Source organism: Monocercomonoides exilis, assembly GCF_001643675.1.
Source record: "Monocercomonoides exilis strain PA203 chromosome Unknown scaffold11-1913109, whole genome shotgun sequence".
Lineage (NCBI taxonomy): Eukaryota > Preaxostyla > Oxymonadida > Polymastigidae > Monocercomonoides > Monocercomonoides exilis.
In genome coordinates this window covers 752,804-816,346 of record NW_027150556.1, presented here as the reverse complement: position 1 = coordinate 816,346, position 63,543 = coordinate 752,804, and the positions used below count along the sequence as shown (strand labels likewise).

Below are 63,543 nucleotides of genomic sequence, written 5' to 3'. Positions count from 1 at the left end.
CCAAGTTCCTTCTCACAAATTTGTGCAAGTTCCAGTGAGAGGATCACGAATGTTGTATTTGTGACATACCGTCAAATGTTTATATCCCTTCGTCTCAACACACTGATATGCTTTCCATTCATCAGAGTTGATCATCGTTCCTTCAATCACATTTGTCTGGATGATCAGAATTAATGTGCTTCACTTTCTTCTTGGATCTCATAGCAATAAATATTTTCCTTTCTTTCCTTCAACGTTCCTTTCAATCATACCAAATATCCAAATTTGGCTTTTTTCTTTCCCTTGTCATATTTCCTTTTCCTCAATATGGCTTCATCAATCTCCACAATTATCTCTTAACCTCCTAGCTTCTGTAAATTTGTCTTGGAATACGAAGAAAAACTTGCATGAGCAATTGATTAAAAATAGCCAACAAATATCACTCTTGCATTTGTTAATAAACTTGCTTGATAAATTTGTGTGTCGATATGAAATTTTCAAATAATTTGAATTATGATCAAAAATTTCCAAATATTTTTTGAAAAACGCTGTTTCAGATAGCAATGAAATGCATTTCGAACATTTGCTGCACTTCAGTCTTCGCCTGTGATCAATTTTCTCAACATTCATGATTGTTCTGCAATTCGCACATTATTTTGGACGAAACATATGCAAAACATCCATTTACCATTTCCACATTTCGTCGTTATCCCTTGTTATATTCATCATCGCAAATGTTTCATCTTTTGTATCATTAATCTTTCTCATATCGTTTCAAAACATGTTATCTTTATTTGAACAAAAAAAGAGAAATTATTACATGAATTTATTTTTATATTGAATTTCAAACTATTTGTGCACAAGTTTGATTACGCCCACAAATTTTTTTATTTTTATAAAAATATACACCAAAAATTATTCAACTTCGAAAAAGTTTAATTCAAGATTGAAATTTATTATTCGAAATCGGAAAACTTTAATTCGAAATCGAAAAAGTTTAATTCAACATCGAAAATTTTTTATCTTGAAAAATTTTGAAAAAAATTTAAAAATTCAAACTCATGTCAGTTGCTTTTCTTTCAGTTATTGATCTGAGAAATTTGTCAATTTCAATTTGAAAAATATTTTTTGATGTTTTTTTATTGTTTGATTGTGTGAAATAGTGGAAATAGGATAAAACTGAATTGTAATAAAACTCTTCACATGTATTCAGGACATTATAAGCAATTTTTGCAAAAAATAAAAGTGATAGGATAGTTCATGATCTTGTTTTGTGCACAAAAATACAAAATTTTATTTCATTTCCAGAAAATAAAATGTTTTGTTTTTCATTTATTGCATTGGAAACTGATAAAATAAAACAATTTCAATCTTGAAAATGAGAAAAGAATCGATTGATATCAGTCCATGCCATAGAAAACAGTTGTTAAAAACGAAAGAAAAACATTATTAATTAATCAACATTTGTTTCTATTAACACTTGTTTCAATAAAACTTTTTTGGTCTTGACTTTAATTGAAATTATGAACAAATTATCAACTTTTTCGATTTCGAATTAAAGTTTTTCGATGTTGAATAATTTTTGGTGAATATTCTAAAAACACATTTTTGAATTTCAAATATTCAACCCTGGATGCATTATATGCATATTTATAAACAGTTATGCTCCAAAATATATTGATTTAATGAACTTTTCAATGACTATGATAAGTTTTTATATGCCTTTACCTGTTTCAAAAAGTTCTTCTGTCTTTCTTTTGAGCGGATTGTTTCATTTTAAAACGAATCAAATATCATTTCCATCTAAATATAGTATTGAATAAAATTTTTGACATCAATTACATTCCACAAAAATCACAATTAACAGATTAATAATTGAAATTCGACCAGAAGGCACTCAAACATGTTTTTCGTACGTTCAATTTAATTCCCACACAATTTGAATAGAACATTTTTTGATCCATGACAAATATTTTTTTTAAAAAAAAAAAGCTATTTGTGTTCAGAATTCAATCCAAACAAGTTGATTTTGGATAAAACACTAACAATAAAACCGCGATTAAAAAAGCGAATAAATAAAAACCAATTAAAACCTATTTGTTTTAATCAAAATTGAAAAGGATATTTGTTTTTCACTAAAATTGAAATTTTCATATTTCACAGTTTCCGCAAACAATCAGCAGAAAAAAATATACGTGCACAATATGGGTGATTGTTTTTGAAAACATATTTTTCTTTCAAAAATTTTGGTTCGAAAATTTTTCTTGAAAAACAACAAAAGAACACAGAAAATGGAAAAGGCATGCAAAAGATATTTTCGTTTTTATATGAGCAAAAGCATTTGTTTTCAAAACAGTTGTTAATAATTTAACAATTGAAAACAAAAATTTTTCACAAAGGATAAACAATCTTTGAAAAATAAACAATCCGAAAAAAGTTATGACTTCAAAAATAATCACCCATATGTTATAATCATGGTTGTTTCAAATGACAATTTTGTTTCCGGTCGTATCTTGTACATTAACCAAAATAACTTTTTGAATTTTGCAAAAAAGCGTAATATCCTGACGGAAAAAAAAAAAAAAATGAAAAATGAAAAAAAAATAAATAAATTAATAATGTTGCAGTAAATAAACTGAATTGAACTGGTTTAAAAGGATTTTTGAAGTGCTGAAAGCTTTTCAGTGCTTTTCAGTTGTAGGCAAGCAAAAACATGAAAAGTGCAAATAATGTGAAAAGTTCCATTTAAAAATTGACCTCATTTCTTTTATCCAAATATGTGCGTATTCAAATTTAATAATTAAAATTAGTATTTTTCATGGCTGAAATGAATTTTGAAAAAACAAGAGAAGTTCGACAAAAAAAAGATTTCTGAGTGGACATATAGTTGCACAAAAGCATTGAATATTGCTATTTTTTCTTTTTTTTGATGATATATTTTCTGAACTGGAAGGTTGCACTGAAAAAAGACAGAAACAGAAAAAGGAGAACTGATTGTATTTGAAAAAGAGATGAATGAGGATGAATAATTTTTTCTCTTCTCAATCGGTCTGTTTAATTTCAACGAAGGAATGATTGCAGAAAATTGACTGTCGATGGAAACTGTGCGTTTGTTGATGAGTCATGCTGAATATCAATTAATCTTGACGTGAATGCTGAATAATCATTGATAATGATTCTTGATTAGATTTATTTTTTGAAAAAAAAGAAAAGACGATTGTTGATGATAATGAGACGATAGAATTGAGAAACAAAACTATTCTTTTTGACCTTTATGGATGCTGCTTGTTGTTTGGAAACATGATTTCCAATGAATAAATTTCAATATGTATGTCTTGTCTTCTGGAAGTTGTGTTGAAGAAAGAGGAAAAAGAGAAAATTCAGAAAGAAGTGGAAATGGCATTTGTTGACATTGGACAGTCATTGGTATTTGGTGGTACGCTTTTCTTTTTCGATATTGATAATATTGATGTTTTCATATTTGATGAGAAATTGGATGAAGAGCAGCATTTGAATGAAATCAAAGAAATTGTCCAATATCATCAGGAACATCACAACCTGTCTTGCCTTGCTTGTCAGCCAGCAAAAGGAGCCGAAGAGTTTGTTTTTATTGCTTCTGATCAATTGGGAATTTACCAATCAAGCGGAACAACTGATGGAAGCAGAAGTTGAGAGGAGAAATCGGAAACACACAACGATCTGAGCATGAACCTCGATGAGGAACCGAAAAGAGATAACAGGAGAAAAAACGAAAGAGAAGAAGCGAAGAAGGGGGACATTTTCAACAAATCTGGGTTTATCACCAAGCAGATTGCTGCGATTTATTCAATTTCATCATTTTTTGATGATCACCAGTCAAAGGAAAAAAAATGATTATTATCAATCATTCATTCTGAAAACACACAACAACACTTGATTTTGCTCCAACGCATTTGAATTGTGTATCGATGATTGCTTGTCCGATCATTCATTTGCTCGATTATTGTGTCAAATAATCATCTGGAACGGAAACCACAAAAGAATCTCTTAAATGTGTATTTCTTTCATTTCGAAAAAGAAAAAAAAAACATTGAATTGAGTTGATGAAGGAAAGAAAACAAGAAAGGAATTACAATGGGAAAATAACACAACAAACAAAAACAACAAAGCGGATGATCTGCACTTGCACAGCACCTTCGTGAGGCAACCCAAGTGCACAAACACCCAAACATCCAAATTCACAATCGCATCCATCAATTCTTGCATTTGACAAATTCCAACTGAAACTGTTTTTCTGTAAAGTTTCTTAGAAGCACTTCATTGATTTCTCTCATTCTCAACTTCTGTGGTTCTTCTCTTCACTTGGCTTTTGTCTGCTCCGTTCCCAACTCTGCCTCCGTCATTGTTGTCTCCTCCGCATCCATCATCGCTGTCGCATATGGCATCCGACTGAGTGATCAGCATGGCTGCCCCAGGCATCCTCTCAAACATCATACGACGAACATCAACAAGCCTCGGCCTGTCTTCTCCAGCACTCATCAAGCAGCTCCTCGCAATATCTTCAAACTTCACGCTTTCCATCTTCTTCACATCTGGTCTTTCTCCATGGACAATCTTCTGCCCAGCCGTCTCCGCATCATACTCCCCAAACGGGATCTGCAGTGTCAGGCACTCCCACAGCATCATCCCAATCGAAAACACAACTGACTCCTTTGTTGCTTCCATCTTCTTGTTCATCTGCTGCTCAGGCGCCTTCCATCTCAAACACTCTTTTTTGAATTCGTTCTCTTCCTCAAACGCAGAGGAGGGAAGAGAGTCACTTTCATCATCACTTGCAGATGTCACAACGGTTGATGAAGAGATAGAAGAAGAATCAGAATCATCTGATAAAAGGTCTGAATGCATCACGATGCAAATGACCATATGTTCTGAGAATAGCACAATATGCGGACTCAGATTTGCCAGTGATTGAAGTGGAATTTCCATTTCATCAAACGAATGAAGTGCTCCATTTGCCACCCAGAACAGGATCTGCGCTGCTGTCACCTCCCTCTCCTGCAAACTTCCTATTGCCATCTCCTTCTTCTCGTTCCTTCCATGAAGCAGCATGAACAGAGAATCCCTCAGATCCACAATCAGCTTCTCATGAGGCGAAGAGCATGCCATCGCATCCACCAGATTTGACATCGATGAAGTGGTTGGGCACAAGTCCTCTCTCCGAACAAAAGTTGAATCTGAATCAGTTGTTGAAGAGGATGAGATCGATGGAGATGGTGTTCTCTTCCTTATCTCTTCTTCTTCATCTTTCTCCAGTACCCATTCGGGGATCTTGTCTGAGTCCTTCCCCAGAATATATTCTGTTGATCCACTCTCAGACAGCAGATGTTCTGAGGATTCGGAATGTCCCAAGCTTTTCTCATACACCCTCTTCTTGATCCTCTCTTCGTTTTTCTTCTCTGTCTCCCTTTCTGCTCTCCTCCACTGTTCCTCAGGTGACATCTCCATCGTCACCATCTCAATCAGTTTTGGATCTTTTCTGATGTTATCATTCACAATCTCTTGCAACTCCTCGTTTCTTTCCTTCACCTTCTTCCATCGAACAATGAATATAATGGATGCAATTAACAACATTACCACAATCGCAACGCAAACAATCAACAACCAATAAGATTTCCCTTCTTTTCCTCCTTCAGCAATTCTATCATCTCCTTTTCCAACACTTTCACTTCTATTCTTCAGAATGAAAGACTCAGTTGATGAAGGAGAATCAGCTTTTCCAAACAGAATGCACATGCTCACTTCAGCTTTGGTTTCCATCACTTTGAGCAATTCCAAATAAATTGTTGAATGGACTTCATTCTCTGATACACAGTCTTCTTCGTCAATTCCCTTTCTCATGATCTCCTCTTCATCTCCATTTTTCATGCTTATCTTCACTGACAAATCACACGGCAGAAGCAGCTTCCCATGAATGATCAACTCCAACTCGCCTGATGGCTGAGTTGTATTCTTTACATCTTCAAGAACAGGAATAAAGAAAGGGGACGCTCTTTCAGCTGCAATCCCTCCAAATTGACATCCTTCATCCAATATCCAAAATGATGTGTTTGGTAACACACCGTCTCCCCCTTTCAAACTCATCACGTTCAATGTTCCCGAATCTGCACAGATGATGTTTCTTCTCAATGATGGATATCCCTCAACCGATGGGTTGTTGTTCTCGAATTCTCCCTTCTCAATAACAAAACTTCCGCCTGACAAAGAGAGCCCTCCTTTCTTCGAGTTGCTGATTGTGGTGTATTTCATTGTCAGACTGCTTGAAATGGCATCCACAACTGATCCTTTCCACTTGCAAACCTCTTCTGTTCTTTCATTTGCTTTCCTTTCTTCTCTTGCTTCTTCCTCCAAATCCCCAGAGAACCTACACAGATCAAACCTCACATTGGCACAATTGCTCACCGAAACAATCGATCCTTTCTCCTTTGAGCTCAAACACTTTCCAAATGAACAGTTCGATAAAACCTCGTTCTTCACCAAATTCTGCATATGCACAGCACTTCCACTCCTTGAGAGAGTGATGTTCTGAACATCCAACTCCTTCATCTCCACTTCTGCTCTGTCTCCAATTTCAATCACATTTCCCTCCGATTCGAAATCATCTATTTTTGTTTCTGATATGGCTGCTTTCGATTCCCCAATGAATTCAATCAAAGGCACAGACAATTTCATTCTCGTGAACACACACTTGACCATCTCCAGCTCTCCTCCCTCAACTCCCATTATTGTGCTGTGAATGGTCAACACAAATGTGGATGACAAGCATTCGCACTCCCTCATCTCTGTTGTCCCGTTCTTCACTTTCATAATGCAGCTGTGACTCGATGAAAACTGTTCTCCAAACTCAAACACACACCTCTCCACAACACACTCATTCACAAACGCGATCATGTTCCCTTCATTTCCCATCTCTTGAACAGTTGCATTGAAATGGATTGTTGCTTTCACCTTCTTCATTGGCTTCACACTCACATCTCCCATCACACACTCTCCTCCAATGTCCCCTTCTCCATCAATAAAAATCGCATTCATGATCCCCTTTTGAATGTGAGACACCCCGTGGCTGATGCTTTTGCAAGGATTCGTCTGCTCTCCACACTGTCTGATATCCCTCCCATTTGCTTCCACAAACACCTGCTGGCCATAATAGAATGTGATCAGCGGAACCAGATCAATATCTCTATTCTCTTCATCGCTTCCACAAATCGAGTTGTTCAACTTCAGAGCATCCTGGCTGAAGTCCAGCGAGAACAGCGTTTCATTGATCTGCTTTTCAATCCACTTGCACCGGATGAACATATCCTTCCCCACAAATGCATCATTCATTGTGAATCTGGTGCTCTCGATCATTATCCCCAAAGGCGGTGCATCCTCTGTGCCTGCTTCTGTTTCACCCAGGCCAGATGCATCGATCATCAGCCCTCCTCCTCTCCCCTTCACTATGGAACAAATGCACATCCCAAACGAACAGCCACTCACTTTCAGCTCACTTCCTCCACTCCTCAAACTCACTTTCATCCCTCCTCCCTCTTCGCTCTTCTCGCTCAGACACTTTGTCATCACACACTTTTCCACACAGCACTTCATTCCACCATCAAACGAGCCACCATTCACAATTGTGGCTCTGCTATCATTGCATGTGATGCTTGTGAATGATGAGCTGTTGATGCTCAGCAACATCACTCCATCTCCATTCTCTTTGCCTCTCAGCATCGTTGCTCCTTTCAATAAGCTGGCTGATGAGAGAGCAGATTCACTGAGCGAAATCAGACTCCTTCCCGAAATGCTTGTGTTGGTGATCGACAGATTCATCACATCTGCCACTTTCACATCTGAAGACAATTCCATTAAACCATGTGAAAAATGGAATTCTTTCAGAGCACAATCTTCAATTGCCACACTCCCTCCATCCACTTTCACCAAGCAGAAATCCGTTTCTTTTGAAGGATCCTCACAAGCAAATGAGCAGCTTTTCACAGAAAGGGCACCATTCATTGACGATGATTTGAGGAAAGACAGATGGTGGACAAGCACATTTGGAAGAGAAAACGAAACATTCACAAATGAGAGAATCACTTCTGAAGCAACCATCGCATCTCCATTTTCTCCATCTTTTTCCTTCTCTTCTGCAATCCTCAAAACTGTTCCATATATCTCCCCTTCAATCTTCACAACTGGTGTGTTTGAAGATGATGATGATAAAAATGATATTGAACTTCGAAGCAATCCTGAGCCTGACACAATGATCTTTGATTCTTCTGTTTCAAGTGTTGCGTATCTCAATGAAACAAGATGATCAACTGATGAACATGGAGCAACTGAATACCCACAGCCACTGAAATCTTTTCCACTTTCAAAAGTGACAAATCCATTCCCACTCCAATTATCCCACAAATACACAACAAGTGGAATCACATATCCCTCTCCTGTTGTCTTCCTCTCCCATCCACACAACTCACCCAATGATCCCAACTCCTCATCACTCATCTCCCATTTGAATTTCTCTTTGTTCACAATCTCTCTCAGATCCCAACCTGAAAGAAACACATTCTTTCCTTTCCACGCATTGCATCCCTCAAATGTCATTCCTTCCAAAATGAATGTTCCCAGTTGATTGGGAAGTTCGACAAACATTCCTCCTCCCAATCCTCTCCCCACCTCATCACTCTCACCTGATGGCACTTCACATCCTTCAAACTTCACTTCCTTCATCTTCAAGCTCCCTCCACTTCCAACAGTTATCATCATCCCTCCTCCTCTTCCATTTGAGTCTGCCTCATTCTCCGTCTTGCATCCATCAAACGTGGTTGACCCATTGATCGCAACCCCTTCATCTTTGCCAATTGAAATCTTCATTCCTCCACCACAACCGTCTTTCTCCTCAACACCATACTCACTGAATGTGCAATTAGTGATTATTATAACATCAACAATAGAAGTGTCAGAATTCTCGATTTCCTTTTTGTCACAACTCCTTTCCAGACAGCTTCCTTCTCCATTTCTCCTCGAAATTCCAGTCAGAACACAATTTGACAATTCAGCTGAACATTCTCCAGCACATCTGATTATTGGATCTGACAAGGTGTTTAATGATCCTTTGTTCGAGAAGCCTGTCATGTGCAGAACTCCTCCCTCAATCTGAAAAACACAGAATTCGATTTCATTCAGTGAGTTTCCGATGGCAGGCTCAATTGAGCAATCACTGACACTCAAAGCATTTGAAGAGGAAATGATGAATGAAGAGGCTGGAGAAAGTGCTGATGGAAGCGAAAAGCACATATCTTTCAGCAATGCTTCAGATGAAACTCTGATCAAACATTCTGAGTCAAACTGAAGAGCAGGAGGCACAACAACCTCAATCGCAGTGCCTCCAGTTGTGCCTGACACATTCCAAAACTGGCTCTCCATCACAACCTCCTCACAGAGCACAAATCCATTTTTGATTCGGATTGTTCGTGGCACAGCCCCAAACCACAACTCAACCACTCTCTTGATCGATGAGCACGGATAATGCTCCAATCCACATCTGCTGAAGTCCATGCTTTTCTCTCCTCCCACAAATCCAACATCCCCTGCTTCCATCAAGAATGAAAGAAGTGGCACACACTCCTCCCGGCACCCATCCTCAAATCCCAACAAGTCATCGTCTGTCATGCCCTCATGCGCAAAGCCAAATGTGGTGTGACTCACAACATCTCTCAGACACTGTGCATTCACAAACATGTTGTTCCCTTTTTCGGCCTGGCAATCCTCAAAACGAGCACAATGGATGCAAAAAGCACAATCCTCATCAACAACATCCAGATAAAGAGCTCCGCCATATCCTCCAACTCCATTTCCCTTCCCCACACAGCTGCAACTCCTGAATGTCACACGTTCCACATTCTCATCAGCACCTTCACTTGAGACATTCCCGATCTCCATCTTCGAGCCTTCATCCAGTTGAATCCACATCCCTCCTCCACACCCATCCTCACACCCACAGTTCTTCATCATTCCCCTTGAAACATTCACATTCATCCCATTCACCAGATTCCCACAAATCACACTCCCATCTCCACTCACTCGAGAAATGCCAAATGCATCAACATTGTTCATCTGGAAAGACAGTGAGCTTTCGCCTCTGACGTCGAATGCTGGAACAGATGAAAACGATATTCCACTGATCTCAACAGAATCAAAACTGACAGACCCCTTTTGGACAATCATCAGCGATGCTGTTAAAACACAGTTTTCATAGCTTGACGATGAAGTGATTACGCACTCAACCAATTTCAACATCCCTTTTTCTGCCAACACTTCCATCAGATGAGACGATGGATTCTCTCCACAAACAAATGTGATTTTTCTGAAACTTCCCACTCCTGTGTCAATGGCCACCAATGATTCTCCATTTGGTGATCTGTTGCGAACAACCACTTGTGCTTTGTCTTTCCCCTCAAATGCAATTCTCATTTTTCCAACATCAATTTTGTTTTCTTCATAATCCCCAAATTCAATGATCACTTCATTGCTGCTTCCATCACCATCCAGCACACTCATTCCAAACTCGATTGTTTTGCATCTCCTTCCATATTCATCTGCTGCTCTCACAAACCCACAGGCCATGTGATCCAACCCTTCCTGTGAGTTCACAAACACTGGGTTGAAGAAAACTTTTGGAATCCAATTGTTGTATTCTGTTGTTCCAATCACCACTCGATTGTTATCTGCAGCTGTGCTTGAACGACAAAGCACAAACGAATTTTCTGTGATGTTTGTCCACCCTTCAACAGCATAGATATCGTGGCCCAAATTCTCGGATGTGTTGTTTGAAAAGAAGCAAAATATAATCTGAATGTCGCTCACTCCTGTTCCCTTGGTCCATCCAAATCCTGCTCCATGTCTTTCGCTGTATCCACCACAAATTGAACAATCAGTGAAAATACCAGCAACATCATTATAAAATCCAACACTTCCCCCTTCATCGTAATATGTTGTATTCTTTCTGCAACAACAAAAAAAGTTGCATCTTTCAACAATTCCCTGATACTCGTTTTTCTCGATAAATATCCCACCTCCAGTGTGTTTGGTTGAACTGTTGGAGCAATTTATGTTTTTCATTGAGAGTGTTGATACATAATAAAAGTCAATGCATCCTCCAGAAGCTTCAGCTGTGCAAGAATCAAATTCAGAAGATGAGATGACAAAATTTTTTCCGGTTTGTCTTGATGAAATTGCCCCACCACAATAAATGCTGTGGCATGAATGAAATTTACACAAGGTGACATTTAAGAGACCAGAAGAAGAGAAAACAATTGCTCCACCAAACGATCGTGATGAATTTTCGTTTGAAAGGTTGTTGAAATCACAATTCACAAATGTTGCATCACCTGAGTTCACAATTTGACTTTCCATGCTTTTGTTTCCAATCACTGGATCTGCATTTTCTCTCCGAACGCATTGAGAATACGATGAATTCAGAGCCAAAAAGTGATTATATTCTGAACGCATCCCTTCAACCAATCCTCCTCCAAGTGGTGACTCAACTTTTTCCACAAAACATCCCTCGAAACGATATTCATTTTCTGAACTGCCCATTGAACATCGATTGCTTTGGACTCTCGCACTTTGTGAGATGTTTGCAAAATGGCAGGTGCAAACTGCTATTTCCCTTATGTCTGTGCTTGCCAAAAGAGAAATTGATCTTCCCAAAGCAAATGAAGAAAAATCAGAATCAAACATTTTCAAATTCTTATTCTTTTGTCCAAAACCCTTTCCGTCGCAGCTAACAAGCGGTTCACAAATTTCTGCAAACTGATTGGCAAAATAAGAAATGTTGCTCAAAATCAGATGACCTTCATTCAACTTCAACAAATGACCACCTGACATTCCATGATCATGCACTGAACAGCAATGGACAAGAACGGTGGACAAGCTGTTGATGAGAATCATCGATCTTCTCTTTTCTTTGACAAGCACCAAATATTTCATCTCACAACTCGAATTTCCAAAATTGACCATCGTCATCACGGTGGATCTTGGATTGTGAAAAACACTTTTCGAATCACGAATGATCTTCAACTGACTCTTCTCATTCTTCAAATGGCAATTCATATCGTTTGGTTCACTTCTTTTCTCTTTTGAATCACTTTCACTCTCCCTCAATATCATCTTCATTGATTCGGCATCTTCACAAACGATATCATCTTCTTTAAGACTATTTCTTGTTTTTTGTCTGTTATAAGCACATCCAAATGGAGTTTCCTTTGAATGTTCGTTAGTTGATTCTTGTTTCCTGATATGAACAAAATGGACATCTTCATCAAATGTCAAGTCAGATTGTTCGTGTTTGTGAGCTGTCTCAAAGCTGTTCAACAGCGCAATCAACGCAAACACAAACATCAAATTCATTCTGAGTGTGAGTATGGGTTTCATATGATTTTTCAATCAAACGATTTTTGGCAATGCATGAGCATCCATCAATGCATGGCACAAGCCATTGTGCAATAAACATTTTTTGTCAGATGAACCTTAATTAAGAACTTTTGATCCATTTATATAATAACAGGAATAATTCTCCTGATTTCTGTTCTTTCTTTGCATTTGTTTGGAAATCAATGAGAAGAACACAAAAATGAATTTGTTGTCCAAAAACTGTTTGTTGTGCATTTGAAAGCGTTTCATTTCATGATTCATTTTGAGTGCATGCAGAATGTGGAACGATGAAGTGTTTTGTTGTTTGGATATTGTTTGAAACAAATTGAACGCTCATTTTGAAATTCACAACCCACAAATATGATGATCTCGAAACATTACAGAAAATCATTCTCCATTTTCTGTTTTCAATGGAAGTCGTTCTAATTTTATTGTGGAATTTCTTATCTTTTCGACTTGAGAGAAATCATCACAAAAGCCAGCCAAAGAGCGTAGTGCCTTCCAATTTATCTATATGTTTTTCCAATGATGATGAAAGCAGGGTTCATCGCTGTTTGCAATGAAGACTTCAACAGTTACCGAACATTTTCAAAAGAGGACTCACTTACGTTTTACAAATATGAATGAAAAACAAATACGACCAATGCCATTTGATGAAGTATATTTGAAGGAATGCGCAAAGATTTTCGATTTGAGACATTGAAGAACTCCGTTTCGACTCATCCTCATGTCTTCAAACAGAAGCGCAAAGGTACTTCGAGCTCATCATCTTTGACAAACATTCTTCGTTGTTTGTCGATTCTTCTTTTCTCTTCTTCTTTTTTGAAAAAGAATAACTCTGCTTTTTTGTAGTATTTTTTTCTGTTGAACCACCAATGCAACATTTCATCTGCTTTTTTGTTCCTTGAAAAGAAAAATCAGTTGAGATTTCATTCTTGTTATTTTTTCAATTCAATCGCTTTTTATGGAATCAATGATGTTCAAAAATGTAAAATTTTGAATTGAGTTGAGTAAATAAACAAGACAAAAGCAAGCTGGAAATTTTATTGAGAAAAGAGGCGGATTTGAATTATTTAAACTCAGTTTTTTTCGTTTTTGAAAAAAAAAATATGACAGTTAAATATGAATTCTCAGAATGTTTTGTGAACTTTTTCACAACGACACAATTTCCAAGGTTGAAGTGTTTTTTTGAATGCCATTTTCTTATTTTCTTGAAAATTTTTTCGATTCTCTCTTTTTCAATCCAAAAATTTTTTGATTTAAATATTAAATTTCATCTTTTCGCTTTTTTTCTCATTTGATGAAAATATCATTTTTTTGGGGTATAGATTGCGCAAAAAATACCGGACAAAAAATAAATTTATGGTCAGTTCTATTTTTTGGTTTTAAAAGAACTGAATTATTTATTTGATAAGAAGATAAAATAATTAGCATTGAGTTCGAATTTTGACTCTTTCTCATTTATCAAAAAATATATAATTTATGTGTATTTTTCCCATTATATCAAAAAAATTAATAAAAAAATGTCATCGGAGGAAGATTCTGGAGTGAATGGAAGCTCATTATTGCAAAAATCAAAACTGTTGGAAAAACTAACTGAAAATATCGATTACGACACGGCAATGATTATATTCAATGAATTGGAATCACTTAATCCAGAAAATGTGCCAATCATGTTGAAATATTTACAAGAGCTACTCATTCGTTATTATCCAAAATACTCAACATCGAGAGGACTGCAATTGTTTGTCAATTTCAAAAAATCAAGAATAGACGAATTAATTAAAATGGCAAATAAAGAACTGAAAGAAAGAGGAAGACCAAGTGCTATGTCAAAAGAAAAGGAGATGGAGCTAGTAAAGCTTTGCGTTGATAAATATAATCAAGGAAATCCTTTCACCATTTCTTCTTTACAAACTTACATCAATTTAACTTATGAATTAAATATTTCTTACTCCTTTGTTCGGCATTTTCTGTTGTCTCATAAAGACAAATTAAAAAAACGATTAGCAAAGCCAATAGAATCTAAAAGGAAAGAAGTGAAGCAATCAATAGGAAAAGAATATGTTAATAACTTAGAAAAAATTTTAGAAAATGTGGAACCTCAATTTGTTTTCTGCATGGATGAAACTGGTATTCAAGAATATGTAGATGCTAAAAAGAAAAAAGTCATATGCCCAAAGGAAGTGGATGACGGGAATGTTACATACAACGTTATTCGAGATGGAAACCTGGTGTCATTAATCGGGTGTATTCCTCTTGTTGGTCCTTCAGTTGTTCCCATGCTTATTACAAAAACTGCCACTGTTCAATCATTAATATTTGGAGATTTGATTGATGGAGTGGATGTGGTTATCAAAAACTCATCCAAGGGTTATTGTACTTCACAGATCTTTTTGGAATGGCTAAATATTTGTTTTATTCCACATATTAATAGGCTGAAAGATGAAGCAAGCAAAAAAACGGTTCTTATAGCAGATGGATTCAGAGCACATTCTGGTGCAGAAGCCCTTCATGTTATGGAGCAAAACAAGATATGCATTATTTTCATTCCACCTCATTCATCGCATTTGTTCTCTCCTTTGGATTTGGTAACATTCTCTAATCTGAAAAATAACTTAAAAAAATTACGATCATTATTCCCATCAAGGCAGCAGGCACATATTCTGACAGGAATAGTTAAAAGTTATCAATCATGTACAATTCCGATCATTAACAGAGCTGCTTTTAGAAGAGCTGGAATCATCTGCAAAAATGAAGATAACAAACAAATTGTTACAGTTGATTTGTTTAGGATGGCTCAACATATTGAAAGAATGTTAAAAGATGAAGATGTTTCTCAGGAACGCACTGAAAACGAAGATCCAAACAAAGAAATAGTTGAAAAGAAAGAAGAAAATGAAGGAAAAAAGGAAGATGAAAAAGAAGAAAGGAAAGAAGAAGAAAAGAAAAACGAAAAGGAAGATGAAATAAAATATTGGAAGGGATGGATAGATGATCATCCATCGTATGTTGTCGAAATGTTGATGAAAAAGAGAGACAAGATAAAAAAACGTGTGGAAGATTTAGCGAATATTAATAAAAGAAAACCTCCATCAAAAAAAGAAAAAGATAAAGATTCTTCGCCAGAAGATGATGAGAATGAATGTATTTTTAGTATGAAGAGAAAAAAGAAAGGTGATTCCACTGACAGAAAACCAAAACGATTGATAGCCAAACGGTGCAAGAAGTCCGATAGTGATTCTGAGAGTGCTAAAGAAATAAAACAATTTCGACGAACAAGATCTGTCAAGACACAGAAAAGAATTGACATGTATTTTTACGAAGATTCATTTGTAGAGTCAAGCACATTTCATGATAGCACAACCACAGAGAATAGCGAAGATTCTTCGATTGAGTATACAACTTCTTCTTTTGGTTAATAAATTTCCCAACTGGCTGTTATTTTCACAAAGATATAAGTATTGAATGCCAAATTAATGAAATTAATATCGCAATCATTTTTTACGATTTTTAACATGTACATTTCATCATTTCGTATTTAACAAAAAAAAAAACATCTGATAAAAATATTTTTTTAACTCTTTTTCTGATAAGACAATGTTTTAAATATGTTTTTTTTAATGCGATCATTCTGACAATCAAATGTTTTTTGAACATGATTCGTCAACGTTTGCTAATCATTACTCATTTTCAAAACAGCCCATCCACTATTCTTTAAAGTTTATGTAACTTTTCTTCCCTGAAATATGCTCTTTTTCAAAGATCAAATAACACATGTCGGAACTGAAACAATTTGAAAAAATCCAAGAAGTGTAGTTTCATATGTTGTAAACAGTCTTTTCTTACGTTAGGCAAATGGGAAAATTGAAACGGTGGAGATAGATGATGTGGCGAACAAAATGAAGTTCAAACAAATGCTAACTTCACAATAACTTCTTGTTAATCAACAATTGTTAGAGTAGTGATAAAGGAGTAGCATTATTTTGTCAGATTTTGTTGAAAATCGATATTACAAGATCCCATTTCTTGAATTGAACAGCTGCTAATGTAGGAATCACTCATTTATATTGAAATAAACTTTATTCTGTTTGGACGATCCAGAAAATAGACATTAGAGTTTGAAAAGTGCAGAGTTATTATTTAATCATTGAAATTTTGCAGTCTTTAAATTATCTTCGAATTGTCAATTGAAATTTTCAGTAATCGTGCGAACAGCATATTTGTAGAAAGATCCTTCTTGTGTTCATTCACTAAATTTGCGTCGATAGACTTTGTCAAATCAGTTTTCAATTCAGGACTGACTGTTCATCCATTGGAAAATGAAAAATTCATCAACTTCAAAAGGAAGAGTTGAATTATTCTTTCTTAATTTCTTTTTAACTTTGAAGGGTAATCCAAAACTAATTTCATTTTGCTTTTCAAAGAACGGAATTCCGCCACACACTCGGGAACAAATCGAAAAAAGTTCTTGGAGTTTTCAATTGAGGGAAATAATAGAAAAACAACATATTGGAAATGATTTGAAATCTTGTGTAAACAATTACGTTTTATTTTATATTCCAAGAATAATAATAAAATCAAACGAATATATTGTTGCAATTTTTCAAAAAGAAATTTCACACCCCCCCAAACTATTAATAAAGATTGGACAGTAAATAAGTCAATGGTTGGCTTTTATTGTTTGAAGCATTTAAAAAACTCAAAGCAGCAATTCTGTTTTTTGATGTAGTTGTGAAGGATCTTTCAAACAAAACATGATTGAAGTTGATAATTTTGTTGCAAATCTTATTCTTCTTTATTGAATATGTAACAATGTGATATAAATATATAAATGTGTGTACAAAATTCATGTAATGATTGATGAATGAAAACAAAACATGTTTGGATTAAAATTATTGATAATTGTGATCATCCAAAGTTATTTTAAAAAAACTTACTGAACAGCTTTTTGAGCTTTCAGATTATTTCTTTTCTTTTTTTGTTCCTTTTACCAAATTTGTATTAAAAATTTCAATGTTGGAATTATCAGATGCACAAATGCTATTTCAACAACCTGCATCTTTTTCATAGTTGAATGAACTAATGTTGCATGCAATTCAGTTAATCATGAGGGTTTATAACAGTAAAAAAATGAGAAAAAACTTTATTCTTTTATTTTCTATTAACTGCTTTTCAATTTTGTCTCAATTTTTTCTTTCAATAAATATATTTTGAACACGGAATGTTTTTTAAACAAAAAAGTGTCTTGTGTTTTTGCGTGAAATATCAGATAATATCTTAGTGAACAAAAATAGACGATAGAATTCATGTTAAGCAATGAAAACAGAAAACATTTTCAACCATGAATTGTTTACAAATTAGAATTGTCAGCTTCATCTTTTGTCGTTGTAAATGTCGTGTTTTTAGGCTAACAAGTCATGCTTCGGAAGAAATGCATATTTTGTGTGTGAGTCTTTTTCCGCTTTTATGAAAGAGTCCTTGTTCTCCTTCATGATGAACATCACTCAAAAAGACAATTCGATTGCTGGGCATGACAGAACAGATCCATTTGGCGATTGGGATGTTGATTTATTTATATTTATCGATAGAGATAAGGCTGATAAGGTGTTTGTTGATGGGAAATCTGGAGTGGAAGAGATGCGTTGTGGTTTGGAGAAAGCACTTTGTGAGAATGTGAATTATAGGATGGAGCGTTTGAAGAGAACACATAATATAAAAGAAGAAATAATTTTATCTGCAAAATCGTCTTTAAGGGGAAGCGCGGATGTGGGAGGATTGTGTGTGAAAGCCAAGTCCGAGACAATTGTGGAGATAGAATGTCAAACAGAAGTGAATGGATCTGAAGAAAATTGTATTCTGAAATTAACATCACTTTCTGAAATGAAGTTCATTGAGATTGTTGTTTCATCGAGCTTTAACAGATCAATCTCAGCAGTGATAGAATCAAGCGCTGAAGATTGAGAGTTGCCCATGAAGAACTGCATGAGAGTGTGAATGGAGGGAAGCAAAACATAATTGCGTTTTCCTTGATCAAATCGAAAGGGAAGATGGTTGAACTGGAGTTTGGAACAATTTCAGATGTGAAATCAACAGTTCCGTTATTTTCGATTTCTCTTTCATCAAGCAGTGTGAATGAAGGATGTAATGAAGTGTTATATTGAATCAAGTGATGAGTTAACAACTGAAATTATTGTGGATTGATTGGTTTGACGATGAATGTTTCATAAGTTTTGCAAGATCATCCTTTAATGATGGATTAAAACATCAAATATCTTTTCTTCTCAACATAGAAAACATAAACGATCAATTCTTTCACAAGTTAATTTATCAATCTATCAGAAAAAGACTTTTTAAACAAGCATTTTTCAAAATATTTATTATTCATTTTGTATCTTAAATAATGGTCTTGATCAAAATTTATCACGAAGATCATTTCTTTCTTTCATTACTTAATTGACGCAACAATGATTAAGAAATATCAAACGATCGAATAAAAGGTTTGTTGTATTTATTTCTTTGCCAAAAATCCATTTCTAATCAACAATATTGTTGCTATTATCTTTTGATAGTTATTTTCTTGAGGGAATTGCTTTTGTTTATTGTAAGACTTGGTATTGAATCATTTTTTTTGTTAACTTCATTCACACAAAAATGCTTTCCAATTATTTCACTTGTTTTTTTCTTTTATAATAGCTGTTTTCAACTGCCGATCTTTATCGATTTTCATGAGATCACTTCGTTTTTTGATTTTAATAAACAGTTGTTTTGCTCTATTTTTTGATTTCGTTGTTTTTTTTAGATATCCTTTAAATTTTTTATAATATTCACCTTCATAACTTGTTAATGAATTTTTTGTGTTATTTTGTGATTATTGTTGATTTCATGAAAAAGAAATATATCGATATTCATTTACAATTGAGGAAATTTGTGTTATATTTTTTATTTGCGTGTGTATGTTTATTATTATTAATCACTTCATTCCTTAAAAAGGAAATAAATTTAAATATTCATATGTTCATATGTTTGTTTGTTTGTGAATCAGTGATTTTTTTACCATTAAGCGTTTAATTCAAATAACAATTAAAACAAAAATGATATTGAATAGAAATCACTACAAATCATCAATAATTTAATGGGTTATTATTCAGAAAGTTATGTAAAAAAAAACACAAAATGCAGTTAATTTTTATAGTATAATGAGTTTCAATATTGTTTATTTGATATTTTTAACAAAATTTCAATTCTCCCTTTATAGTTAATGTTGTCCGGTATTTTTTGCAATGTCCGGTATTTTTTGCGCAATCTATATTATCTGATGAAATCGTCATCCTCAGATCTTTTTAAAAATTTGTCGGTAATTCAACAATGCATTGCACATTACTATTATGCTATTGTCGCATGTCGGAAGTTCATGGTTTTGGAGAAAAAAATTATTTTAATTTTTGTGATCAAAAAAATAATAAAAAATAATATTTAAAAAAAAGTGATTTTTTTCCATCAAATTTGAATGAAAAAAATAGTATTTGATAAAAGTGATATAAAATAATCATCAATAATAATTTTTAGGGTTCATATTCAGATGTACTTTCACCATCTCCTGCTCAATTGTCACCTTCTGACTCTGTTTCCTCTCCTTCAACTTTTTCACCAAAAATATCGTCAATATCAGCAATTTCTTCAGATTATTCTTCTTCAATTTCGTTTTCCTCAATTTCTTTTTCATCATCGTCATCATCATTTTCCATGCAAATGTTCTTAACGAGTTCAGTAAAAGTGATATTAAATGAAGATTTGACAAGATAAAGAGAGAGATAATCATGCATCAATCGAATGCAAGTTCCAAAAGACGGAAAAGTGCAAGGTTAATGATGTCACAAACCCTCTATTGTATTCATGCATACTCCTGTGTCCTTATTGAAGAATTGCTTTTTGCGGCAAACTTTCAAATGCTTGTCACCCAGAGTCTCCTAAATGTCGTCCGCTCTCCATTCATCAGACATAATTGTTGTCACTTCCTTAATGGACTTCTGTATCAATGGAATGTGTGTCTCTCTTTTTCTGTTTGGTCCCACGTCCATGAATCTTCATCCAGCTCTACCATCCTCTTTCATCTCCACTCCTCCAAAAATCCAAATTTGTTTCTTCTTTCTTTCACAAAAAATTTTTCTTTTCCTCCATATTGTTTCATCAATTTCTTCAATTTTGCCTTCTCCTCCAATAGATACTTGCCTTTCATTCCATATGTCAGCACATGTTTTTCTGATGACGCATTCCCAATAAGAAAATTGTGTCTTCATCAATTAAAGAAAACGTTGCAATTGATTTATAAGTAATTTTCGAACAGTAATATAGGCAAACAAGCTGAGTGATACATAATCCTATTTTTGTTTTGCTGAATTTCGTATCGGAAACGACGCTTGTCTTCGTCTTGCACGTCGGACGGGTAAAATATCTGTATTTTCCATTTTTGTGTAAATGTTTGAAGACTCTATGCTTGCTGCACATCGGAATGCGATTACTGACGATTTCATCAATGAACCAATCCCATGCCTTATCATCACTATAAAACAAACGATTGAGCTCGGATATTTCTTCTTTTCTGATGAGTTTGACATCACGCGCCATGAGATCAACTTTTATCAAAACCCATAAAATGAATAAAAAATAAAAATATTGTGGTTTTATTTTTTTTGGAAACACATTTTAGACACATAAAACTGTTTTATTTATTGTTGGAATGTGTTAATAAGACAAAATAATTTCAAATTTGTGAATATAGAAGATGACGATATCTTCGGATCATGCTGGTTTTTGTTTATCAAAAGAACAACACTTATAATAATTCTTATTTAAAAAAATAATTATCATTACTCAATTATCCAAATACAGTTATCGCACAGAATACCGGACAAGATCAATATCTCAATAACTGCATGAGGAATAATTCTGACAAATTTCCTCAAAATATATCTCATCAATGCAACTCAATTGATAAATGAGACTTAAAAAATATGTTTTTTGTTCTCAGAGAAAGTTATTATTAAAATCTCGGAGAAATAGGATTTTGAGTTTCTCTAAGATTTCAAAATGATTTTTTGATTAATATTCGATAGACACAAAAATGAAAGTTTGATCTGACAAATAAGTTATTATTGTTAAAATATATTTTGGAGAAAATTGTCAATATTATTCCTGTTGCAGTTATTGAGAAAACGATCTTGTCCGGTATTTCATGCGATATCTGTATTTTTTTTATTATTTTTAATTTAAAAAAAATTTTTTTTGTGACAGACGAGGCTTCAAGTTAATTGTCAAGTCACAGAGGAATATATTGAACATTTTTTTTTGAAATAAATTGTTTATTTATTTTAAATTTTTCCCATTTGATACTCAAATGAACAATGTTTCACTTCAAATGGTTCTGAATCCGAAAACTTCTAACCAATATGGAAATTTTTTATTAAAACAGAATGGAATATGTGTGATTATTTTTGTAATCATATCTTTTTTCGGTGTGATGATTTTTCAAAGATTGTCAATTTTTGTAAAAGAAATTTTTAATTCATAAGAGAAAAAGCATGGTTATTGCTTTTCAAAATAAATGTTTTTACCGAATCAATGATAAAAATGTATTCAATAAGCCTTTTCACTGTTTATTTTTTTCAAATTGATAATCAATATATATTTTTGCACCTTAATTATTGAATGAAAAAAGTTATGATTTCAAAAATAATCACCCATATTTTCAGCCCTGTGACAATATTCGATGTGAAATGAAAGAAAAATAAGCAAAAAATGTCGGTGCAATTAAAAATGTGGCTATAAACGAATGTGATTTTATTCGATGTGATTATATCCGGTTTAGTCTGTATTTCCATTATTCGAAAAAGAAACCTATTTTTCAAGAAAAATTAAAAATATCTGGAAAAATAATATTTGAAATAAACATGTGTTACTTTGTGACCATTGGTAGACAAAATTGGTTTCCTGACGGACCGAGTAATAATGTTCACGTCAGAACCTCAATTATTAGAACAAATAATTGCATATGCAAATATTGTTAAATATTTATTCAAATAAGCGAAGAATGAAAATGCATATCTCAAAAAGGATTTTGACAAAAAATCATATTTGAAATGAATTGATCATCGGACCTTCAGTGAAGTCAGTGAAGTCAGTGATTGTTAATGGAGTCAGTATTCTGCAGGGAAGTTATTTTTAATTAATTTATGAAAAAAAGAAAAGTTCGAAAAATAGAATAAAATGAATATATAAATAGAATATGATTTGTGCAACGAAAATTCCAAATATCAGAGAAAATAAATTTATTTTTTTTAAATACCAATACTGACGAGGGTTTTTAATTACTGACGGACGTGGCAAAAATTTTTTAATCAGTAACACATGTTTAATTTGAAATTTCATTGCACCGTTCAGTTGAAATTTTTATTCTCAAATTTTCAAAAGAAATTTATTTATTAATGACAATTCATTCTTAACTCATATTCCATAAATTGGGCTTTAGATCAAAAAGTACTGATTGAAGATCTATTGGAAGTTTTATCATGTCAAAAAAACAAAGCATTTTCGATAGAGTTTGTTTTGCTTTTATAATACCGTAAATTTATTCATGCTTTATTAAATCTATTGAAATAGTTAACTGATCCGTTTGAATTTTTTTTCCTTCGCTATTTTTCCAATAAATATTGCATCTATTTGCTTTTCAAATGCTAAAATCGAATATCATTCAACATTTCTTTCATTTAAAACGAATTTATATTTTGACAGAAAGTTGTACACAGGAGCACACAAAAACAGATTTGATGCTGATGGAAAAGGTCGTGGAAAAGCTGGAAGAGATCCTGGCGTTGATTCAGCAACACACGATTTAAGCCAAATGACTCGACCTGGACTTAGCGGAAGCGCTACTTCACCTGCTCATTCAACGTCACATACAACCAGCAAACCAGCCGCAAAACCAGTAACTCGATCACCAGCAAAACCTGCTGCAAAGCCTGCAGAACGAAAGGAAGAAGCTGCACCCACTTCTCCAAAAGGAGACGCACCACCAACATCACCAAAAAGTGACGGATCTGCTCCAAAACCGAAAGCCAAAAAGTCTAACATCTTTGATAGATTAACAGATCCAAAACTGTACACAGGAGCCCATAAAAACAGATTTGATGCTGATGGAAAAGGCAGAGGAAAAGCTGGAAGAGATCCTGGCGTTGATTCAGCAACACACGATTTAAGCCAAATGACAAGAGCTTAACCACTTTCATGCCTATCTTATTAAAAAATTTCAGTAAAACACTTCTGCTATCACTTGATTATTTTCGTGAAGAATATTTTACTGGAATATTATGGTTTAATATCTTTCATTTTTTCAAAGACATCAACTACTCTATTTTTTGTCTTTAGAAAATTGTGACTTTAGTCTTTTTCTTTATTCGAAATTTATCTATGTTTTACATTTAATATTTTTTTATCAACACCACAGATTGATGAACTTAACAAAGACTTCAATAATATTCATCCAAATATTGAAAAATGATTTTTGAATATTCTGTAAAATTCTGAACATATAAATGAATTTTTTCATTGATTCTGTACGGAATGAAAAGTTCTGCTTTTTGAATGATTTTCAAAGATTTTGAAATTGTTCATTTCCTAAAGAAAATTACCTCCATTCATATTGTTTTATAAGAACGATAACCTGGTTCGCGTTAACTTTCTTTCATTTTTCAAATCAAATTTAAGCTCCCAGAAATTCCCAAACTTTTCAATATGTCTTCGTCATGGATTCTTGTTGTAAACAAATCATTATCTTCAATGTTTGTTGAATGGATATAATAGGAAACAATGATCATGCAATCACCCGATTCAAACTTTTTATTAGGAATTCACAATTTGAAATGACATTGAGTTATAACTTTCTGCAACATTATTTGATACAAGAATTTAATAACTGTTATTTTGACAAAAAATGAGCATTTCATAAAAATGTGAGATGAAAGCAGCATTTTATTGCTTCTTTTTATGAGAAAGAATTTGAACTAATCCTCCAGTTGCTCTAATCTTCCTTGCTGCCTCTTTTGAAAACGATCTTGCACGAACGCAAACTGGGATCTTTGGAAGACGTCCTTTTCCAAGAACTTTGAAGTATCCCTAAAATTACAACACAAATTATACGAAATGCGAAATGGATTCAATAAAAGTTACATACAGCACGCACAACATCGATGACTGGCATCTTTCCTTTTCTGATTCTCTTACGCTTTTGTTCAGAGACTAATGACCATAAAGTGTCAACATTAACTGTTGGACAGTATTCTCTGTTTGGAAGGCGATGAAAGTGGCGTTGTCCAACTTTCCCCACATAATCAGGATGGTACTTTGCAAACAAAATTCTGTGGAATGAGAAAGCACCAACATTTCCACGACCTGAAGGATGCTTTCTATGTTTTCCAACACGACCATAACCCATTGTAACTTGCCCACGCTTCTTACGTGTTTGACGGAGACGTGTCACCATTCTTTAACAATTGAAGATAAGAATTATTCAATTGTTCGAAAAATAACACATTTTAAAAATATTAATAGCAAGATTGACGAATGCCATTATTATTGAAAGCAGCAATATAAAAATTTATTATCCTTAACACTTTAATAATTAGAAATGCAAACTTTTTTCCACAGATCAGTAATAACATTATTTAAAATTTTCATGTTACCATAATATTATAATTGAATATTTTCTTATTCTGTAAATGGCATTTACTGAACAATTTTTAATTACTACTGAAGAACGAAAACAAAGATCAGCAAGAGAAGAAATTATTGTAATTGTAGGAAAAATATTTGGAATTTCTTCTGATATACATTTAGAATATACGCCTAATATTTATAATTGTGACCCAATTGATTTATTTATTGATGAACCATCGTGCGTATCATTGTTTTTTATAAGAAGAGTAACATTTAAATCAATATTTGTATCAAACGAAAGTCCTCCTTTGGATGCCATGAACATTTTAACTTTTTCTGGAAAAGATACTGTTTTATCATTTTTGAAACTTGAAATGACAGCACTGACAAAAGAAACCATTAAAACGAAAACTCAAATTTCTTTTCATCACGAAACTGCAATTTCATATTTGAATCATTTTCTTAAACACGTTGCTCTTCCTTCTTTAAGTGATAATGAATCTTCTCGACAATTGGACGAACAAGAAACTCATTTTTCAACTACAAAAATTATCAGCGAAATGCAAAAAGATGCAGATAGGAAACTTATTCAAGAAACGGAAAGATTAATGATTGATCTCAAAGACGAAGAACAATTGTCAAAGGTTTTATATTTAAAAAATTATTTTCTTTTTATTTTATTTGAATATTATTAATGCATATCTCTAGAATATACCAATTGTACTTTTTCGTCACGACATATTGTCGTGTGTTCGTCCGATGAAGCGATTTGATCAACAACTTCTTTTTTTGAAAAAAATGATACATCCTCCATCTTATGATTATCTCAGCCATATTGGCGGATCAATACCACTTATTTTATATTGGAAGAAGAGAGCAGAAGTTTTTAGAACAACATTGAGAAACATCAAATCTTTTCCTTCATATTGTCTAAGTCAGGAAAGAAAGGATAAAATGAGGTGTGCGTTTGGAAAGGCTGCCCGCTCAGCTGAAATTGCAAAGACACACAACAGCGCATACAAGCTGATCTCGCCTTTTCTGCTGTCTTTCATCAACACGCTGCCGTACGAGTTTCCCCGTTCTCTGAGCTCTGCCCATCTATTTCTCCGCTCTCTGTTCTCTTTGGGGGAGTATCTATCAGAGCCTTCGCTGCTCCACCCAATGCTCGAGACGTTCATCGGCGATTTCATTGCGAAGGCGAAAGAGCACATCCTTTTAGGGCACGCCCCGCTCTCCGCAGAGGCACTGAGGCACTTGAACGAGATGCGGAATAACGCGTTGCAGCGGAAATGGGAGCGGACGCTGTGGAAAGATGCCGGCAAAAACGCAATTAATTCAGAATACGCAGACAATACACAGCTTGTGGTGACTACGCTCCATCCGCTCCAGGCGATTGGCGATGAGGAAGACACCAGCAGCGCAGAAGAAGGGCCCAGAAAGAGAGACAAAGAGATCGAAAAAGCGAACCGAAGAGCGTTCAGACAAGGCGGAAGCAGAGTGCGAGAAAGGCACCGCTCGAGAAGCAGCAGGAGGCAGAGGAAGAAAGAGAGAGAAGAGGAAAGAGAGAGGAAGAGAGGAAGAGAGAGAGAAAGAGAAATTGAGAGCGAGGAAGTGAAGTGTGTGGCGAGGGAGTATTTTCCAGGGCTGCAGTTTGGAATGGCGACATATGCGTATCCTATTGTGGACGATCCAGACATTGCACTGAGAGTCGATGGAGCAATGGAAGCAGCACGCAATCTGAAGACAGCTGTGTTTCGGCTTGTGCACACTTACAACTGGTACAGCAGCGCTGCTCAGATGGGGTCGTCACAGGGACTGGACTCGGATTCTTCTTCTTCTGGTTCTTCTTCTGGCTCTTCTTCTGATCAGAGTAATGATACATCGTCAGATTCAGAACGAAAGTCTTCACATTCTTCTTCTTCTTCTTCTTCTGCTGCTGCTTTATCTGCTTCTGCATCATCACCACAATCACAATCGCAATCACAATCACATTCTTCTCCTCCTTCACCTTCACATTCTCCTTCTCCTTCTCTTTATCCACCTTCATCATCTACAGCTGCTTCCGCAGACCACTCTCTTTCATCAGCCTTTGCAAGTTCCTCTTTCCAGTCAGCTGACCAACCAACAGCCCCTTTGGATTCCCATCAAAACAACAAGCACATCGAAGCATTGTTGAATAATGCTTCTTCATTCAAAGACACCAAACAACCGAATGTTCAATCAAATGAGCAAACAGACAACAAAATGACACAAGAAACATCAGCCGAAAATCAATTGAATGAAATTCACAGACGCCCAAAACAGCACAAATCGCTTGATGTGCACAGCCATTTCCACCTCAGCAAACATCATCATAATCATAATCATCATCATTCACGAATACAACAACAGGAAGCAGAGAAGGAAGAAGAACAAGGCTTAGAAACCGATCAGCTGCTGAAACACCCACACCACAACTCACTTCACCCACATCACTCACATCACAGCCATAGCCATAATCATCATCAACATCAACAACATCATCAACACCACAGCCATCAGCCCAGCCATCATCATGCTCATCATCATCACATTGCTCGTTCTTGCTCTCCTACTCCTCAACATTCTTCTTCCTCTTCTTCCTCCTCTTCATCGTCTGCTCCCTCCTCCTCCTCCTCCTCCTCTTCTTCTTCTTCCTCCTCTTCTTCCTCTTCTTCTTCTCTCTTTACTGGTGATGCATCATCAGACATATCGCCCCGTCTTGCAACAGACGGGCCATCTCACTCAAACACCTCATCAACCCCAACAAACACTCAACAGAAAATAGAAACTGAATCACCTTCACTTCAGCAATCGACACAGCAGCAACAGCAGCAACAGCAGCAGCAGCCTCCACAAACAACGACAATGATAACAAATATAAATACAAACACAAACACAAATATGACTTCTATAACAACTGCAACAAATGCTGCTTCTGCTAATGCTTCTGCTGATGCTTCTGCTGTTTCTGCTATGATTAATTCAGCAGCACCTGCAGAAACAACCACCACAACCACAACAACAACAACGACTACTACAACTTCTTCTTCGACCACCACCACTACAACGACCACGACATCAACAGTGACTGCAACAACAAAAGCTATCCCAACAGCATTTGCTGCTTCTCCGGCTTCAACAGAACAACATTCATCATCATCATCATCTTCTTCTTCTTCTTCCACCTCTTCCTCCTCCTCCTCCTCCTCATCTTCTTCCTCCTCCTCTCCCTTCATCTGCCAATGGCCCCCCTTCGTCCCCACACCCCCTCCTCCTCCGCCACGCAAGCCGCTCTCCGAAATGCTCTCTGAACAGCACAGCCACGCCAAAGCCAGCCCTCCTCGTGATATTCTGTCGCTTGTTGCCCCACTGGACAACCTAATCTCCCAATGCACTGTTCTGAAGATTGTCCTGCAGATGCAGCGGGACTTGTCTGCCTGCGAAGAGATGAAGGCGTCTGGGCTTGCAGGGACAGCCGCTGCGAGGCAGGTGGAGTCGGCGCAGAGGCATTTTGTATCGTTTGCGAAGACGCTGCTGCATGTGAACTGCCGCACGATTGAAGAAGGGGAGGAGTTGGATGCAGTGGTGGAGGCAGCAGAAGGAAGATACTTTGCAGTGGTGAAGAATGGGCCGGCAGCAGCAGCAGCATCGATGAAGGAAAAAGGGGAAGATGGGTTTGAAGCGAGGAAGATGGGCAAGGGAAGAGGAGGAAGGCATCACAAGAGCGTGGGGAGAGGAAGGAGCAGAAGCATGAGCCGCAATAACAGCGCCACCCGCAGTCGCAGCAGCAGCCAAGGAAGAAGTCAGGGAAGATCACAGGGAAGAAATCTGACAGGAAGCAGAAGTCAAAGCAAGACCCGAGGCTATTTACAAGGGAGGAGCAAAAGCGGGCGAAGGATTGGGAAGTTGAAGCTGCTGCGGGGCAAGCGTCCCTGGCCTTCGAGCTATCAGCAGCAGAGCGGGCTGCTTGATTGGAGTGGAGGAGACGAGTCACGCGCATCAAAGGAGAACAGCAGTGAGTATATGCAGGGCAAAGAACAAGGCACAAATGCATTGAACACACAGACACAATCACAGGGAAAGAATCAGAGTCAGTCTCAGAATCAGGCTCTGTCTCAGTCACAAGCGTTTGGCCAGTCCATCTTCCGCACAAATTCACCTGGAAGCGACTACGACCCACCTTTTTCGCTGAGCTCGCTGAGCGCCTCGTCTTCTGCGGGAAATAACTTCGGAAAACTTTCTGTTTTCTCCAGTTCTCTTTCTGTCTCTGCGACAGACAACACATCTTTGGAAGGCGCAGGCATCTCGTTCGCGACGGGGGTGCCTGCTGCGATGGGCAGCAACTCACTTCCGCCGAGCCGGAAACATTCTCCTCTTTCAAGCAGCTCTATGACACAGGATCAGTCGCTGGGCAATTCGAACTCAAGATTTCGACTGCATATTGCGAGAAAGACGGTTGACCCGTTCAGATCTGATTTGTATTCACTTTATTCTCTTTCGTCGTCTTCATCTGTTGCTACTTCTGCTTATCGCTCAACTATTGGTCCATCGGCTTCTTCTTCCTCCTCCTCCTCTTCTTCTTCCTTCTCTTCTTCTTCTTCCTCCTCCTCTTCTCTTCTTCCCACATCCACCCCCTTTCTCTTTGCACACACGAAGCTTCTGCCCCACATCATCGGTACAAAACAAGGCAGCGATGTTTTTGACTCTGTTTTCCGTCCCGACAAGCTGAAGAAGATCTTCACGACGGTTACTGAGACTGCCCAGAACATCTCATTCGCTGTGCTCACTGCTCTCGAGGCAGCTGTGTCTGTGAGGGACTTTGCTGCCATCATGAGCTCTATTTCCCCGTTTTTCCGGAACCCAATAATTTTTTACTCGATTATGAAGCGGAGGGAGACGATTATTGCGCCGTTTGACTCGATCTGCAACAGAATCACAGCAGATTACAGGAAAATACTTGACGAGCCGCCGTTGCTCCCGAATTTACCTGCAATGTTTGCTCAAATTTTGGGTCTGAAGATTTTGCTGGCGAATTCTGAGTTAATGCTGGCGTTGTTGCATACACTGGAGTCGCTGCCTTATCCGGTTGATACGCAAAACGAGCTGCAAAAGCTGAAGGCAGAGAAAGAAGAGAAGAAAAAAGCAGAGAAGAATGCTCAGGGAAGAGCAGCAGCACAGAAGGAGGCGAATGGAATGGAAGGTTTGAATGGATTAGACTGTTTTTTTCTTTGTATTTATTTTTTGTCTTTTTTTTTTGATGCTTTCTTTGAAATAATGGAATGATTTCATATAAATATGCATCCAATATATATTCACATTCACATACTCTAAATTCTTAGACAATAACCAATCAGATTCCATCCCACTTGTCAACGAGACAACCAGTCCATCCATCGAAAATGAACACAAAGAAGAACACGAACACGAACACGAACACAAGCACGAGCACGAAAAATCCAACTCCAGCCATTTTCCCTCCAAATCACCTGCTTCATCTATTTCCAGCCCTCCTTTCTCGCTCAACTCGCTCGATCTCAAAAACATCCCCTTCAGCGCCAGCGCCACGCCTGATACATCGCCAAACATGTCTTCTGCCTCTAATTCAACAACAGGTGACAACTTTGCTGACATCCACACCACTTTTGCCCCATTGATGTCTTCTTCTACTACTTCTCTTTCAGCTCCTCAGCTGTTAACATCTTCATCATCATCATCATCATCATCATCATCTTCTTCTTCTGCGTCAGCAACTGTACCTCAGTCTCAATCTCAATCACCATATTCCCCATCCAAACAACACACAGACAACCATCTCTTCTCCGGCTGCACCCTTCTTTTCTCTTCTTCTCCTGTCTCTCCTTCTTCCTCTGCCCACCCTGCCTTCCACGCCCTTCCAGGCACTTTTTCATCCACCTACAGCATCTTCTACGCCGAAAGCTCCAACGCCAAGCTTTTTGCCCTCTTCGCTGCTGAGCTTATCTCCGTGCACCGGCGTTTCTCTGAACTCCACAGCGCCCTTTCCTCTTCCTTTCAGAGCAGGCTGTTTGCGTGGATGGAGCAGCTGGAGCTGCTGCGGCGCGACCAGTTCGGCGAAACTGTGTTTGTGCTGCGCGATCACAGCGACCCGATGTCTATTTATGTGCCACTTGGTGACTACTACTGGCTGCTCTCCACATTCCGCATTGTGAAATCTCTGCACTCACAAGTCACTCCACACGCACTAACCATCGCGAAGACGATGACGCAGCTCTTCTACCAGCGCCAGCGGTTTGTGTTTTTCCTGACCGAGTACAAGTCCTTCATGTCCTCGTCCAGCCAGCTGATGCGGATGTGCCTGCGGATGCGCGTGAACCTCGTCGTCGGCTGTGTGGAACGCGGGCTGAAGCAGATCACCTGGTCTGACCCAGATCTCCAGGCATTTGCCTCGCACTGCCTCGACGCCATCAAGTCCCTGCTGAAGGAGCTGGGCTACTTGTCGTCGCTCAGAGCAGCATACAACAACGAGCTGACGACGCTGCAGAACTCGCTGGTGTCAACGATGCCGGCAGAGATTTTGACGGAGGATTCATTCATGGAGCTAACAAAGACCATTCCCAGAAGGATGATGGAAGAGAAGGAGCTGTTTGAGAAGCGGCTGCACACGATGCGGCAGAACATGCTGCTCTATTTAGAAAGAGAGCAGGTCGACGATAGCGCGCTGCAGATGATCAGCCGGCAGCTCTTCGACAACCTCCGCACCACACTCATCAACTCCGTCAACCTCACTTTGCAGAACATCCTCAACAGCATCCGCTCCAACCGCGCCTTGATTCAAATCCCGCTCCTCATTTCGGGAGGCCAGCTCTGCTTCGGATTCCACTCAGTTAACAGCGCTGAAGTGCCCTCGCTCCCAATCACACCCACGATGGCCCCTGGCTCTGTCGCTGCATCCAGAGCAGCTTCAGAAGACGCATCGGCGACTCCGCTTTCGACGTTTTCCGCACAGTTCCACGTGTCTTCTTCCTCTTCCTTACAGAATTCTGTGGCAATGATGTCTTCACCCATGTCTTCCACTATGACACCTCCGTCTGGTTTGATTATACCGTCAAACACTTCCTCCCCCCGCACACTCGACCTCTCCACCGCCTTCACCTCTTCTCTGCAGATGCCTCTCACTCCTAAACAGAACTACGCATCCACCCCAACACTCGGCACCCCGCTCATTTCTTCCTCTTCTTCCTCCATGTCCTCATCGCTTCCAACAGTCGCGTTGCATTCAGCTGGTCGCAGCCTGCCCAATCGCATCAATTTTGTGGCCTTGTTCGACGAAATGATGGAAAACCTGGGCAATCTTGTTGAGCTGGACGATGTTGAGCAGACCAGCGAGATCACATCTCAGCTGTCTTCTGTTCTCTTTGAGTCCGAAAAGCGCTGCATCGAATTCAGAGAGCGGCTGCTGCTGTTTGAGCCGCTGTGGACAAAGCAGCCGGAAGAGGCGTTTGAAGCCTTTGTGCGCAAACCACTCCTGGCTGGAGATGAACCAGCAATTCCGGTTTTTCCGAGCTCGTTTATCAGACTGGCTAAAGTGAGTGAGTCGCTGGAAGACAGGAAAGCTGAGTGGCAGTGCCAGACGAAACTCGCTGGCATCTCGAAAAATCCGAAGCAGGTTGCAACAAGTGAGACGGGCGAGGATGCTCTGTATCAGGAGTTTGAGTATGAGATAACTGATCAGAGTAAAAAAACTAAAGTTGTCTATGATTCGTTGAACAAGTCACTTGACAGATTTCAAAGAGACCAATCTCAGCCTTCTTTCTCTTCTAGCTCGTCTTCTTCCTCTTTTTCATCCTCCACTGCTTCTTCTTACTTCCCTTCGAATGTCTCTGCCCCTTCACTTGTTAGAGTTGCTTCGTCTTTTGCACTCACCACCGCGAAACACAACGGAAATGCAGACAAGTTTGTGATGAGGGACAATCTTGTTGTGGATGCGATCGACCTCTTCAAAAGGGTCATCAACAAGTGCAACTGCAACCCTCCCGTGTGCGAATGGCTCCGCCACGTGATGATGATCAACAAGTGGCAGCAGAGTGTGTCTGAGCTTGCGCAGTGGGTGCCTCTCGGGTGGGTGGCGATCGACGTGGTGACGCTGAAGCAGGACCTGTTTTCCCGCACTGTGCTGTGGAGCCTCCCGTTCTGCATATTCATGTACAACGGGCTCACTCAAGAGTGCCAGCGGGGGATGAACGTGCTCTCGTCCATCTTGCGCTTTCTCGATCTGACGTTCACTCACTTGTCGTCTGCACAGAAAGTTGAAGTGGTGAATGCGACAAGAAATGCACTGCAAGATGTGCAGAACGTTGATACTTTCTTGCTTCTGGTGAATTCTCGTCTGTCGCAGCTCACAAACTTCTCATCTGTTGCCTATCACGACTTAAACGCACTCACAGTCGAGCTGGAGCAGCTGTGGAAGACACTGAAAAGCACCCAGCTGTCCATAGCAGCAGAGCGAATCCAGGTGATTGAGCAGATGCTGATGGACGAGATATCCACAATGGGCAGGACAGCCATTGCAAGAATCAGTCGGTACCACGAAAAGCTCTTTGACGAGGAGTTCACGCCACTTACAGACGAAGTGCCGTGGGAGGACGCCATCAGCAAGATGAAGTCATTGACAGAGGAGTTCGAAGACATCGCAGCATCAGTCTCCAGCCTGGGCGAGATCAGAACTTCATTCGCGCACACAAGCAATTTTCCTCTGCCCCACTTCGACGAGTGCGAAAACTACGTCACGCAGCTTTCGAGTCTGTGGAACCTGATCAAGTCAACAGACATAAACATCAAACAGGAGCTCTTTAAATACACCTGGGACGAGTTCGAAAAAGAGGATCTTCCGCTCGATCTGTTTGAGAAGTCTGTCTCTTTCATATCTTCGATGACTGAGCCAGTAACATCAACATCGGTCTTTCGCACGTTTAAGGCGCAGCTGACGAAGTGGAGTGTTGCGTGGAAGATTATGAACAGGATCAAAGAAACATCGATTGAGGAGAAATACTGGAGCGATCTCTTAAAGAAGATGCATGCACCAAGCGCACAATTTGATAACTATCTCGAATTGGCACAGAAGAAGAAAATAGAATTGTCAGTGCTCTTTGACATATGCACCCCTGACTGCGAAACTGCCATTGAAACTGTGCTTGAAAAATGCGAGCAGCTTTCGGTGCTGAAGAGGAAGATTCTGAACATTGAAGAAAAATGGGCCACTACAAAACTTCCGCTCATTTTCAAGCACAGGGAAAACGAGAAGAGATCGCTTTCACCTGGTTCTTCTTCTTCTTCTTCATATGCTGTTCGTTCTTCACACGCATCGAATTCATCTCTTTCGCTGAGCAAAGGAAAGAAAAAGAAAAGAGGCAAATGGAGTATGACAGACATCCCATTTCCAACAGTTGACATAAGCCTGTGCCCGAAGCTGATTGAGGAATCAAACAACGACTTTCACCAGCTCATGGGGATCGCACTGACTGAGAATTCATGCGACTACCAGAAGGAAATCGACTCTGCAATCAACATGATCGTGCAAATCACCAGTTTTCTCGATGTGCTTTTCCAGGTGCAGAAAGTGATGAACCAAGTGAAAGCAGCGATGCTGCACCACATCATTCATTTGGACCAATCCACACTCGCATTTTTTGACGGGCTTGAGCAAATCTCAATCACACTGGAGCAGATGCATTCACTCAGCGACATACGCAATTCAAAGAACATCACGCACGAACTGGAGAGCTACATCAAAGCAGCCAATCTGATAACATCTGATTCGCCAACCTTGCAGATGAAGAGCATTGCTGTTGACAAGCCTCGCTTCCTCATTTTCACTGCGAGCGAGCTGATCAACTTTGCTGGGACTTTCATTGAAGGCCGAACAAGATGTGAAGTGCCCTCATATTTGCTGTCGAAGTTTGTTCCAGGCGCACAGGAGCTGTGCTTTGAGCTCACACGCAACGAGTCTTCATTCGTTGCACATTACTTGGTCGGATCTGGCGGTGAGAGGATGATATACAACGAAGACCCCTTGGACATTGGCTCTGACATCTGGTCTCTTCCTGAGGTGATTGCAAAGACTAACTCGAAAATTTTGCTGAAGCAAGTTATATCTGCGCTGGAGTCGCTCTACGAATTCGACACGTTCTTCCATTGGTTTTGCTACTTGTTTATGCAGTTTGACTTTGTGGAGAACTATCCTGTCCAGATGCAAGTGTTCTATGCAGCAGTGCGACTGGCATATTCGCTGAAAGTGAGAGTCATCAGCGACTATTTTGTGAACGAAGAGCTGTCAGCATTCACAGCACACATCGAAGATCTGAACCTGAATGTCTATCACTGCATGGCATTTCTTATGTCCATCCAGCGTATTCCATTCCCGTTCGTGAGACACAAAAAGTTCATTCTCCAGCTGATCAGGAAGCAGCACAGGAAACTCAAGCAGCAGATGCATTTTGCAAAGGACTTGATGCAGAATTACAGAGACTCAAAATTAAATGTTGATCCGAAAAAGGGATTTTCAGATAAGATGAGTTTGGAGAAAAGATTTCGGTTAGACGAAATTGCCAAAGATGGACTGAAAAGCCAAGATATTCGCCAAAGTGCCTTCAAAGGAAGCGACGTTGACAGTTCATTGAGAAATGATGCAAAGTTGTCAAAGGACGAAATGGATCCATCGAAACGAGCAGAATTCGAAAAAGCCGAGTTGGCCAGAAACATCAAAGCACCTTCTTCTCCCGTTTTTTCGTTTTTGCCAAAAGTGCATCCGAACGAAGCAGCCGGCTCGCAGCTAGCAACAGCATATTCCACCAGCCAAAGGAGCAAAATCGAAGGCAGATCTTCAGTCAGTGGATGGGTTAGTGGCACAACTATTTCACACATAAGCAACGCGACGGAGCAGCTGGACATGGGACTTCCCACGTCCTCTCGCAGCCTCACCACGTTCAGCACGATAACTGAAGCATCAGATCAAAGCGACTCAACAAAGGATATCCACGAGAGTGAATCAGAGCTCGATGATTTGGATGATGACGACGACGACGAAGAGGAGGAAGAAAGCTACGAGGACGAAGACGATAATGAAGACGATTTGTTAGCATTCTTTGAACAAGAAAACTTTGATGAGGAAGAGAATCTGTCAAATGATGAGACCGGCTTTGATTCAACCGCAAGGTTAGGAGTGGGCAGAAATACACCCTATCACAACATGCACAGTGTTTATCTATCGGGAAATGAAATCGTTGATGCTGATGAGATGAGAATGGATGGGCGCTCGGGGATTGATATAGAAGATGGCGGAGACGATAAAGGAATGCGGCCGAGGCCTCAAAGACGAATGAGAAGGACGAATCGCATGAGCAGCACTGAAGTACTATTGACATTTCGCAGTTTTGTGGAGCGTCTAATTGTTGTGCTGTATGACTTTTCACACCAAGACGCGATTCGCTTGGCTGCCATTAAGCAAGTTCCTGGGTTCCTCCAGCACCCACTTGTGATGCACCCTCTTGCAGACACACGAGAAGTGAATGAGATTATGAAAGTTGAGTCAAACGACTATCGCTACAAAGGAATGATAAACATGCGTGCTCTGCAACTGAAGTTGGAGCAAGGAAGAACAATGGAATATGACAAAACAAAGAACACATTGCTGCAAATAATTCCGTGTTCTGACCGTTCGCTCGACCAAAATGATGGTTTAAATCGGCTTCGCTATGGATTCGAATGGATTCCGTCGTGGAATTCTTTGCCCTCATTCCCATTTTCTGGCCCGTCAGCTCTTATTTTCGATTCAATCTTTGTTGCTTTTCTCGATGCAAATCGCCCCAAAGCGAAGATATCTGGTCCTCTGTTAATTGCAGATGAAAGAGAGCACGAGCTTGCAGTCAGGTTCCTGTTGGATTCGGCACATTCGTTGGGTAAAAACCTGTACATCTTTGATTGCACTCCCAATGTGGGCATCAACCAGGTGAAACGTCTGCTTCTGTCAATGCTGATTGACTATCGATGGATCCTCTTTGATCGTCTTGAGCTTTTGTCGCCGATCGTTCGACGTTCGCTTGTGGATCTGCTGAACGACCTGAGAAAATGGCGCAACGAGTTCTCAGGCTCAACTGACGGCACAGCAACGCTCAACTTGGAAGGGCTGAGAACAACAATCAACCTGCCCCTGAAGGAATGGTGTGTGATGGGCATTTACTCATCTAGCACTCCGTATGATGGGCAAGTGCAGGATTCATTGGACTTGGCATTGCGCGCCATTGGATTCCCAGTTATGTCGCCTCGCGACTTCCTTTCATTTGTTCTTGCATCGTTTGGCTTCACTTGCTACGACAGTTTGAACGAGAAGCTTGTCACATTCTTTACAAACGCTTCAAATCTGATGCGATATGAATTCAAAGATGGTAGAGACATGATTTCAACAAGGCTGACTGACTATCGGTTCCTTCGCACTATCGTTTCTAATGCCAGCTATTATCTGCGGTCTCAGTCAACTTCTCTGGCAAAGCAAAACGGGGATATCAGAAGACTGCAGCATTTGGTATGGAAATACCCCACAACGTTCAGTCCGTTGGTTTCAAAGTTCAACGAGGCCATTGAAGAGAACGCGATTTACCTGGCCACTTGGAGAGCTATCGAGAAGTTCTACAACCAAAATGTTCCGCTTGGACTGATTGATTTCACTCACACATCGTGCACAATGCCTGACGAGTCTAAAAAATGCCTGCCGCCTCTGATTGAATCTCTCCATTCACTTCTGCTTTCTGTGTTCCCGTCCTGCGCAAATGCTTCGTTCTCACCAATTCCATCGACTGTTTCACATTTGGCATACCCAGCGCCTCGCAATTCTCAAATAATGCCTCATTCTCTACCTACAATTGGAGCAGCTGCCAGCATATCTGGCTTGACATCTGAGGGACTTTTGTTGCCTGGACTGACAAACACATTTTTGTTCCCAGAAATAAGCAAAGTTCTTATCGCAGAAACTTTAGTTGTATTTGATAAAGCAACTCATACTTATGTGCTTCGGCCTGCATACACTGTGATGAAGTCGATTGCGGAGAAGCTGAATCTGACACCAGATGTGACGTTTCTGAATAAATGCTGGGAAGTGTTCAATCTGATGGAGTCGAACTGGCATGCAATCTTGACTGGCTATCCGGGATTGGGAAAATCCGCTGTGCTTTCAATGGTGCAGGGCCTGTTCGAGGAAAAATACGAGCGGGCGCCGATAATTCACAACTTAACCACATACACGTCGCGCTTGATGCTGCACAGAGACGGAAACTACAATGGAATCATGCAGATGGCGATGGAAACGCTGCGGGGGATTATTTGGATGAGCCAGCTGCAGTCGATGAAGGAGTCTGAAAAAGAAGGATTGATGTCATCTTCACCACACGGGGAAGCCACACCCACTGATGCGTATGGTGACATATCATCGGTATACAACTTTTCGCTCCCTCACACATCGCATGAAAGACCAATTTGGATCCTGTTCCAGATCTCAGAGTCATCTCAATTCAAAGACTTGCACTCCATACTCGCAAAATACTACGGATGCACAATAAAAGGCTACGAAAATTCATTTGAACTCAATTTCTCTGATCAAGACAGATTTATCTTCCCTCCACTCTCCAGATTCATTATTGAGGTTCGCACTTCTGTTCTTCAAATCCCTCCTTCCATCAGCTTATCACCATTTTCTGTCTCCATCCAGTTTCCTTCGCTGTCCATATCCAACTACCTCTTTGATGCATGGGCCAAGTCGATGGGAGATGAGATCCCGCGGGAGATTCTGGATGCGACTGTGCTGCGGCTGCGTCTGTCGTTCCAGAAGTGCATCTCTCTCATCAAAGTTTCCGGCGCTGCATGCGAGCATTCATCGACTGCGCGCCTTCCCATCACAGGGCTGATCCACACAACAACTGCCATCCTTGGTTCGCTGATCAAGCTGCACAACAGATACATTCGCACGCGGCTGGAGATGGATGTGCTGAAGCTGTTTGTAGTGTATGCCGTCATTTGGGGAACTGGTGGGAACTTTATCACTCCTGACAAGACAATTCCACAGTTCTCAATGTGGTACGAGCGATACCAGTTGGACTATCCTTCTCATCCAAAGCAAAAAGGAGATCTGTTTATGGATGTGTCTCGCCATTCTCCTCTGAAGAAACTGAAGGAGTTGGACACGCATCTGAACGAAAGCACCGACGAGGTGTCTTTTTCGTCAAACCAAATCAACCACTCAAGGAAAGGGAACATAACAGGAGTTAACAGCCAGCTCTTTGACGAATGGTTTAGGACAGCCTTCGAGAAAGACGTGGAGTTCGGAAAAGTGGGAACGATTTTTGACTATTTCCCAGACTCAATCGAGAAAAAGATGATGCTGACGTACGAAATCCAGCCTTCTCACAGCATTCTGGGATTCCTACCAAACTGCGAGGAGATTTCCCCATATTTTTCGAGATATCTGCCTTTCACTATGATTCTTCCAGCTGTTGCGCTTGTGGCGTTTGCTGGAAGGCCAATTATCCTCCTCGACGACTCATACTTGGACGGTATTTCTCTTTCTGAGACAATCGCTTGCTGTCTACCGAAAGTCGCTGAAGTGCTGCTGTCTGAGACGTCGTCATGGGCACGCCGCTGCGACTCTCAAGTGCATTGGCCTCGGTTGTACAACATCCCGCTTTCGTCATGCGATCCCATCCATCTCAAAGAGTACATCAAATCCTTCGAGGAAATAAGCAAGAATCTGACCGTTCCAGTGTGCCCGCTGCAGGCGAAAGTGATCCATTTCATTGACGACAAGAGTGTGGAGCAGCAGCGACAAGGAAGAAGAGTCATCGGGGCAGTGGCAGAGGCCATTCAGTCAAGCGTGGCCAAAGGATACTCAATCACACCCGAGTTTTCAGAGAGGAAGATCCAATCACAGCCACCAGTCATCTGCACATGCTCTGACGACTCCTTCTTTTCGTACGAGCAGAACGTGGCGGTGTCAAACTCCTTCACAATTTTCGGCTTTTCGAAACCCAGTTTCGAAGACTACTTTGAGCTTGCGCGTGTAATGTGGAACAGAAACATCCCCTGGGTTGCTTCTAATGTGCTGCAGTCATCAATCGACTCGTTCTGCCCTGAAGATTCCTTCGAGCGTGGCCAAAGCGCAGCAGCGTGCGGACTGAACAGCGGTGGAAAGGATTACTCTCCACTGTATTTGTGCCCAGACACCGGGATGGGGATCATCCAGGACTATCCGCTGAGAGACTGCTACAGAATGTTCTTCGGAAACGTGCTACCGGCCACCGTCTATGTGCACTTGGCACTTGCGAATGAGAAGCACGGGCAGTCGCCACCGACAATCGACATGTACATATCTGTCTTGCAGGGTGTCTGCAGCGGATCAACTGCGATCCTGCAGAACCCAAGCCTCTTCGCCAAGCTGTGGCTGTGGGAGTGCGAAAGAGTGTATGTGCTCTGCCAGAGGACACATAGACTGGGCAAATTCGTGAAGAAGATCATCAACAATGCCTGGATCGCCTTCTTTGCAGATGAAGTGCAAACCACAGAAAGAGTGTTCTTTGAGGTTATTCACCTCCACAACCAGATCAAACCATCTTCGCAGCCTTACACCTCTGCCATGTTCCCTGCTTCTTCATCCTCCAAAAGGCAACAAGTTGTGATGCAGAACCAGCCTCCGCCTCCGCAGCAGCAGCCATATCAGGAGATGTCCTCAACTGGATCCAAGCGCATTATGACCCCCATCAGCGGGTCGTTGGAAACTATCGGCAAGTTCTTCAGCGATCGGCTGCTGCCAAATGGCTTGCGCGACAACACTTTTGCTACACTTGCCAACTACTACACGTCCAATTTGTGTGCTTCTCCCGAGTATGCCATGTGGTTCATGAAGTGCTGCGAGACATTCGTCGAGTCGACTAACCCAATTGCAGTGATTGATACCGAAGGGCTCAACAAGGACGTGATGTTCCACTCTATTGCGTGTTTTCTCGATGTCAACTTCACATTCACCTCGTTCCCTTTGAATTTCAAGTCTGCCAAGATGTTTCTGGACACGCTGGCTTTGTTTGTCACCAGACACGGGCTTTGTGAAGGTGCTCCCACAATTTGCGACTCGTTCGTGCCACACGCTCATTGCGCACCTCCGCCTGAGCCACCTGCTCCTTCTCATGCTCGTGCTCATTCTCATGGTTCTGCTTCTTCTGCTTTTTCTTCTCGCTCCGCAGCATCTGAACGTCGCCGACTCATTCCGCAGGTCACTCGCTTGCAGGACAAGAACGGCATTCGCCCGCCGCACTCGACGTATCTTCCCACAGGCCTCTCTGCTTTCTTTGTGGTGCGCTTCACCCAGCTGGTTCCAGACATGCTGTATCTGCTCGACATCCTGCTGATGGTCTTCCAGAAGGGCATGCTCAACCAGGTGTACATGGACCAGACGTTTGAACCGCTGGCCTTTGAAGAGGCGCGGAACTTCCAGCTGACGTCGAACGAAGGCTTCCTCACGTTCTTCTTGCGGCGCATGGCGTTCATCATGTCGCAGATGGGCATGCCAACCATCAGAGGCAGAGACATCGACATGATGCTGGACAAAGTGTCTCAGACCACTCGGGTCTGTTTTTACTCCAAAAAATGCAATTTCGAGAAGCTGCTCTATGCGGTGTCTTCGATGAAGGACACGGTGTCATTCATCTTCAGCATGCTCCCTGCAGAAACAACGCTTGCGCAGATCTCTTCGAACATATCGAGGCATGTGATGAGCACACTCGCGCCTTTTCTCTCCTGCGAAGACACCATTTTCCAGCTGTCGCTACAAAAATCGAACTCGCACGACGGCAATGGAAGTGTGCTTGGCAAAGCAGTTTTGAATGCTCTGAAACACACCACTTTGTCAAATATATCTCCAACTTCTTCCTCTGCTTCACCTTCTGCTTCTTCTTCCTCTTCCTCCGCTTCCTTCATTGCTGCTATGTCAACTCCTATGCATCGCCCTACTCTATCCACAATAACCACAGCTACAACCCCAATCACCCCGGCCGGATCAGCATCCTCGCTCATATCAGAGTCATTCACACATCCTCCCACAATCGCTGAAGCACCCCCAGACTCAGCCAGAACGCCTCTGCCTCCTTCCTCCTCAGCTTCTTTCCCTGTTTCTCCGTCTTCTGTTACTTCTCCAAAAGGCGTCCCTCCATTGATGTATCAACATTCCTTCAATGAAAAATCACTCAGAACAGAGCAAGTCCAACGCTCCCAGCGAGAACTGATACGCCGCTCTTCTTTCTCTGTCACTTCTTCTACTACTCCAACGTCTCCTTCTTCCTCCGGCTCCCGTCTGGATGGTACATCTCCAAACGCCTTCGCCAAGAATCCATCTATTGCCAGTGCGATTGGCGAAGGCATTTCCGAAAGGAAAGATCCCGACTCGCCCACAGAAATGTCGCCAGCCGAGTCGCCGCTTGCCCAGCAGGCAGCACACGACCTCCCCACCGCCCTCTTCTCCCCCTCCAGCTCGCAGTTTCTCCTCGTGCGCACCATCAACTTCGTCCTCGCCCAGATCTACTCAGCTGCTGTCTCTCTCTCCCAGAAGTCTGACATGGACCGCACGATCTGGGGCCACTTAGGAACAGACAGGCAGATCGGCTCGTTCTACGTGAATGGGCCTTCAATCATCGACTTCGTGCTGCTGGTTGAATACTTTTCGCGCTATTTGTACTATGGCGTGCGATCTCACCAGAAGCAGATTGCGCACATCGAGTCTGTGATATCACTCATTGAACGGCTGCACCAGCAGATAGAAAAGCTGAGGCAGATCATCTCGCAGACGCAGATTCTGCTGCAGCACCAGGATATCGTTGTGCTCATGAAGAACCGTGTGACTGCACTCGAGACAGCTTACATGAAGAACAAGATGGAGATCGACACACTTAGCCAAGAATTGGATATGGCCAATGTGTTTGTGAAGCGGGGAAATGAACATGTCACTGATGAGAAGCTGGTTCTGCTGGGCTTCGTGAAGAGTGCGATGTCTGAGCTGATGCTGCTCAGCCCGTCTGCCATCACGAACTTCCGCTCTGTCATCACTCGAAGCACCGCCGGACGGAAGCTGTCTGACATTGTGGTCAGTTTTGTGATGGGCGATGAGATGAGGACGACCAACGGGCACAACCTGCCTTCGAACGAGATTCTGAAGCGACTGTGGCACGTAGACTTGATGGGAGTGCCTGAGGCGGTGGCGAAGGAGACATTCAACAGGCTGAAATCGAGTGTGGCGTTCAATGAGCTTCCAGAAGAATATTCGTGTGCGAGGCATATTTATCGATGGCTGCTGAACATATCGTTCACGGCAGTGCATGCAGCGTCGTTTGAAGAGGAGGAGAAGAAGCAGTTTGAGCTGATGCTATTCATCGTGACGACGCAGGCGAAGAGGGAGAAGCTGAAGGAGATGAACAAAGAAATCGAGAAGGAAAAAGAAATCTGCGAAAAGCAGATAAAACTGCTTGAAAAGAACAAGAACTTGTCTGAAGGCGCGCTGCAGAAAGCGAAGAGCCTGCTGCTTAAATCCGAATATCTGATGTTTTCTTTGTCTCTGATGATCGACTCGCTCTATTTGGAGCTCGGAAAGGAGAAGAACCTACTGCGGACGATGATCGGTGATACAATCGTGCTTTCTGTTGAGCTTGTGCTTGGATGTAAATGCGGGCTGGCTGTGCGGACGAAGCTGATGAAGGACTTTGTGATGCCCATTCTGAACGAGAACCACATTTCTGTCTCGCCAAATGCAAACAACATAAACACGCTCATTTCGATGTCGTTTGACCGCTTGGCGGAAAGTGGCATGGACAGTTTTTCGTTCTCGTTTGCTGATGTGAGCAAAACACTGATGAATCAAATTGATATGAACGCGGCTTTTTCCAAGGCTATTAACAGCAATGAAATCAGCTTCGGTGCGAATCCTTTGGGAAATTCGTCATCTTCATCATCTTTGTCTTCTTCTTCTTCTGCAGTCAGTTCAACAACCGCTTCCCCTTCACCTCCCATATCCCCTCTCCATCGCAACTCTTCAATGAACTCCTTAACTTCTCTTCAGTGCCCTGCCCCTTCCTCCACACAGGCCGAATTAGCACAAGCACCGTCTCATCTGTCGCTTATTCCTTATTTTTCCTCTTCAATGATGCCAAACTCGCATTCATCCAGTGCCTATCTTTCTCGCCAGCCGACGCCTTCTTCTTCGCCCACTCCTTCCAACCACGCTTTCCCACACAGCCAGAGAAGCACTCCGAACATCCCGCCGCTCAAAAGAATGAATTCATCTTTATCTTCATCGAAGTTTCAGAACGGGTCGTTGCAGATGCAATCTCCTGCAAATGCCATATCCCCCTCTGCAGCTCATTCGCCTTTCGGTTCTTCTTCTTCCTCCTCTTCCTCCTCTGCCTCTGCCTCTACCTCTCCTTCTTCCTCTCCGCTAAGCACCATGCGCCATCTTCCACTCAACCTGAAGCTGAAGTCCTACTGCGGCATCCTCCACTCCCACGGCCTGGACATCCTGTCTGTGCCTTACTTCTTCCTTCAGTCGTGTTCTTCCAATTTGTATCTCTTCGCCGATGGTGTCAGCGAAGATCACCCGCGCTGTGCTGATGTGCCGTATGCCTCGTCCACACAGGAGCTCCTCAAGAACTTGCACAGAAGAAACCCCGCTGACAGCATACCCGAAGCAAAAGACACGTTCAAATCGAATGCTAAGTACTCATCTGGTGACAGATACCGCTCCCTCTTCGCGCGTTTGCAGGAAGGAAAGGGGGTTCCTCTCTACAAAACGGAACTTTACGTGTCGAATCCGAACTTGTCAGGCGTCTCCGCTTCAACTCTGCCAGGTGCAGCACACGCCATCTCTTCTGCTGCCTCTTTGCCTTCAACAACAGCTGCTGCTCCTTCTTTCTCTTCCTCTTCAGTTCCTCCTTCTTCTCTCTTCTCACGAACACCCGCCATCTCCCCCACATCATCCAGTCAATCGCAGCCCATGTTTGACGATCGATCTGTTCTTCCTTCTTCTCCCTTCGCTAATTCTTCTGCTTTTATGCTCAACTCAACCTTCAGCAACCCTGCTTCCTCTGCTCCTCCCCGCTGCTCCTTCTCCACCAGCCGCAAGCTGATCACCAACATGTTCACATACATCCTCTTTGCCTCTGGCTTCTTCTTCGCCCCGCTGCGTTTTGACTATCTTGCGCAGATCAGCGGAATGAAGAAATTCTTCCCGACTTCTCTTCCTGGATCGTTTGCCTTGCATTACAGCATCCCTCTGTTGTTCGACCAGTTCGAAGTGATCACCTCAACTTCCCTTTCGCACAAAGCAGACAGAATCAACTCCATCTTCTGGCTGTATGGCATAGAAGATCCGCAGAACTCGCCATTTGTGATTTCGATGAAGAACCCGAATGCTTATGGCCTGCTTTTGCATGCGCTGTCGATGATTGCTCTGAAGCCCAGCCGCAGCAGCGAGGGTTTCCGTATTTCTTCTTCAAATTTGATGTCTTCCTTCTCGTCTACAGCAACTTCATCATCATCTTCCTCTTCCTCTTCCTCTTCCTCTTCCTCTTCCTCTTCCTCTTCCTCTTCCTCTTCCTCTTCCTCTTCCTCTTCCTCTTCCTCTTCCTCTTCCTCTTCCTCTTCCTCTTCTTCCTCCTCCTCTTCTTCTTCTTCTTCCTCATCTTCCTCATCTTCATCTCCATTTGTCAATCCGAATTTCGGCACGCACAGTTCGATGAGGAAGTGCATCATCCTCACCGACATCAACGACACCACAACAGACATGCGGTTCTTCATCTTCTTTGCAAGGTACTGCCAGAACAAGATCCCCTTCAGCATGCAGTCCCAGCGGAAGTCGATGAGCATCCTCTACGAGACCAACACGATGGACAACTGCACTGTCGATTCCATGCCCTTCGAGCTGATCATCCCCGAAGACGGCATATTCGACCCGCTGCAGCCAAAATTCCACCCGGCGATGTATCTTCCAGGCGATGTTGATCTCATCCTCGTCGCGGGAATGGGCGCAGGTGCCACATTCAACAACGGCTGGTCTCTTTTGTGCACCCCAGTCATCATCGCCCCCTCCGAGCAGCTCTTCCGCTGGGCGCTGTCGCCTGCCATCGGCTCTGTTGTGTCGCACCATCTCCGCACAGACACAGCCCCTGATCTTTTCGGAACAACCATCGCCACGCTCTACCCAGACACCAACGAGGCCTACCAGAGCGAGGTGCAGCGCAACGTCTGCCGCGCCAGGCTCATCCAGACGCTGCTGACTGACATTCGCGACAGCCGAATCCTCACTTTGCCTTCAGAAAAGGGCGATTTGCCACTCGATCTGGATCTTATTGCCAAATACAGTGGAAATACCACGCCAATTCTGCAGGAAGAACCAGAGGCTAGGCAGATGATTGTGTCGCCGTCGCTTTCGGCACTCAATCCAGATGCTGTTTCTGCTGTTTCTGCTGTTTCTGCTTCATCATCATCATCTTCTTCTTCTTCTTCTTCTTCTACAGCTTCTACTATTGCTGCTTCTGCTACTCCTTCATCCAACTTCCGCTTGACATTTGCTACTTCAAGAGTCACACCAGCCTTCAAAAGATTATCAATGGCATACGGGCTGAATTTCAATGCTGCTAAGAACCCAAAGACTTTGTCCTCTTCCTCTTCAGCTTCATCCACATCTTCTTCTTCCTCCTCCTCTTCCTCCTCTTCCTCCGCATCTTCTTCGTTTTCTGTTCCTCTCTTAGTTATCAGCAACTCTGTTCCCTTGACACCTCCACACTCCGCCACATCCATCAACTCCATCCTCCACCAAAACGAGTCTTCGTCAATCTGCTCCTCAAACATGTCTATTTCCTCTTCCAAGGACGCCTCTCTCTTCGACATCAGCATCGACTCCACACAGAAAACTGACTCTTCCACCGGCAATTTAGCTTCTCTGCCCATTCAGAACAACACTTTCTCTTTGAGTCTTTCTCCAACAAGCCCAAAGTTCATCCCTGTGTCTCCGCAGGCACTTGATCCTTTGGCCGAGTTCGGTGCGAAGAAGCTGCACCAGCACAACTCGATGCACAGCCTGCGCTACAGAAGCCTCAGCAGCCACAGCAATCACAGCAGCCAGAGCAATCAGAACAGACAAGTAACAGGCGAGTCTGCTGGGAACAGCGGGTCTGCTGTGTCTGTTATTTCTATTGGATCGCCAACGACTGCTCTCTCTTCACCTACATCGCCTGTATCACCGCTTGACTGCGCTATCTCCATTGATGACTCTGCCTCAACGCCTTTCTTGTTTACAGACAGGTCTTCAGCGTTTGAGGAGGACGACGATGAAGTGTCGTCAACCACAGAAAGTGCAGAGGCCGAGCTGTCGAAGGAGTTCAAGAGCATCACGCCCAATGCATGCACACTCATATCCCTGTTCATGGCGCACTCTGAAGAAGAGGAAGAGATCTTTGCGTCGCAATGCGAGGCGGTGAAGAAGGATGTGGACATGTGGCAGGAGAAAGAGCTGGCATCTCGATCGGCGCTGCAGTGGCTGGAGTTCTGCTTCAGCTGGGAGTACAACCACATCCGCCCATTCTGCAACCTGCTCAGTATGTTCTCGTTCTCCATGATCCGCACAGTGGGCAAGCCGTTCAACAAGAACTCGCCAGTCATGTGGGCAAACGAAAAATTCCATCACGTGGTGGATGTGATGAGCAAGATGACAGAGCTCATCCTTCTGAACAGCACAAACGATTCAGACACATCATCTGCCCTTGCAACACTCTCGCCGTTCCCTTCGCCTCGTCTTCAGAATTCTCTTCCTTCATCATCGCCTTCTTCTTCTCCTTCGCAGCCATCTTCTTCTTCATCCTCTTCATCATCTTCCCCATCCTCCTCAACTCCGTCATCTTCCCCAGTAATTGCAACACCTTCATCGTCATCATCATCATCTTCTTCTTCTTCCTCTTCCTCTTCTTCTGCTGCTGCAGCTGCAGCTGCCGAGTCTCCAAACGCATCTCCAAGTGGTGCGTCTGCCATAGACGTTCTCTCCCACTCCCCGTCTCTCACAACATCTGTCGACTCCTCTTCAGCCACTGTTGCTCTGCGTGACTCATCTTCCACACCGTTTCTGTCATCTCTTCATCCTCCTTCTCTCTCTCATCTGTCTGCTGCCTCATCCTCCTCACTCATCCGGCGCCCGCACCTCATCCAGAACATCGTGCAGCTGTCGTCGCCTTCTCTACTCCAGCAGTCGCAGCAGCATCAGCTTCACAGCGACGATATAAGCGACCAGCAGTCAGAGCAAGGAAAAGAACAAGGGCAAGAAGAAGGAAAAGAGCAAGAAGTTGGACAAGAGAAGGAACAGCAGAAAGAGCAGGGACAAGAACAAGAACAAGAACAGGGACAAGAAGAAAAAGAACAACTTGAGCGAATGGAACATGATCAGAATCAAAACCAGAGCCAGAGCCAGAGCCAGAGTAAGAGCAGGAATAGAAGTCGAAGTATGACTCGAAGCAAACAAGGTACGTCAGGCACAGAGCAAGAGCCAAAGCAAAGTAGCGAGCAAAAAGAGCTTGCAGACCTGTCTCTGTTTGAGCGGAGGATTCTGATGAAGCTGCTTCAATATCACAACAGTGAGACTTCTCCAATTGGCATGACGAAGCACGAGAGAACACAAATTGTTGAGTGTGTTGTTGCATATATGGTGAAGACACACCAGGAAAAAGACACTTCTCCATCGGATTACATCACAGTGATGCTGTTCTTGTCGCTGCGGATGGCAAACGCTGAGGGAAAGGGGCTGTCGGGCATTGAAATGGATGCTTTGCTTTCACCACAAACGGTGATGGTCCATACGCTTCCTCCGAAAATAGAGCCATCTTCTGCTTTTAAGGGAAGGTGCTATCCTCAGAGCGTCATGTTCGCAGAGCTTGTACAGCTGCGTTTCCCTCTCGAAACTGCTGTTCTTCAAGTGCTCGGTCTTCTGCCAAAGAACCCAGCGTCTGCATGGCTTCCAGACATGTCGTGGAAAGACCTGTTTGTGCTGGGAGTTTTGTGCCCAGTGTACAGACCGATGATTCTGGATTTGGATCCGCAGATCCACAGCATCTTCTCTGCTATTGATCACATGCCATTTTACCCTGAAAGCCGTTCTTCTGTGCTTCTGCGCATCCTTCAGGAGACATCAGTGCCGCAGTTCTCGCAGAAGACGATGGATGCAATGGAGCTATATGACCCGTCTTTTATGAGCAATGCACACAGAGATCTGAGGCAGAACAAGTCGCACTACGTGTCGCGCTACTCGTCGGTTGTCCACTCGCCGATGGCTCTACACCAGCACTCAACACTCACCGGAGGTCTGTTTGCATCTGGTGGTGAAATGCAGCAAGGGAATTCGAAAGCAGACGAAACGCTGTCTTTCTCGTCAGCCGTGGCAGACTCTATGTTTATGATCCAGAATGAGAAGGAGCGCTCGAAGTATTCGTTCAAGCGGCAGACATTCGTGTCTGGGCTGCGGTTCTCTGGCGTCGACCCGTCTGGAAACAGCGAAGATTTGCAGTCTGAAGGTGGATCGAACCCGTTTGACGAGACGATCTTCCGAAACGACTCGCGCGAGAAGAGAGCAGACTCGTCGTACAGAAAGCGCAGGCAGTCGCTGTTCAACCAAAGAGATGTGTTAGATCCGACATCGCTGTCAGGCTACTCTGCAATCAAAGAAGCACTCGAAGGAAATTCTCCGGCGGCTGCACGTTCTCGCAACTCGCCTTCGTTTTTCCAGTCGCATTCGCCGACTGTGGCAACTCCTGTGTTCATCAGCAACACACAGCGCCGCTGGGCCGACTGGTTCAACGACGAGACACCAGAATTAGCAGAGTATCCAAACGCGCAGATGCAGCAGCTGAACATCTTCCAGCGCATGCTGCTGATTTCAGTGCTGATCCCATCTCGAACGCGAGAAGCTGTCATGCTGGGCATCAGCTCCCAGCCGCTGTTTGGGGTTGAGTCGGCGTATCTGTTTTGCGGGATGCCTTCGTATCACTACACACAAGCACACCACACACCATCACAGCAGCAGTCTGTGCTGCCATCTCCGTTCTTCTATTGTGGACTTGCTTCACTTGAGAACTTCGTTGATCCAACAGATGCCAAATCTCTGAAGTTCCGAAGCATTCTCGAGCGATTTGAGTCTCCAAAGCAGGTGATTTGTTTGACGACACAAAGCCATTCTGGAATGTCTGCTGTGGAAGATTATCGCCTGGCCTCTGATATCATCTTGCTTGCAAAGAGAAGGAAGCAGCCGATGTCTGAACTTCACATCTCTGAGGCCTATCGAGACGCGAAGATGCTGATTGAGTCGCAGTCTCGGAAAAGCGCATCGTCGCTGACGTTGATCGATGTGTGGGAGGCAGCATGGAACATCTCAGTGAAGTACCTCAACGGCAGCGTCGAAATGGGTGCTTGGATTGTTGTAGAGGGAATTCAGTATGCATCGGAGCACTACTTGAAGCTGTTTTCAGATTGGATGGAGAATACGTTTTGGAAGAAAAGAACAGATGAAAATGCTAACAGCTTGCTGCCAGCTGGTTCTGCTTCATCACCTGAGCAGTCTTCATCACCAAAAGTTCATAAAAATTGCATCTTGTGGCTGATTCTGTCGCATTCTTCATGCTTCTCGCCAGATTCAAGACTGCACGTTTTGACGCGAAATCTCTCATTCTTTGCGAAGTGCATCACAATCCGCAGTGCAATCACATTCCGTGGCCTTCTTTCGTCGTGCATTGTGGATGCGATGGGAAAAGTATCATCAGAAAAACTACTGAAAACTGTAAAGCACTGCGACCAGCTTGCAACGAAAGAATCGCTCTCCACAAGGCAATTTTTGCATCTCCTCTTCTGCTTAATATGCTCGTTCTCACTCATCACTGAGTATTTCAGAGTGAACAACGGAAGAATGAACAACAAACGCTTCTGCATTCCTTATTCAGCGCTAAGACGTCTGATGAAGTTTCTGATAAAATTGCCATCACAGCCAAACAAACAACTCTTCCAACACAAACTGTTACCAAAGAAGATGCGAACTGGCACTTCTGAAAGCTGGATATGGTCGAGCATGCTGCGGATGATCTGTGTGCATGCATATCCTTTCCTGTTGGGTGCCTTGCCAACAAGAATATTCGTCAACCTCCACCTTTCATTGATCAACCCTGAGTCATTCTCTTCAGATTCACCACTGACAGTGTATCCTGACATTCCAAACCCGTCCCACGAGACGTACTTCACAGAGATTAGCCACTATCTACACGCTGTGATCCACCCAACATCACACGGAAGGCACTCAGGTTCTGGTGTTTACGGCAGCAAAGTCAACGATATCGGCAGAAGCGACGGGGCACAGCAGACGATTGTGGAGTCGTGCCTGCACTTTACCATCGGAGACTTCTATTCGATGCCTCCGCTGGTCGCATCTACTGTGAGCGACGAGGTGTTTGAGATTCCGTTCCATTCGTGGAACGTTCGCTGGGACAACGTGGAAGCATTGAGCAATCTGCGGGCGCTGTTCTCCTCCAACTCGCCGTTCGACAGCAGCACACACTTCTCAATCATCCCGTCTTGCGACACACTTGTCTTCCATCCAGCAATCGTCCTGCGCTTCTGTGAGGAATTGCAGCAGCTCCTGCCATCGCGCTTATTCAACATGGAGAAGCTGACACAGGCTGTTATCGCTGTGTGCATGTCAGAACATTCCCTCCCACCAACTGTGCTAGGCATGCTGCGAGAGGCGAATTCGGCTAACTCCTTCATGCACACAATCAACTGCACTCTGAAGCAGCTGCCAAGCTTTTTGACTTACTCTCAGCGGATCACGCTTGACGCAACGATGGAGTCTGACTCGATTGTCCCACTTTCATTAACGACTTCTTTATCTGCGCCTGCATCTACTGCATCTTCTGCCACTGCTTTCATGCCTTCAGATAGACAGCTTAGACAAACTTCAGGGATTGCTCAAGCTCCAACAGCTCGCAAAGATAATAACTCATTCCAAAGCTCTGCTTTCTCGCTTCCTCCTGCTGAAGATATACTCACCGAACTTAACATTTCTTCGTCTTCGAGTTTTCCCAATTCTTTGTCTCCGTTCTCCAATGGCACGCCTTCAGATTTCACAGATCCCTCTCTCTCTCAGTCATTTTCTCCTTTCATGTCTTCATTTTCGTCTTCTTCCTCTTCTTCTTCTCTTTCAAATGCTCAATCTGCGCTGCCTTTCCGCTCCTCCTCGTCTCAAGTGCTGCTGAATCAAGATGGTACCAGCATGCCATCTTCCAGTTCTATTACTGATCCCAACCAGCCAAACATTCAGGCCACTGGCGCATTCGGGTTCTCTTCTGCACAACAACAGACATTCTCTCTTTCACCAAACGATTTGAGAGACGACAAAGACGAGTTCAACGACATCTCATTCATCACACTGTCTCCGTTCGATATTGAAATAAATCTGCTGTCGAGTTCATATTCCTCGTCGTTCGTGAACAGCTGGCTCCATCTGACACGCGGAGAGATTCCATTGGGCTGGATATGCAACTCGCCAGACTCAGCTGCTCATTCACTCACTACAATCAGTGAAGACAAACCACCATTGATTCTTCAGTTCCTGAACTTTGCATTGGGTACAATCGAGCAAATCCACCGATTCTTCTGCTATGTACCTATGAAGCACAGATTGCAGGGTTTGTCAGACGAGCCTTTGTCTGCTTCTTCTCTATTGGCTAAAGGCGAGGCCATGATTAAGTCTTCTGTGGTGGTGTTTCCTTCTTTCACATGCATTCCAACAGGCTTTTTGGTAACTCTGAAGCAAGAGTCCACAAAAGTGGTGAATTCGATTCTGCCGTTGCTTGCTAGGGCCAAAATTGTACAAGCTCAGCTGCAAGCAAAGACTGCTTCATCGTCATTTGGTGGAAAATCTTCAGATTCCAATAAGTCATCAAAGGTGACTTCTCTGCTGAGAACTGATCGGAATTCCAGCGGAACGAAAGGATCTACTTTGCTTTCATATTCTACATCCACTTTGTCTTCGTCACCTTCTTCTTTTGCGCAGCAGCCGCTTTCACAAGTCGGAACACCACGAAACAGAGCACCACAGATTTCTCCGTTGTCTTCAGTCCTTTCTCAGCAAAGGAATTCTATGGCTTCTGCTCCTTCTTCTTTGCAGTCTTCGTCTATCCCGTCTCTGCTCTCGCTTTCTGAGTCCTTCAAGTCATTCGATCAGAATCTGATTCGTCAGGCATTCCCAGTCTTTCAGAAGCTCTCGTCGCTTTCAAGCGACTCAACAAATGCACTGTCGTTGAATCTCCCTTCATCATACACAGATGCAGGCGTGCCAGATGCTGCTTTGTCCATCTACTCTTCTGCCTCTGTGCTTCCATTTTCAGACATCCCTCGCCTCGATGCATTCACATCAAGCTCATCCAATTTCCTCGACGGACGCGATTTTGGTGCTTCTGACGAGGCGTCGCTCTACAGAAGCCCGTCTAGCCATCAAGCTGCGTTCGAGGAATCTGTGTACCCTTCATCTTCTCTTCTGCAGGATGATCAACATTCACGATATGTGCCATTCAGCCATCAGTCAGGCCAAATAATGCCATATTTGAACAAACACAAGCATCCTAACAGGATGTCTTCAGATCGTTACGAGCAAAACGAGAAACAGATTGTTGCAATGAATCTACTAAAGTCAAAGAAGAGGTCACTCGACATCCTCCGTGCAAGATCGATTCTGATTTCAGCAGCACAAAATGCAGAAATCAATCCAATGGTGTCGCTTGCAGACATCGTGTTTGTGTATGTGCCCACAAGCATCCAGCGCATGAGCGAGATTCTCAAAGAGACGAAAGGCTCAGCGATGAATCCGTTTGTGTCCTTCTATTTTGGCGGATTGAGCGTCTTCTCGTCAAAAAGCGCTGCTTTTGAGCAAAGGAACCTTCATTTGGTGTCGCTTCCAGACAGATTCGCATCAAGCGCTTCATCAAATACACACACTTTTTACCCTGCTTCATCGTCTTCTTCTGCTCCGTCTGCTTCAATGCCTTCTGTATATTCCTCTCAACTACACCCGTCGAGTCAATCAAAACTTCAGCTTTCCTCCTCTTCTTCTATTTCTTCTTCTCTCTCTTCTCAGAAAAATTCTTCTACATTATCACTTACATCCACACAGCTTCTTTCCACTCAGAGTTTGCGCCAGCTTCCAATGCAACGCGCAAAGGGACTTTCTATCCATTCTCTTATTCCAATGAACCTGCATCCGCTGATCTCGCCGAGAATCCCGCATCTGCTGGAGATTTCTCTGCCGAATGCTCAGCGCTTCCTCAAATCGTTCACAGAGGCGGACTATCTGGATTTGCAGTCATCCAACTTTACGCAGTTTCCGCTGAACTCCTCTTCGCTGCCATTTATGAGGGCTGTCGTCTCCATCAGGACAAAGACTGGGGAGCTGCGCACGCTGGATGGAGAAATGATTGAAGACCCGCGCTCCATGCACACATCCCCCACGTCTCCTTATTCGTCCAACCTACCTTACACCACGGTTCCAATCGCGATGATTGGAGCGAATCCAATGGCTGTGAATTCGTGTGCCTTTGTGGCGGATGCTAGAACGATGCGCCCACTCCCAAATGTTTCTGACTGCACAACGTATGTCTCTGCTAATGCGTTTTCTTCTCAGCTTCGCCCGTTAAATCGGTCGTGGCTGCAGTCATCCTTTAGCAGTCCCAATTAATTGCCATCCAACAACTTTCACTGGAGTGAATAAAAATAGGTACTTTTGACCATCTTCTTTTTCTTTCATCTTCTTTTTATGGTCTTACAAGTACTTAACAACGAATAAATGTTTTATTTTTTTTCAAATAAAAAAATATTCGTGTTTAATGATTGTAGATTTATTCATCTGAACATCTTTTATCATTTATATGTCATCTTTTTATGATATGCTAGACAATATAGTAGATATTTTATGATATTTTTTATCAAGTTTTCTATTTTCTTTTCTTTTCTCTCTTTTTTTTGCAATAATTCCTTTACACATGCATTTATTGTCTTGAGTTTTCTTGCAATCAAAATATATTTCTCAATTTTTCATTTTTGATCTTCTTCTTAATTTACTGGCTCTTCAATTCGAATATTCGAAGAGCATTTTCTATTTTTTTCTATTTGAATGGTTGCAAGTTAATTTTTTTTCCTTTTCGGTGAAAAGTTGACACAAAGAAAAATAGTTTTTTTTAATTAAAAAAAAAACTAATTATTTTCTTGGAGTTAATTGTGAATTTGTATCGCTTTTGTTCCTCCTGTTTTAAAAGCTTTCAATCTTGTTATAGTTGTTTATGTTCGAAATAATTAGCCTTAATCATATTTTTTTAGTATTATTATTTCACATGCGTTGCTATTTGACATACCAACGATTAGTAAGTTTGTTTCATTTCATTTCACTTATTTTATTTTCGCAGCAATCAACGAATGTAACTCTTAAAATTTCGAAGTGACAGTATTTTTTGTTGAACTAATGTTCAAAAAGTCAAGCTGACGCTTGAATAAATTGTTATTTCAACTGAAATCTTCAAATAGTCAACAATTTTAAGTTATTCCAAAAATAGCAATTTTTTATTATTTTATTTCTTTTTGTTTTGATAGATGAAGTGAAAGATTGCTTGAAGTGGTAAAGAAAATTACTAATTTTTGAAAATTGTGTACAATTGTGAATTGAGGATAATTAAATAATGAATTTCACTGACGGATTCCTTTTCACTCTTCGTCATCATTTTCCAACGCATCTGTAAACTTTCTTGTCTGGAACTGCAATTTCAAATTCATTCCAGCAATTTCATTTGCCAGATAAAGTAACACATACGGAATCCGAACTTTCCCCACATACTCTCCACTCCCACACAGCAAGCACACCCTTTCTTGCAGTCCGCTGTTGCCTGTTGAAGCTCCTTCTTGATGTTGACCCATTCCTGTGGTCTGTGCTTTGTCCATTCCTCCGCTCTGAGAACTTGAAGGTTGCCTGTCTCTCAGTACAACAGACACCAAAGAGCCACACTTTGTGCATATGTGTGTCTATAAAATGAATAAATAAATAAATAAAGTGTTGTTATGCATTAATAATTAGAACAAAAGAACAAAATAATATGTTATAAGCATGAATGTTTTCATAAATTTTCAAAAAACTAAACAATAGATTTTAAAGATATAAAAAACATTCAAAAACCGCTTTTCTTCACCTCATATTCAAATATTATAACACACCTCATGTTCATCAGAGCAATGGAGCAAACGATCTTGCATAATGAAAGACACCCCATGAGCTATCAAAGAATCACGTTCCATCTCTCCAAGACGAATTCCTCCTCCCATTTTACGTCCCTTGACAGGCTGATGTGTCAATGCATTGACTGGTCCTGTTGACCTCACTTGAAACTTATCTGAAACCATGTGACGAAGACGCTGATAATACACAACCTATTAAAATGATTATTTTGATTAAAAATAAATTAATCAATATTTTTTTTTTCAAATAGAAACTCATAAAGATTAAAACAAATAAATCATCAAACCCCAAAGAATATTTCTGCTTTTAGTAATTCACCAGAGACTCCTGAGTATAATGGCTCACTTCCATAATAATTGTACCCGGCTTTCACAAGTTGCTTTCCAATATAATCGACAACTGACTCGTCGTCTTTTCCAGACTCAAGCCCTCTGTTTTGTGTGAACTGGAACGGAGTACCATCTTCATACACACCATGAGCTCCACCAGCTTTCCCAGCCATAGCCTCAATCATCATACCAATGGTCATTCGAGATGGAAAAGCGTGAGGATTGATGATACAATCAGGCGTTATTCCAGTCTCAGTAAACGGCATATCCACATCAGGCCATAAAACAGACAGCACACCCTTTTGTCCATGTCTCGAAGAGAATTTGTCACCAATCACAGGATTTCTGTTCAGACGCAGCTTGATACGAACAAGATGAGGCAGACTTCCGCCTGTCGCCATTCCAGTGCCTGCTGCGTTGCCTGCACCGCCTTGCCCTCCTCCGCCAGCTGAAAATGAAGAATAAGCACCACTTCCTCCAACTCCACCTTTTGACGCCAATGTGACAGCTTCAACAATACCACTTTCAGACAACTTGTATCGATTGATCTTTGCCTCGCCTGACTCTGTCACATATGCACACAATGGATCTCCCTTGCGGATAACATCTCCAATGAACGGGAACCCATCGATATCCAGCTTAGGATCGATAAGTTCATTGGTCTTTGGATTGATGTTCGTGAAATATGAGCGCACAAACATGTTCTCTGGGACGGGTGCCACCAAAGATGATGAGTATGAAGAAGATGATGAAGAAGCGCTTTGAGCATTCGCGTTTCCTGAAGCCGCAGCCATTTCTCGCTCTTCTTTTCTCTTTTTCTCAATCGCCGCATATGCTTGTTGCCCTGCACTTTTCTTGCCGCTTCTCATTCCTCGCTCGTCTTCCAACTCAAACTCCTTCGTGATAAACACTCCTCCGTGTCCAAATCCTCTTTCAAAGGATGACTTGTTTATAATCATAGCATCTTCCATATCAAACCCTGTGTATGATATAACAGCCACGCACGCATTTACCCCCTGTGGATACGAGTCAATGTCATAAACATCTTGATTTGTGTTTCTCACCACGGGCTTTTGCACGTGTGTGATTCTGTTTGATTTTGAATCGTTTCTATAGCGCATTGCGTGATATGGTGTCCCCATTGTCTGTTTCCCCATCTGACACTGATACAAGTTACGAGGTGACTGGTTGTAGTCAGAAAATGGAGTAAGTGAGGCAACCACAGACAGCATGGACGACGGATGCTGCTCTTTGTAGAAAGTGTCTGGGCGTTCGTCAGCCCCAACACAGCTGATGGAAATCGACGTCTGCTCCAACGAGCCAATGAAGATCTTCTTCCCACTGTTCCGGTCAACAACTGGACGCATCATACGACTGGGCGTAGAGAATACAGACAGCATTGGGAACGAGAAGAGATGTGTTGGAGGGGCAACAGCCACTTCCAGTGCGGCAGAAAACTTCTGAGGATCTTTGATCTTCATGTCTCGCAGCTGTTGAGCCATCGTTTCCAGCATAGAAGACTTTGCAAATCCAACAACACGTCCATCTACAACACATGGTGCAAGATGCTGCGTGTGATGCAGCTCAATCTCCTCCGATGAATCGTCATCACTCTCATCACTTCCATCAGATTCGCTATCGCTTTCATCAGACTCCTCTGCTCCTCTCTTTTTCTTGTGCAATTTCATTCCGCTTCCCGCTCCTTCTCTTCCCATTGCTGGCCTCTCCTCCACAGGAATCATACCGCACGACACCAAAAACGGCCCCACTGCAGATGTGTCGCTGTCTGTCATCACAATCTGACAGAGTGCTGCAAGATGGTTCAGCAGCCCGCAGGGTCCACCATCGGGAGTGTGCACAGGGCAGATGAATCCCCATGACTGCGGAAGAAGCTTACGAATTTCTGTCGTTCGCATCGTTGTGAAGAACTGCCCACGATGCAAAGACCTGAAGTGAGAGATAAAACGGAGATAGTTCAATCTTTCGGCTGTGATAACGTAACCTTTTGTCTGTCAAGAAGAGGATGGAAATTATAAATTGAAATGTTGAAGAAGCGAAGATAAATGAAATTTCATATAAACAAAATTATTTTCATTGTTAAATGTTTTCCGACGTTATTAATTGCGTTGAAATGAAATGGCGGTTGGTGCATTGAAATAATTACGAAATAATGAAAGTACAGTTAAAAAGCGTTTTTAATTAAATAATCAATAAATTCAAAGAAATAGAGCAAACCTGCTTCAAATCCAACCCAGTTTGTGTTACAAGTGTTCCAGTAGCAAGCAAGTATTCCATTCTTTGAGTAATGTTCACAGGATTTCTGTCAATTACCTTTGATATTGTTGAAAAATCAGTAATTACATCAGCGGGATGCATAGACATGTGTCTTTCCATTGCTCTTCGAAATCCTTCAAGCCAGTTTGTTAGCTGCTCTTTCAAAGACAACAGCATAAGCTGCCCAGGAAGCAGAACTTCCTGCATCTCAGCAGAATCTTCATTTTCTGGATTTAATTCACCTGAAGCAAGAAGAAGCAACTTTCGTAGCATAACAACAAGAATTTGGTATTTATCTGCATCCGAATTCAAATGCACCAAAACGTGCTGTTTCAAAAGATCTGCGCCGCATTCTTCATCTGTCCACCATGTTGGCCATCTAACCGTTGTTCTGTAACTTTTTCCAATAAAAGCTAATGCTTCAGTTCTTGTAAAACAGTTTAACGCATGCCCGTGAAGAAGGATTGCTTCGAGCGAGCTCATCATAAAAGAATTTGATTCATCTCCCATTAGCACGTCTTCATAAATTTGTTTGTCTGTAACATCATATAACGCTTTCATAAGAAATGCAACAGGAAGGAAGAATTCCTGTCTTCTAATTTGAAATCGAAACTCTGCAGTTCCATCAGTTAGGTAATGAAGCACAACAGTTGAACTTGACTGATCGGCTCGAGTACATCGCATTTGAACACCAAATTGCGAATAAAGTTTTCCTCTTCTAGAATATGAATTTCTTTCGACAGCCATTGGATAATTTTGTCTTGTCAGAACGATCATACGAATAAGTTTTTCTAAACCGTGAACAATAAAAAATCCACCGCACTCATGTTCTTCCTCCCCATGTGCAACAAGCTCCGCAGCGCTCATTCTATATAAGTGACAGCGAGCGCTTTTGACCATGATTGGTATTGATCCAAGACGTCGAGGAATTCGAATGATATCTTGATCATTATATTGCAAGCAAAGTGAAGCCTGAAGTGAACCACTGTAAGTTTTTTTTGCTTCTCTGCATTCGCGAGGAAAAATTCGTTGATCTCTGCAATTTGGATCAGATTTATATGGCTGGAGTATTTGTACATTTTCAAACCAGAATCTAAGTCGATTTCCTTCTTGTGTGGTGATGAAATTCGGTTCAATTAAATCTACTGCTTTGCGAATTCCTGTTCCAACAAAAAAATTGTATGAATCAACGTGTGGAGAAAATAAACGCTGGAGATTCTTCTCAATCTTTGACATCTGATCTTTGTATACACATTATGGGTATTTTTTATTGTGGAATGGTAGAAATCGATCATAATTATTTTAAAAAATCATAAAAATAAGCTTTTTGTAAAATAATTCGAAATTATTTAATGCTTTTTTGATAATTGTTTTTGAAGCTTAAAAATCTTGTAGAATTGTCTTATTAATTACTGAATTTTTTATTCAAAGTTTTTTCTTCATAATTGACAGTTCAAGTTGCCGGATTGTTTTGCCTTTAACATAACATAAATGTACATATTTTAATTGTTGATTTCAATGTTATTTTATCTGAAATCTTCTTTTATAAAAAAAGAAAAAAAATCATTCTTTCTTTTTAAAATATATTTGATGCAAATGCACTAAAAAGAATTTGCAGCGCATTTGTAGCATTTTTGATTGTTGAAATAATGAAAATTCGCATATTGTTAAGGTTGAAGAATATCATCGATATTTTACGGTTTTATTGCTTCTGATTGAAAAGAGTTATTGATTATTTGAATGTCAGCTTAACTTTTATCAAATCAATTTTTCTATAAAAAGATTTTCATTCGTATTATATTTATTTCCTTTATTGTTTCTATCTTCATCATTTTTAACTGCAAACAGTCACATTTTGATCTTCAGCCTCATAACTTCGCGAATTCTTGCTTTTGTAATCGTTAATGTTGTCTTTCTTAATCTCCTTCAACGTCAAACTATTTTCAAGTTTTATTTTTCCACATGCGCTGCAACCATAACAAGCCAAACGGAAACCGGGAAGAAGAATAAGCTCTATTTGAAGAGCCTTTGGATGCATAATCTACTTTCGATGGAACATGAAGCTCTGATATTGAAAGATGTTCCTCTCAGCTAATTAAAGCAGTATTTTCTTCAACTAATTTGTTGCTTATTCTTGAACATAAACTCTGTGCACTAATCAAGATATCGAATCGTTGCTTTTAATTCACAAATTTTCTACAACTGAAGAAGGAATAGATAGCGAGACGAAATAATAATAGAAATAGAAAAAAATGTGATGGGAAAAAGAGATTTTCAAAGGTTTTTAATCGGAAGAATATGAAATGGAGTTGGAAAAATTTTTTTATTGAAAAAGATGGCATTTCAAATCATTTGAGCAGCAATTGAGCAACGGTAGATCTGCAGAATATATAAATGGGCAAGACTCAGATTATGCTACGAAAGAGTGATAAAGAAGATGGAGGAGGATGAAAATGAAGAAGAAATGATGAAACATTCACCATCCTTGTACATATCATTAACTTTAAAACCCTCAATCGCAGATACAACGACTTTGTCTATTTTGATTGAGAATTCGATTCCGATCACTTCATCCATGAATCTGTTGGATGAAATAAGATACTATCAGTTCGATTAGAAGTCGACGAAGCTTTTCATTTGCGGTCAAAACAAATATGGAAAGCATGACATCGTCCATTGCAGATTGGCGTTATACGATTGAAGAGAATTCGCTGCAAAAAAAGTGAAAAGATAGTTTATTAATTTATTTATTAATTTATTTATTTATTTATTTATTTATTTATTTATTTATTTATTTATTTATTTATTTATTTATTTATTTATTTATTTATTTATTTACTCCAAAAATAATTCTAATTCGAAAAAGAATAGGATGGTTTTTTTATCCGGACAAAAATTTTAATAATTAGTTTAATCAACCCACATTTCATATTTTATAAGTTGTTTTTAGTATATAAGGAAAAGTCAGCAGTTAGAAATTAAGATTAAATTACTTCACCTATTCTCTGATGGGGAGAAGATGTGAGGGTTAGAATCTCCATCTGATTTATGCCTCCTCCGAGGAGATAAGGAAATTGCAACGAAGCTAATTAAAAAGACTTCTATGAGATAAAAATTATATTTATTTTTGTTTTTTTTCTATTCTAAAGTGGATATATTTATTTAATAAAATAAATAATCATTTCGTATATTTTTTGCATATGTATCGTGAAACAAAGAAAAGAAAGTGGATTAACGATATTGACAGATTTGACGAAATCTTTCCAGTGTCGTCAAAATTAAAAATCGATTAGTACGTATTGCTGCAATAATTGCTGATTGAAAATGCCGTGTTGCGGACACTGCAAATCCAAATGAATTCTCTCGTTCATCGATAAACCGAGCTGTAACTGCCATTGAAAAGGGTGGGACCGTGGGAAAAGTTGGTCGACCAGAGCCTTTCACTTAAGAAGGCAAAGAAGTGATTTCCGAAGTCATCAAAATAGAAAGCATGACAGGAGGAAGTTATTCTGTTACTCAAACAAAACAACAGGTTTTCATTATCATTTCTTTCTTATAAATATTTATTTTAAATAATAATGAAAGATTGAATCAGTGCTTTCTTATAAAAAAATTCAAAGTGGTGAAGAAGAAAAATCGGAAGTCATAATTTCAAAGTCAATACCATATTTCTTTATCAAACGAAATCCAGATCTTAAAACATCCATTCTTCATCTCGTTGACTTTGAACGTATATCTGTATAAAACAAACAATCTCTTTTAATTTTCTTCTCTCCTATTCAATCGCTTCATGACTCTTACTAAAACTCTCCTTCACTCGTCTTCAACACCCACAAATCTTCTTTTCGTCTCTCCGACTCCACAAAACAACTAGCCGTTCATCCTTCAGAAGTTCCAGTCGGGTTTTCCAAAACACCAATCTATATGCCAAAATCCACTCTTGTGGTTGCAGTTGCAGCTGATGGTAATTCTTAACCAAACCTAATTCATTTGTCATCATAAAAACTCCCACAAGAAATAAAAGTCTTGCTCAGCCTGCAGCTTCATGTCTGAGAAGACAATTGTGGATGACTGATGCATTGATTGTTTGATATGCTGAAGAGATTCTTCTGTCTGGAATTGCACAAAGAAGAAAATAACTGGATATGAACGAGATAGATGCTTGCATCTCTTGGATTCTCATCCTTCAAGAGCACAGCCAGATCTGTGATAAAAATATGTAGATGCATCAATTGATGCAGTAACATCCATTCTTCATTGCACTCATCAAACGCAACCACTTGACTGTGTTGTTTTTGCTATATTTTGTGAATGTTTCAATTCTAATTATGTTGTTCCATCTTCCTCTTTGATCTCACTTCGATGAAATGAAGTTGAAAATGCCTTGCCACAGGCTTTGCAAACTGCATTGCTTCCTTCAAT

General features: G+C 41.0%; 7 protein-coding genes across 7 annotated transcripts; 4 read left to right on the top strand and 3 right to left on the bottom strand.

Annotated features, from left to right (window-relative positions):
* Positions 1–4,003: 4,003 nt before the first annotated feature.
* MONOS_3919 (uncharacterized protein) lies at positions 4,004–11,595 on the bottom strand (the record flags this gene model as incomplete). Its single annotated transcript, XM_067873949.1, has 1 exon — positions 4,004–11,595. The coding sequence occupies one exon, from the start codon at positions 11,593–11,595 to the stop codon at positions 4,276–4,278; it is 7,320 nt and encodes a 2,439-aa protein (XP_067731584.1). The 3' UTR covers positions 4,004–4,275.
* A 2,624-nt stretch (positions 11,596–14,219) lies between these two features.
* MONOS_3920 (putative DDE superfamily endonuclease) lies at positions 14,220–15,854 on the top strand (the record flags this gene model as incomplete). Its single annotated transcript, XM_067873951.1, has 1 exon — positions 14,220–15,854. One exon carries the CDS (start codon positions 14,220–14,222, stop codon positions 15,852–15,854), a length of 1,635 nt encoding a protein of 544 aa, XP_067731583.1.
* Positions 15,855–17,901: 2,047 nt separating this feature from the next.
* MONOS_3921 (uncharacterized protein) lies at positions 17,902–18,396 on the top strand (the record flags this gene model as incomplete). The annotated part of the gene is made up of 1 exon (XM_067873952.1): positions 17,902–18,396. The coding sequence occupies one exon, from the start codon at positions 17,902–17,904 to the stop codon at positions 18,394–18,396; it is 495 nt and encodes a 164-aa protein (XP_067731582.1).
* Positions 18,397–22,958: 4,562 nt separating this feature from the next.
* MONOS_3922 (putative p25-alpha) lies at positions 22,959–23,970 on the top strand. Its single transcript, XM_067873953.1, has 4 exons — positions 22,959–23,030; positions 23,092–23,102; positions 23,224–23,801; positions 23,857–23,970. Exons 1-3 carry the CDS (start codon positions 23,001–23,003, stop codon positions 23,705–23,707), a joined length of 525 nt encoding a protein of 174 aa, XP_067731581.1. The 5' UTR covers positions 22,959–23,000; the 3' UTR covers positions 23,708–23,801; positions 23,857–23,970.
* MONOS_3923 (putative 60S ribosomal protein L27a-3) lies at positions 23,919–25,143 on the bottom strand. The gene is made up of 3 exons (XM_067873954.1): positions 25,123–25,143; positions 24,662–24,971; positions 23,919–24,603 (listed from the first exon to the last, which is right to left on the bottom strand). The coding sequence occupies exons 2-3, from the start codon at positions 24,968–24,970 to the stop codon at positions 24,460–24,462; spliced, it is 453 nt and encodes a 150-aa protein (XP_067731580.1). The 5' UTR covers position 24,971; positions 25,123–25,143; the 3' UTR covers positions 23,919–24,459.
* Positions 25,144–25,703: 560 nt separating this feature from the next.
* MONOS_3924 (uncharacterized protein) lies at positions 25,704–55,707 on the top strand (the record flags this gene model as incomplete). Its single annotated transcript, XM_067873955.1, has 5 exons — positions 25,704–25,787; positions 25,852–25,889; positions 26,079–30,364; positions 30,504–45,213; positions 45,289–55,707. The coding sequence occupies 5 exons, from the start codon at positions 25,704–25,706 to the stop codon at positions 54,971–54,973; spliced, it is 28,803 nt and encodes a 9,600-aa protein (XP_067731579.1). The 3' UTR covers positions 54,974–55,707.
* Positions 55,708–55,847: 140 nt separating this feature from the next.
* Positions 55,848–60,357, bottom strand: MONOS_3925 (putative DNA-directed RNA polymerase I subunit RPA2; the record flags this gene model as incomplete). Its single annotated transcript, XM_067873956.1, has 4 exons — positions 55,848–56,307; positions 56,497–56,709; positions 56,805–58,856; positions 59,083–60,357. The coding sequence occupies 4 exons, from the start codon at positions 60,355–60,357 to the stop codon at positions 55,993–55,995; spliced, it is 3,855 nt and encodes a 1,284-aa protein (XP_067731578.1). The 3' UTR covers positions 55,848–55,992.
* Between the last annotated feature and the right edge of the window lie 3,186 nt (positions 60,358–63,543).

Bases quoted from the DNA above. Each gene is read 5' to 3' on its own strand.
- MONOS_3922 (XM_067873953.1), top strand. From the start codon at position 23,001: ATGTCAAAAAAACAAAGCATTTTCGATAGA.
- MONOS_3923 (XM_067873954.1), bottom strand. From the start codon at position 24,970: ATGGTGACACGTCTCCGTCAAACACGTAAGAAGCGTGGGCAAGTTACA. The intron at 24,604-24,661 runs GTATGTAACTTT...TTGTAATTTTAG, and splicing joins TCATCGATGTTGTGCGTGCT to GGATACTTCAAAGTTCTTGG.